The sequence below is a fragment of the Pituophis catenifer genome, unplaced genomic scaffold, assembly GCF_029215685.1.
Source record: "Pituophis catenifer annectens isolate HBS135680 unplaced genomic scaffold, rPitCat1.0.hap2 SCAF_9, whole genome shotgun sequence".
NCBI lineage: Eukaryota > Metazoa > Chordata > Lepidosauria > Squamata > Colubridae > Pituophis > Pituophis catenifer.
The window spans coordinates 21,453,898-21,525,986 of record NW_027256889.1 but is presented as its reverse complement, the minus strand read 5'-3'; the positions used below and the strand labels follow the sequence as shown (position 1 = coordinate 21,525,986).

Here is a 72,089-nt window from a genome sequence, read left to right as displayed (position 1 = left end):
AATCTCCTGAATCTGGACCAAGATATGAATGGTGAAGGACAAAGAAGGATGAGTCCTGGGGTACTTTGCATTTGTTAATTTTGCAGGCAAGGCTGGGGAATAAAATCCAGGTGGCCTGGAGCTGGACTTCACCAAATTTGGTGCTCAGGAAGACGGTTCACTGAGGCAATGATGCCATGGTGGGATTTTCTATTTTTCTCCAGGGTTTTAAGCAGTGGTGAAATCTGAACCGGTTTGTTACTGGTTCACTGGCCGTGCATGCACGCTGCACCACAAGCATTTTTTTAACTGCTGGTTCAGGTGGATAGGTAGTAAATTTTTTTTAAACTTTTAAAAAAAGTTTTTAAAAAGGCTCGGATGATCACAGCTGTGCCGCGTGATTGTCCGAGCCTTTTTTTTTATTTTTTTAAAGCATTTTTTACTACCTATTTGCCTGAACTGGTAGTAAAAAAATGCTTTAGAAGTAAAAATAAAAAAAAAACAACTTCCAACGTCGCTCAGCTGATCATCAGAACTTTTTTTTTAATATTTTTTTACTACCGGTTTGGACGAACCGGCCCGAACCGGTAGCATTTCATCCCGGGTTTTAAGACGCAGTCATAATCATAGGTGGAATAAATGAAGGTTCTTTGCATTTTAATTGCCGTAGTCCTATTCCACCCAGTACAGGTAGTCCTCAACTTACAACAGTTCATTTAGTGACCATTAAAAGTGACAACGTCAGTGAAAAATGTGACTTATGATCATTTTTCACTGTTACGACCTTTGCAGCATCCCCATCATCATGCGATCAAAATTCAGGTGCTTGGCAACTGGTTCATATTTATTTATTTATTTTCAAAAAAGGTTTTTTATTTTTATTTCTCATAAACACATTTACATGTACAATCATTTCCATCATTTTTCATTCATCTTTTCTTTTAACTTTCATTTTTACTTTTTGGGGGCTGCTCTTTTACTCCAACCTTTCTTCATCTCCTCCCCTTCTCTTCCTTCCTCTTTCTCCTCCTACTTCCTTTGTTCTTCCTCTCCTTCTCTTTCCTACTTCCCCTTCTCTACCCCCACTCCCCTCTTCTTCCCCCTTCTAACCTTCTCCTCTGCTCCTCTTTCCCCTCCCTTTTCTTCCTCTCCTTTTCCCTTTCTTCTTTCTCCTCTCTTCTCTTCTCCCTTCCTCTCTCTCTACTCCTTCCCCTCTCTCCTGTTGTTTCCCTTTTCAGTTCAATCTAAAGTGGTATTCGAGCAGCCCCGATTTTCTAATTATCTTTATCTCATTTCAATTTCTTATTCAATTATTATTTATTTTTATTTCATCATTTGCGTACATTTTTATAATATCTCACTTTTTTCCCTTTTACCTCCCCCCCCCTTTTCTCCTTTTACTTGACATCATCTGGGTATCTGTTTTTCTAATTGTTTTCTCCCATCTATTCTCTATCTATTTTATCGCTATATCCTTATTCATATTTCCTTTCTAACCAATCATAAAATTTACCCCATGTCTTGAAATACATCGACTCCTCTTTATCATTGGTTCATATTTATGACCCTTGCTGTGTCCCAGGATCGCCTTTTGCGACCTTCTGACAAGCAAGTCAATAAGGGAAGCCAGATTCACTTAACAACCAGGTGATTAACTTATCAAGCAGTGATTCACTTAACAGCTGTGGCAAGAAAGGTTGTAAAATGGGGCAAAACTCACTTAACAAATGTCTCACTGAACGACACAAACGTTGGGCTCAATTGTAGTCATAAGTCGAGGAGAGCCTGTGCTCATATTTTTCGACTTTGGCTAAGCATAAACATTTGTACAGGGTCAGATCCAATTAGTCGTTTGTCCAGGAGACTACTAGAGAATCTCAAGGCCTCAGACTAGGTCATGAAATTGCAAGAAACCCTCATAAAGAGGCCAAGGCAAACCTCTTCCATACTGTTGCCAAGTGAACAGGGGTGTATTTATGAAGCCAGGAGGAACACAGCTTGATTGCAGAATATTTTATTTACATCAATCCTCCTGCTTTTATGGAGTTTCTGCCTCAAAAGCTGATTGCCCACTTTCAGCAACTGCTGAAAATCTGTAAGGCATGAAGAAACTTCAGAAGCTGTGGGTTTTTATCACCACAACACTGGAAATGCAAGCCAGCGTCAGGAACTTTCGATCACATGTGGTGGTTATGTAAGAAAGCTAGGGAGTTTTGGCGTCAGGTTAAGATATGGTTGGAGGAGATACTAGACCAAAACATAGATATGAAGCCAGAATTACTCCTATGAGGAATTACAAAAAGAGAACTATAACAAATAATTGATATACTTAATGCTGCATGTCAAGGTTGGTTTATGCGCAATATTGGAAAAAGGAAGAAAATCCCCCCCCCACTTCCTGGAAGAAATAATAATAAAGAAAATCTTGATATGTGCAGAAATGGACAGGCTGACACTAGAACTCAAAAACAAGGATGAGACAGAATACTATAAAATCTGGAACAAAGTGTACCAATGGTTGGAAAGCAGAAAAGGAGTTGGAACAAAAAAGACTTGGGGCTTTTAAAATCGATACTTGATAATATTTAGACAAATATGTAAATGAGGATAAGGGATAGGTATATAAGAACCAAATAGTAACATATGTTAAATAGTAATTATATTTATTGTTATGTTAAAAATATGTATGGATATGAAAAGACCAGGATGGTCACACTGTGTCCAATGTTTTTAATGTTTAATTAATAATACCCTGTTCCCCCCAAAATAAGAGATCCCTTGATAAAAATAGCCCAATTGGGCTTTTTGAGCGCATGGCAATAAGGCCAAGCGCTTATTTCAGGGTTCAAAAAAATATAAGGCAGGGTCTTATTTTCGGGGAAACACGGTAATAATAAAAAGCTGTGGATTTTTTTATACACATACACACAGAAAAAATTGAGGAAAATGCTAAAAAGTTTTGGAAGTTCAAAGTTGTGTGTCTTTTTTTAAAAAAACGAGGAATTCCTTTCATTTACTATTTAAGAGTAGGAAAAACAGATGCTCATTTAGTCCCTGGGCCCTTCTTTCATTTCACCGCTGAACAGTCAGCTTGTTGATTTAGCAACAAAAGAAACTGTGCAAAAATTTACATGCATTCAATCCTGGCTGCTTACAAGGTTTTTGGATCAGAATCAAAATCCTGGGACAGGATTTAATGCCAGGATTTAATGAGAATGAGAGCGATCACCATTTACTCCAGAATGAAGTCTTGGGAATCGTTTGAAGGGGCTTTGTGTTTGAATGAAATTTTCCACCAGTCCTTAGAAGATGCAGGATTGGCTGAGAGTGAATGGCAGCTGTGCATTCCCTTTCTGCATGAAGATCTGGCTTCATTTGCATAGGGATAATTATGCAGCTGGTGAGCTTCCTGTTTCTAGAATGCATAAGGCTGAGCTGAGAGGGAAAGGAATTGCTTCCCTTTAAAAGTTCCATCCTTCTTTGTCCCATCCACTGGCAGAGCCATCCTTCCCGATATCCACTTGGAAACAGGGATGGAGATGGAGAAAAGATGTACTCATTTCACAAAGAAAGAAGTTTGTATAGGAAGTGAATCAGTGGTGAAATCCATTTTTTTTCATTACCGGTTCTGTGGGCGTGGCTTGGTGGGCGTGGCAGGGGAAGGATACAGCAAAATCTCCATTCCCACCCCACTCCAGGGGAAGGAAACTGCAAAATCTCCATTCCCACCCCACTCCAGGGGGAAGGATGCTGCAAAATCTCCATTCCCACCCCACTCCAGGGGGAAGGATGCTGCAAAATCCCCATTCCCTCCCCACTCCTGGGGGAACGATATTACAAAATCTTCATTCCCACCCAACTCTGGGGCCAGCCAGAGGTGGTATTTGCCGGTTCTCCGAACTACTCAACATTTCCGCTACCGATTCTCCAGAACCTGTCAGAACCTGCTGGATTTCACCCCTGAAGTGAACTTAATATTAGTTCAACATTTGGGCTTTGTATTATGTCATCCTCCTCTTTCCTCCTCCTCCTTAGTTGGCTCCAGAGTTTGTAGAACCAGCCAGGAAGTTGTCCCATGGGCATTGACCATTTGCATACCTTCCAAAGATCGCATTACTTTTGACACCAAAGAACAGACTAAGTCCACTCGATCAAATACACACAATATTGTCCAGAAACTGAAACAAGCTTGATGCAGAATAGGGGAATCATAAAAACAGAAGTCTGAGAAACGTGAGACGTTGCTTGTAAAGATGGAGACGATTACATATATACCATGGTCATTTATAAAGTGGTCGGTGTGACAACAGATATATGGATACTAAGGAAACATTTCTCTCTGATTCCAGGTATTCACTGGAATCCACAAAATCTTATGCCATCAATTTTTTAAAAATCTTCCAAAGATGGCAGGGTTTAGTTTGGTTTTTTTGCACCAGACATAGTATCGCAACTTCTGTTTAATTTCTTCCAGAAGGAGAGGAGGCAGATACAGGCTGCTATTTCTTCATTGTGCTCTCAAAAACAGGACTGTCAGGATGGGGCTGGTGATCATCAAAGGTCCCAGAATTCCCAATGAAAAAGTATTCCATCATTGTGCTGTTAATGTCATGTTTCCAAGTAATGCTCTCAACCAATTCAAGACTCTGAGGCCTTGGCTTCCTCAAAAATCCAGTTTATTGGGTATATCACATTGGCACAATTAGCGTTAAAACCAAAACTGAATAATTCCCACATTTTTGGTATAATTAAATAGAGATATTGCCCACCCCCCTTGCATCACAGATCATGTTAGCCAACCAAGCAATGTTGAACTTCTCAGCATTCCCTCCTGCCATTGCTAGGGCACGCTGATTTGGCCTTGGTTCTCAGGAGCCTTATCGTTGTTATGTCTGGCACATTGGAGGAAAACATTTTACATTTCATAAGTCCTCTCTCCCCATAAGTAGGGCAACTAAGAAACGAAGCAAGAAAACACGGCTTCAGCTAGAATCATTTCGAGAGTTGACGCTTAGGGCCATCATTCCAAAACCAAGCACCTACCCACGGGTGGTCAAAAAAATCAAGATGATAGCTCTGATGATGGAATTGAAACTTGGTAGTTCTTATGAAACAGAGCCTCAATTGCCATCATTAAGGCTCTTATCTAGATTTCTTTAGCCATCCCATGTGGATATCCCTGCACCTTCCCAATGTGGAAATTCAAATTCCAGGTAGCACAGCCCACAGAGAATTCTGGGAAGTAAACAAAAACAGGGGGTTCCTAGGTGGGGGGGAAAAATCTGATTTAACTGATCCTTTTGGGTTCCACCTCCCCGTGGACCTGTAGAAGTTGCAAAGGCTGAAAAGAATGTATAGTACTGGATCAGTGGTGGGTTGCCCCCGGTTCAGACCGGTTCACAAGAACTGGTAGTAAAACTGGTGGGAGGCCCTGCCCTCCACCCAGGATGTCGTCATCGGTAATCTGCGCATGTGCAAAAGCTTCTGCGCATGTGTAGAAGCAAGGCGCGTGTGTGAGCAAAGCGAGCTCGCGCGCGCGATCCCGTGGGAACCGGTAATAAAGGTAAGTGGAACCTACCCCTGTACTGGATAGTGTTCTGCCCCACTACGGACCCCAAAGAACGCAGCACACACGAAGTCTGTACAAACCTTAGTTTACTAAATTAAATCAGTCTTTTTCAAATAAAGGCTGTTAATTAACTTTCTTAACAGCCTACAAGAATCCAAAGAATAAATAATCATAATCTTACTAGGATTGGCAGAAAGCCCAGAAGCAATTTGCAGGAAACAGATAAGAGAACTAACGTGTATCAACGGTGGCAGTTGATACACCCAGGCTTATGGTCATGGGTGATTTCAATCTGCCGTCCGTTGGTGAAACGTCAGAGATGGCTCGGGAGTTCATGGCTTCCATGACGGCCATGGACCTGACCCAGTTAGTTCATGGCCCCACTCACAGGGGGGGACACACACTGGACCTGATTTTTGTCTCTGGCCAGTGGTTGAGTGGTCTTATTATAGGGGATATAGACATGAAACCCTTGTCATGGTCAGATCACTCACTCCTTCGTCTGGACCTTCGAACCGCTACACCCCGCCGCAGGGAGGCGGACCCAATTAGATGGATCCGCCCCAGGCGCCTGATGGATCCTGATAGGTTCCAGACGGAGCTTGGGCCAATTCCTGAAGATCTGGCACACGACTCGGCCGAGGACCTGGTAGCTGCCTGGGATCGGGCGGCTGGTGGGGCCTTGGATCGAGTCGTGCCTTTGCGGCCTCTGACCCGGTGTCGATCCCTCGCGGCTCCTTGGTTCACCGAGGAGCTGAGGGAGATGAAACGCCGGAAAAGACGCCTAGAGAGTGGTTGGAGGGCCAGTCTCGCTGAATCTGACCGAACACTGGTAAGGTCGCATATTAAGACCTACCTAGTGGCGATAAAGATGGCAAAGTTTAACTACTTTTCCGCCTCTATTGCGTCATCAGGGAATCGTCCGGCCGCCCTGTTCAGGGTAACCCGCTCCCTGCTCCATCCGGGAGCGCGGGAGGATCCCTTGGAAGGCAGGGCGGAGGATTTCGGACAATACCTGTATGACAAAATCGCTCAGATCCGGGGGGATTTGGACTCTGACTGGGTAGATCAGGGCAGGGTGACGAGGAATAGTCTTGAGAATGTTATCTGGGAGGAGTTTGATGCTGTGACTCCGGATGATGTGGACAGGATTTTGGGGAGACTTAGTGCGGCCACATGTTTACTGGACCCGTGTCCCTCCTGGTTGGTACTGGCCTCCCGGGAGGTTACACGAGGCTGGCTCCAGGGTGTTATCAATGCTTCGTTGAGTGAGGGTCACTTCCCCGCCGCCTTGAAAGAAGCGGTGGTGAGGCCTCTCCTCAAGAAGCCGTCCCTGGATCCGGCAATATTGGCCAACTATCGTCCTGTCTCCAACCTTCGCTTCCTGGCAAAGGTTGTTGAGAGTGTGGTCGCGCGACAGTTTCCACGATTCTTGGAGGAAACATCCTATCTAGATCCGTTCCAGTCGGGTTTCAGGCCTGGACACAGCACGGAAACGGCATTGGTCGCGTTGGTTGATGATCTCTGGAGGGCTCGGGACAGGGGTTGTTCCTCTGTTCTGGTCCTGTTAGACCTCTCAGCGGCTTTTGATACCATCGACCATGGTATCATGCTGCACCGGCTGGAAGAGTTGGGGATGGGGGGCACCGTATTACGGTGGTTCTCCTCCTTTCTCTCCGACCGGTCGCAGTTCGTGTTGGCAGGTGGGCAGAGGTTGACCTCAAGGCCTCTTATATGTGGAGTGCCTCAGGGGTCGGTCCTCTCGCCCCTCCTGTTCAACATTTATGTGAAGCCGCTGGGCGAGATCATCCGTGGCTTTGGGGTGAGATACCATCAGTACGCTGATGACACCCAGCTGTACATCTCCACCCCAGGCCACCCCAACGATGCCCTTGAAGTGATGTCCCAGTGCCTGGAGGCTGTGCGGATCTGGATGGGGAGGAACAGGCTCAGGCTCAACCCTTCCAAGACTGAGTGGCTGTGGCTCCCGGCATCCCGATATAGTCAGTTGACTCCATCACTGACTATTGGGGGCGAGTCGTTGGCCCCCACAGAGAGGGCTCGCAATCTGGGAGTCCTCCTGGATAGGCAGCTGTCCTTGGAGGAACATCTGACGGCTGTAACCAGGGGGACCTTTTGTCAGGTTCGCCTGATCCGCCAGTTGCGGCCCTTTCTTGATCGGGATTCCCTGTGCACAGTCACTCATGCCCTCGTCACCTCTCGCCTTGACTACTGCAACGCTCTCTACATGGGGCTCCCCTTGAGGAGCACCCGGAGGCTCCAACTGGTCCAGAATGCAGCAGCGCGGGTAGTGACGGGAGCAGCCTGGCGCTCCCATGTAACACCGCTCCTGCGCGAGCTGCACTGGCTTCCAGTGGTCTTCCGGGTGCGCTTCAAGGTGTTGGTTATCACCTTTAAAGCGCTCCATGGCATAGGGCCTAGCTATCTTCGAGACCGCCTGCTGCCACCGACAATCTCCCATCGACCCGTGCGCTCCCACAGAGAGGGCCTCCTCGGGGTGCCATCAGCCAAACAGTGCAGGCTGGTGACCCCCAGGGGGAGGGCCTTCTCTGTGGGGGCACCTACCCTCTGGAATCAATTGCCTCCAGAGATAAGGAGAATCCAAGACCTCGGTGCCTTCCGCCGTGCCCTTAAAACCTTCCTTTTCCAGCAAGCCGGGCTGGCCTAATTTTTTAAGTGTTTTTAAGTGTTTTGTTTATTGTTTTTAATTAATGGGGCCAAATTTATATATGTATATTTTAACTGTATTTTAATATTTGTACTTGATGTTTTTACTTGGCTGTTCACCGCCCTGAGTCCTCAGGGAGAAGGGCGGTATACAAATTCAAAATAAAATAAAATAAAAAATAAAAGATCAGGACGCAAAGAAGAGTGAACCAAGTTGTTCCCTGCAAATTGCCTCAGTCGTCGTCCGTCCTTAAATAGGCTAAGGGAGTGGCCAATTAGCCCCAAGCCTTACTCTTGAGGAGACCTCCTCCTGAGGAGCCACTCCTGCCTTTTGGCAGCTCTGCGTGCCCGTGCATCAAGAAGAGGCTCCTCCTCTTCATCCTCTTCACTTAAGGGAGCTTCTGGAGGTTCTGAAGGCCCTGGCTGAATCCCTGCCTCTGGCACCACATCTTCTCCAGCCTCCTCATTGTCTGACTCGAGTGTCAGCTGCACAGGCTGCTGGCACAGCACCACACTAGCCTCCTTCCTGTTGGAATCAGCTACTAGCTACACAGGCCGCTGACAGGCCACAACAGATAGTCCTTGACTTTCAACAATTCATTAAGTGACCATTCAAAGTTACTGAAACGGAAAAAAAGTGACTTATGACCATTTTTCACACTTATGACTGTTACAGTATCCCATGGTCACGTGATCAAAATTCAGGTGCTTGGCCACTGACTCATGGCGGTTGCAGCATCCCAGGGTCCTGTGATCCTCTTTTGCGACCTTCTGACAAAGCAAAGTCATTGGGGAAGCTGGATTCACTTAACAACCTTATTACCAACTTAACAACTTCAATGATTCACACAACAATTGTGGCAAGCAAGGTTGTAAAATGGGGCAAAATTCACTTACGGAATGTCTCACTTACCAACAGAAATGTTGGGGGTCAATTGTGGTCATAAGTCGAGGACTACCTGTATATCCAAATAAAAATGTACTTTATGCGCTTTCTCTTTCTCACGTTTTGGAAGAATCCTAGGGCCGCCCAGAACCACTTTTACACCTGACGAGATCCCCTTTCAGTGCCTGGATCCCTTCCTCTCCTTTCCTCCCTCTAAAAAAGCAACGGGCTGCAGAGAGGATCCAAATCTCAGTCACCATCTTTGTTTTTTTCGTATCATTCCCTTTTCCTGCTTCGAATTTTGAACCATCCACTTGCAACTCTTTGAGGAACCTTCAGCTCTTCTCATAAAAGTACTGCCCCGTGAAGGATTTTACACAATGTTTGTCTCTAGCTTAAGATGGCTGACCCTGGACTGCGATACGTTGCGCTGCTGGGATCTTGCCTGGAAGACGGCCGTTCAGGCTGCTGAAGGCATGGCCAGGAGGCAGCACAAGGACAAGTCTCAGTTGAACAATGAAGTGCCTGTGTTTGAGAGAGAAAGAAAGAAAAGAAAGGGGGGAAAATATATGTACCCATCTATTTATAATCTAGGTCCCAGAGATGGGAAGAATCCATGCGAATGACAAGACCAGTTCTGATTCCGGCTCCCTGTGAGCCTTTTGTCTCTAGAGCTGATGCGATTTCTCTTGGCAGGGTCTATTCCCATGACATTGGAGGACTGAGGGAAAGCAAATCTCTTTTGCAACTGAAGGGCCTGCTGTATTCTGCTGCTTTCCTCATTAACACCCCCTCCCCAGAGATCCCCTTTTCCAGCCAGGCGATTACAGTCCTTCTACTCAAATCTGCCGTATTGAACCAACAAAGAGACACAAACCAGGTTGCCTCTACAAAGGATGCAACTTTTCCTGGTGTTTTTTTTTTAAATATTTTTAAGAATAGAATAGAATAGAATAGAATAGAATAGAATAGAATAGAATAGAATAGAATAGAATAGAATAGAATAGAATAGAATTCTTTATTGGCCAAGTGTGATTGGACACACAAGGAATTTGTCTTTGGTGCATACGCTCTCGGAGTACATGAAAGAAAAGATACATTAGTCAAGAATCATAAGAATAGAATGGAGTGGAATAGAATAGAATAGAATAGAATAGAATAGAATAGAATAGAATAGAATAGAATAGAATTCTTTATTGGCCAAGTGTAATTGGGCACACAAGGAATTTGTCTTTGGTGCATATGCTCTCTGAGTATATGAAAGAAAAGATACATTAGTCAAGAATCATAAGAATAGAATAGAATAGAATAGAATAGAATAGAATAGAATAGAATAGAATAGAATAGAATAGAATAGAATTCTTTATTGGCCAAGTGTGATTGGGCACACAAGGAATTTGTCTTTGGTGCATACACTCTCGGTATACATAAAAGAAAAGATACATTCGTCAAGAATCATAAGGTACAGCACTTAATGATAGCCATAGGGAAACAGTCAATATAAATCTGAAGGATTCCAGCAACAAGGTTACAGTCATACAGTCATAAGTGGGAGGAGATGGGTGATGGGAACGATGAGAGATTAATAGTAATGCAGACTTAGTAAGTTTGACAGTGTTGAGGAAATTATTTGTTTAGCAGAGTGATTCATCTTGCTAGAATGGACAATTTCTCCCTTCCACTCGCTCAACCTTCCATGGCATTCATTTTATACACAGCAATGATAACTCCGTTTGACATTAAGGGGGGGGGGAAATCCTTGCAGGCAACATCAGTATTGGGGCCACTAAACTTTGTACAAAATCACTGCAAGTTTATGGCGTTTGTAACCCACTTCTTCCGAGAAAAAACGTGGTTGATATTCCTGCAGTGTGCCCGTTTATTCTTTCAATCAATTTAGATAGCTTGAAGACAATTCTTATACGGGGAAGGGATCACATCAAATTTGCAAATGGGGGGGTCTTACTAAGCAGGCAGGGGGGTTAACTGGGAGACCAGACCTTTTAGAGTTTTGCGGGGAAGAGGAAACAGCCGAACGTTTTTATTTTTGCCATCTTGAAAAATAACTCCATCTACTGTATTTTCAAGAGACAAGATGGGATAGAACAGCTAAAAAAAAAAAAAAAAGGAAACCAAGTGATACAGGAAGTAAAAACCATAGTAAAACCCAATAGTGAAATTGTAAAACTAGTAGGATAAAGGTGTGAAGTACAGGTGAAACTCAAAAAATTAGAATATCATGCAAAAGTTCATTTATTTCAGTAATGCAACTTAAAAGGTAAAACTAATATATGAGATAGACTCATTACATGCAAAGCGAGATAGTTCAAGCCTTGATTTGTCATAATTTTGATGATTATGGCTTACAGCTCATGAAAACCCCAAGTTCACAAAATTCAGAAAATTAGAATATTACATGAAATCAATAAAACAAGGATTGTACATAGAACAATATCGGACCTCTGAAAAGTATAAGCATGCATATGTACTCAGTACTTGGTTTGGGCCCCTTTTGCATCAATTACTGCCTCAATGCGGCGTGGCATGGATGCTATCAGCCTGTGGCACTGCTGAGGTGTTATGGAAGACCAGGATGCTTCAATAGCAGCCTTCAGCTCTTCTGCATTGTTCGGTCTCATGTCTCTCATCTTTCTCTTGGCAATGCCCCATAGATTCTCTATGGGGTTCAGGTCAGGCGAGTTTGCTGGCCAATCAAGCACAGTAATCCCATGGTCATTGAACCAGGTTTTGGTACTTTTGGCAGTGTGGGCAGGTGCCAAGTCCTGCTGGAAAATGAAGTCAGCATCCCCATAAAGCTCGTCTGTGTAAGGAAGCATGAAGTGCTCCAAAATCTCCTGGTAGACGGCTGCATTGACCCTGGACTTAATGAAGCACAGTGGACCAACACCAGCAGATGACATGGCTCGCCAAATCAACACAGACTGTGGAAACTTCACACTGGACTTCAAGCATCTTGCAGTGTGTACCTCTCCATTCTTTCTCCAGGCTCTGGGTCCTTGGTTTCCAAATGAGATGCAAAAGTTGCTCTCATCAGAAAAGAGGACTTTGGACCACTGAGCAACAGACCAGTTCTTTTTTTCTTTAGCCCAGGTAAGACACTTCTGATGTTGTTTGTTGTTCAGAAGCGGCTTGATAAGAGGAATACGACATTTGAAGCCCATGTCCACGATCCGTCTCTGTGTGGTGGCTCTTGATGCACTGACTCCAGCCTCTGTCCACTCCTTGTGAAAGTCCCCAACACTTTTGAATGGCCTTTTCCTGACAATCCTCTCCAGGCTGCGGTCATCCCTGCTGCTTGTGCACCTTTTTCTTCCACACTTTTCCCTTCCCCATAACTTTCTATTAATGTGCTTTGATACAGCACTTTGGGAACATCCAACTTCTTTTGCAATTACCTTTTGAGGCTTTCCCTCCTTATGGAGGGTGTCAATGATGGTTTTCTGCACAACTGTCAGGTCAGCAGTCTTTCCCATGATTGTGATTCCTATTGAACCAGACTGAGACACCATTTAAAGGCTCAGGAACCCTTTGCAGGTGTTATGGCTTAATTAGCTGATTACAGTGGGACACTTTATGAGCCTAGAATATTGAACCTTTTCACAATATTCTAATTTTCTGAGATTGTGAATTTGGGGTTTTCATGAGCTGTAAGCCATAATCATCAAAAGTATGACAAATCAAGGCTTGAATTATCTCGCTTTGCATGTAATGAGTCTACCTCATATACTAGTTTCACCTTTTAAGTTGCATTACTGAAATAAATGAACTTTTGCACGATATTCTAATTTTTTGAGTTTCACCTGTATATTACAATTGGAGCAAAACTTAGCCATATTAAAAAAAAAAAGATCACATTGATAGGATCCTGGCACTGTACATAAAATTAACCCAGGGGGATCTGAAAATTTTAATAGATGGGGTATTATTTCCCGTGTTCAGGAATTCCTTCACCATAGGTGCAAATTTTTTTTGTTCAAAGGGGATACCCATCATTTTCCCGCAGCTGTTGGGGAGGGCATTAAATCTGGTTGGGGCTCTTCTGCATTTAAAAACCCTTATTTTTAGCCAGCTTAGAAAAAGATGAATACCTGGGTATGGCAGCCAGGTCTGACTGGGCTCCCAAATCTTTGGTGTGCTATTTAAGTGTGGTTTGTGCACATTCATAACCCATCATTAGGCTGGCTTTAAGTGAGAAACCATAGCACTTCAGCTTCTCATGCAATGCCGTAGCTCAAGATGAAATTAAGTCATCATTTAAAATCAAGTGTTAAACCGACGTGGTGGTGGTGGTTAAATAACTTTAACCAATAAGAAAAGTTATATGTCTCAATGCAGTTTTGGCCACAGCAGCATCATTGGGGCTCAAAATATCTTCCTTAAAATGTAGGTTGTGCTTTGTCTAAAGCAGGGACGGGCAACTATGGCAACTTTATGACTGGCTCAGGAATTCTGGGAGTTGAACTCCACAGATTGTAAAGTTGCCATAGCTGCTCACCTCTGATCTAAAGGGATTTATTGGTTTTCTTAAATAAACTTATTTCATGCAATTAAGACACACAGATCCTTTGGACAGTGAAAAAGAGGCAAGAAATCATCACACCCATTCAATGTAAATGTTTTATAATATAAAGCTGGATTTAAATTTGATTACTCATTCTAGGTACCGTGTTTCCCCAAAAATAAAAGCCTGTCTTATATTTTTTTTGAACCCTGAAATAAGCACTTGGCCTTATTGCCATGCGCTCAAAAGCCCGATTGGATGTATTATCAGGGGATGTCTTATTTTGGGGGAAACAGGGTAACAGAAGTCAACTGAAGAGAAATTGGATGTCATCAGCTACTGGCATATGAGAACAGAACCTAAAGTAATGTTCATTTCAAATAATTTATTTTGTTCCTTAAGCAACCCTTTTTAAAAGAACATCCTAAGAATCATGAATTAATTTTTTTCTTAAAAGAAATGCATTAAATAGTTTACAGCAATATTCTTTAGGGGATACTGGGATGATTAAGTACATTGTCATCTTAGATTCAAATATTTGGATATAAATTATATCTTGCATAATTGTTTTAATTCATAATATATTAAAAAAATAAGATTATAAAATATAGACACTGTCTTGTGAATATACTATGAGTAGAGTCACACATTAAGCCATAGACAGGTTAATTAGTTTGTTGAATAAATCATTTTCCTGGATTTGCACAATAGATTATACCATAACTATAATTTGTAAAACATTATCAGAGATTACTCACTCTGCTAAGTCAAACAAATCACTTTATGATTTTTCATAGTATGCGAACCTAACCTGTCCATAGTTTGTGGCATAAGCCAAAGCTTACAGATCATACTGAATGACTTGATAGATTGTGCTAAGACAAATCAAACAATATTATGGCAATATTATCAAGTTGTATTATAATGCAATATATGAACTCAGCCAATAAAATAAAAATTATGTTAACAGGAAGGAAAGGGAAGGAGAGAATAGCAGAAATAATTACTATTTATGAAATCTTTAATATCAGTGAAGTGGCTATTCAAAGACTGTAGCCAGATTTCAGTAATTAGAAATCAGATATTACAGTAGAAACTTTCTAAGAATATTTCTCTACATTAGTCATATGAAAAACATTCCAATGTAAATTTAAAACCTTAAAGTATATGTGATTAATTCAGCTCTATTCCATTTTTCCACTAATCTAATAAATCTAGATATAATTTATTATACTCATTGACGAACTTGACTTAAAAAATCAACAACCAATTTTTTATGAAAAGAATGTCCTTGTCATAAAGTGGGTGTCTACGAAGTTTTCAAGACTCATTTGATTACTCACATCAGAAACCAAGATTTAGCAACTGTAAGTGGAATGCTGTCCCGTTTTTTATATAAAGTTTATTGTCATTGTAAGTATATACACAGTATACCCATACAACGAAATTCATGTAACACCCAAAGACCAGGTCCAACACACAACAATCCCCAAACACACTCCCACCCACCACAAATTCCTCACCCAAACCATCCAAACATCCACACAACAGACCAAGTAATGCTGTCCAACAGCTCACTGATGGTGGCTCTTTAGTTCATTGTTGAGTGCAATTATAGCTCTGGGATAAAAAAACTATTCAGGAAACGTGTGGTCCGAGTTTTAATTGTTCTGTATCTTCTGCCAAAAGGCAACAGTCCAAAAAGATTGTAAGCAGGATGGGAAGAGTCTCTGAGAATGTTGTGCAACTTCCTCAAACAGCGAGATTCGAAGATGTCATCCAGGGCTGGTAGCTGGAGCCCGATGATATTCTGGGCAGTTTTAATGATTCACTGTAGAGCTTTTATGTCCATTTTACCCATAATTAACATTTTAAGATCATAAGGAGCCACCATCTTCATTCACAATTTAACTGCAACAGACTCACAAAGCAACCTCCATGGAACCTTTCATTTTGGTGAGATCTGAGTTGAGAAGTTTTATGAAACAGAGGTTGCCTAGTCACTCAGAGGAAGATGGACTGCTTTGTTTCCAAATTCGATGTATATTTATGAATACATATCTTTATATATATTGTCAGAGATGAGCGCCAGAGCCCCAAAACGCGGTTTGATATAGGCACTAAAATAAACGCTGTCAGATGATAGGTGTCAGATGACACAGGAAGCGTGCAGATATGGAGATGGTTAACTGTGGGCAGCTTTTTGCAGATGCTGGATCCTTTTTGACCCCCGGGAGCACGTATTTTTTTTAAAAAAAGAACTGGATATTCGCTCACCCAGAAAGGGAAGCTCACTATGACCAAAGCTTGCCCAAAATTTAAAGGAGGCTCCACAGTTAGACCACTGCGCTTGTCAGCTTTCCAAAAGCCCATTTAACTTTTCATAACCTCTCGTAGATTACGCAACATTTAGCAACGAGACCTTGTTGCATTATTTAATGAGGAGGCCTTTCTATTAATGCATCCACCAATGCAATCTATTTATTTGCTTTAAGGGGTTTAATTGGAACCTGGATCCTTCAAGGTCATTTGTGCTGGAAGTGGCACCCTTTTGCATGTGGCTTAGAAAGATTTGGCCAACAAAAAGAAAAGGCTAGAACGCTGGTGGAAAAGCTATGGCCAAAGATGCTATGGCGGCCACTCAATGCCTGCGCAAAGGTGCATTCAGCAGCAGGATGCTCTAGAGCAGGGGTCTCCAACCTTGGCGACTTTAAGCCTGGTGGACTTCAACTCCCAGAATTCCCCACCCAGCTTTGCTTTGCTGGCTGGGGAATTCTGGGAGTTGAAGTCCGCCAGGCTTAAAGTCGCCAAGGTTGGAGACCCCTGCTCTAGAGTGGCGGGGTAGCCTTGCCCTTTCCTAATGGCTGACTAAAGCCAAATCCATCCCTTATTCTAAATCCCCCTTTGAGTTTCTCAGTTTGAAATTCCTGTTGGTTCATGACCCACTTTTCTGGCTTGTGGCTCTATCCTCCAGAAAAAGGGGTGCGTGGCCCTTTAAGAGGACGCCATTCTAAAACCAGTCCTAACGTGCTTCCAACCTCCACAGGATGGGCCTCGACTGCGCCGGCGCGAAAGGGAGGAGACCAGGAGGGCCCGAAAAAAAGGGCAGGGCGACGGGCTTGTGGGGCGTGCGCCTGCGCCGGGCGCCTGCGCACTAGCCTTCTCCCCGCCCCTCTCGGCTTGGGCAGGTCTCTGCAGCTTTAAGAGGGTCGCGAGGCCTGGAGGGTCCAGCCGACCGTCGCCTCAGTTTGGGCTCGGTTGCTTCCCTTTTCTCTTCTCTTTTTTTCTTTTCTTTTTTTCTTGGACCCCTCGAGCTCCTGAGGGAGGCGCTGTGCCCCAGCCCACCCGACGCCTCGCGCGCCTCCCGAAGGCGGCTGAGGAAACCTTCCCGGAGCGGCTTCTGAGGGGGGTCAGCGCTCAACGCCCATTTTCCCCCTTCGGCCTGGGAGCGAGGAAGAGGACAGCCTCCCCCTCCCCCTCCCCATTGGCGGAGGCCCCCCAAAATGGCGGCGGCCAAGGAGGAGGGGCCAGGACCGCGCGCCAGAGTGAGTGGGCGGGGCTGGAGGCGGGGCCAGGAGGTGATTCTGGGAGGGGGTTGGGGGCCTGGTTGAAGGTTCAGCTGGAGGGTCCAATGGAGTACAGGGAGGTTGTGGAGCTAAAGCATGTGGGGAGGGTCCCTATATGGGGGGGGATGGAGGAGGCTGGAGAGGATGCCTGTGGGGGGGGTTGGGGGTCGAGCAGTGTTGACCCAGGGCCTGCAGAGCTGAAGAGAGGAATTGTGGGAAGGGTCATTCATTGCCAGAGGATTTTTGGAGGGTGGCCTTGATGCATGGGGGGGGGGGTCGGTGCCCCCTTGGGTGGCAGGGAGGGGATCAGGGATAGGGGGGGTGGGGAAGCTTTGTTGGAGCAAATAATAATAATAACTTTATTGTCATTGTACGTGTATACACAGTATACCCATACAACAAAATTCACTTAACACCCAAAGCCAGAGAGGAGTTTCATGGGCTAGTTTTTTCTTTGAGGCAGAAGATCCAGCAGGTTGGGAGAAGGCGTGAAGATGTTGGAAAGGAGGACAGGGTGATGATGCGGGATGCACCTGTCCCAGGGAGAAAGCCCTTAAGAGTTGAACAGCTGAATGGTAACAGAAAGCTGAGAGTGGAAAAGTTGGATAATGGGGGGGAAAGGAACATGGGTAAAAGGGAGACAGGTTAGAGGGCAAAAAAGATGCTTGGGTACCAAGAAAATGGGGGGTAAAGGGTTATTTGCATTCAGATTTATCTTTGTAAATTAACATCTTGATAATGGTGGAGCCAAAAGGCATTGATAGGTTAACGGTTAAAAGACATATCCTAAAGTCTTGGGTATCTACTTCTGCAGCTTTCCTCTTGGGAGGATACTGCTAGATTACAGTATTTCTTAAAAGAGTAAAGTGATGATTTGTATTGATTTTCATTATTTCTCCTTTTTGGCCCATGACTGGAGCCTTCAAAAGAGGCCTTTTGTGATATTCAGCCTAGTAAACCGGTTTGAAATAGTGACTTGCCAAATACTGGATAACACCAGGTTTTTTTCGGCTAAATGGACAGGTGGATTCAGCTTGGTGAGCTTGACATTAATGGGATGTATTTCTATGGGAGTTTCATGCAACCTTGGTGTTGGCTCTATTTCATATTACTGGAATATAATAATGAGTAATGTTTCCGACATGTAGTCTAAGCTCTCTGACCATTTCCTTTTCAAATTAGCATGTTGAAATATTGTCACGCATATGTGCACTTGCACTTCATTGTGATATTATTTTTTAATAAGTCTAAGACTAATATGCAGAGTAAACTATGTAAAAAGGTTTTATCATCAGTGTGCTCAGATTACAATCCCTAGTTAAAAAAAAATAAACCATAAATCTTACCTTTAAAAAAAAAATTGGATAAAAGCACAATGAATATCAAAATCCTGCTATTGTAATGACATTTTGATTCTCTTGACAAATGAAGGACTTCAGTTACAGAGAAGGGAACTAGTATGTAATTGAGAAATCTATTTTAAACTTTCTCTCCTGCTGGTCAAACTACATGCCTTTTCCACTAGAATTTTGCTGCAGTCCCACCTATGTTTTGTGATGTCATAGCATGGAAGAGATGGAGTTTGCTGTATCAAGTAGAAGGTATGCCTGCTGATATGCTTGTGTTTGGGATGAAGGTGAAGATTCTGGCTATGTGTGTGAGCTGCTTACAATTTTATCACAAGTTTTAATTGATATTTCCTATCAGTAACATTTGCTTTGGCTTGGATCTTCTAAAAATATAACAATTTTAAGTTCATGGAAAGGGGCTTTGGTTTTTCTTCCTAAAAAATTAACTCCTGAGAATTGGGGGATTTGTGGATTATGTGAAGAGGCTGCAAATAGCATTCTGCAATTAGATGAAGAATTACAGACAATTGTCTCTTTTATATGAATGGAAAGGCAACTTGAAATCTATGCCAATATTTTGTGTCACTAACATGTTGGATGACATCTCTTATAATTAATGCAGAATTTGTATAAATAGACTTATTAGATGCCAGCTACCACATGCATATAATAGTTTATTCTTGTCAAGGAAAAATACATCTCATTTGATTACCTGTCAGGATAATATTGTAACTGCATTTTAATTGAAGTAGCTAATAAAGATACAATTTCTTGTACTTATTACACATTTTATTTTAGCCCTGAGTAATGCAGTCAAACTTAGATTTGAGTAGTTGGGTGAGTAACAGTAATTGTCTCATTGTAATTCTAAATTAAAATGATACATGCTTAGAACTTTTACACTAGTGTCAAATCAATTTGTTTATTTCATAGTTTAATTTTTCTACTGTAAATGTTTTATTCTACACATTTCATTCCTTGCTGTACCTTTTCTAGAGAAATAAGGAAATATTTTTCATTGAAAAATAAAACTTTAAACTGTTGAGAATTGCTATTCCACTATACTAATATAGACATTACCCATCAAATTGTCTATCAGTGAAATGTGATTTCTGGAAAGTTTTGAATCAAAGTTCTCCTAAATGAATGAAAATCTATTATAACATGTTTTTAAAAAAATATGAGAGGCCATTTTTCTAGTGGTGAGGGCACCGGCTAAAAACAAGGAGACTGTGACCTAAAGATGCTTTTTCAAGAGGCAACTGGGCTTTCTGTTTTTTCTTTGAAGAGGTTTCGCTTCTCATCCAAGAAGCTTCTTCAGCTCTTGGATGAGAAGCGAAACGTCTTCAAAGAAGAAACAGAAAGTCCAGTTGCATCTTGAAAAAGCACCTTTGGGACAACCATGAGCTGGATGACAGAATCTCCATAGACAGGAGACTGTGAGTTTTAGTCCTCCTTTAGGCATGAAAACCAGCTGCGTGATTTTGAACAAGTCCCTTTCTCTCAGTGCATAATGTCTGGCTTGGGCAATAAGATGGTCCATCAATTCCTGTCATGAACAATGGATCGATTTTCAACTGTTCCAAAACTAAAAAAGAAAGCGCTGTAGGAAAAACTCTAGGATGAAGAAAAAAAACCCTCTAAAGTAATGTTAAATAATTATTAAGCAACATATTCAGTATTATAATTGGTGAATGGAGGCATTGGTTTAATAAAGTGCATATTATTTTAATGATAACAGCTTTTATTAAGCAAGCCAACGTAAAAACAATTTACATGAGCTTGTTTGGACAAATCATAATTTTAGCCATGAAAAAGACAAACTAGTCATGCCAGAGTAGAAAGCTTAATCATATAATACTATTTGTTTAAATATATTCTTTGGACATGAAATATATTATTAGGACCACTAATTGCCAAAGAAATATAATTCATTAGATGGATATTATTTTAATCTATAAATCAGTTTTAAAAGAATCAAAACCAATACTCAGTGAAAATAGACACCTGATGATCAGGTGAGGATCGGGCTGCCACAAGAAAGGCCCATGCTCTAATAGCATCAATATTGTATAGTGATCGCAACCCAGTATAGCAATATATTTCACCTAACATAGCGAGGGAATCTGGAGAAAATCTTTGGAGAAAATGTCTATTATAAAGAGCCAAGATTTTTAATGCCAAATTCAGACAGTGCTATTGGGCAGGTTGATCTTTTACATGTCTGGATTCATTTGGATAACAACGTTCGCAATTTCCCTCTTTTTTTCTCATTTTTCCCTTCTTACTTTCACTTTGTCTCTGAAGTACATGAACTATAATTTTGAAAAATGATAGTTTCTTTGTAAATTAAGACTGAAAAACCCAGTAAAAGATGAGAAAGAAATCTACACAAAAAGAAGAGTAGCAAATTTGGTGGATCAGAACTGTAAAAATCTTGCCTTCCTAGTTATTCAGATTGTTGTTGTTGTTATTGTTATTATTTTGCCAAAGGCAGAATATCACATTATTTAAATTTTCCATTGGTACCCTCAGCTTTGCTAATAAATCAAATTTCAACTTCTTAAATTGGATATTAATAGTGATTCAGTTTGAAATATGTTTTCCGTGCTTGCTTTGAATGCTTTTTTTTTTCTTTTACTCCTTGGATATAAAACCATCATATTAATTATTTATCTTAGAGGAGTTGCTGGGGAAATTAATGAAAATTGCATAAAACTCTTGCATGCTAAACATTTTTCAGAAAAGAATATTCAGTATGATTATGATTGTGTTGGTAAGTTTTATGCTTGTCAGTCATTGCACAGTAATGCTGAAATTAAATTTTCCAAACTTCTGAATTCATATGACACTTCATTTTTTTAAATTTAATTTTTTATACTACCTTGCCTTTGGAAAAAGCAGGCAACTTTTATTGAATACCAAGAATCAAATCAGGGTTTCTAATTAATTGTGGTTCCTGGCCAAAACTGAGAAGCATCAATTATTCAGAGATTGAGTTCATATAATTTGCAAAAATATGGCATAGCCAAGAGGACTTGTTCATAGCAAATTATTTGGAATTGATTATTTGATTGGCCAAGAGAGTTGGTGTGCCATATGTTCAAAACAACTTCAACTGTTTCAAATTTAGATTAGGAATGAAATCAAAGTAATACAACATATGAAAGCATAATACTGTAAAATGTTCCACTCTTTTTGCTAGTCTAATGTAATGCAATTTTCCGTAGCTTATTGCTTCCCAGATATATTATTTGCACTGTAGTTATTAGGATCTAATAACTGGCTAATTTTCAGTCTCAACGTATCTAGAAGGTGCCAATCGGGAAGAATGTTTTACTACTAGTATTAAATTTAGAAAAAATAGTTCTTAGTTGCTCCCTATCGCCTGAAAGCAAAATAAGTTATGCCAAACCCTTAAAGACTGTGTAATTGCATTTTTACAGTACATGAAGATTTATCTGTATTTTCATAACTCTATAAGTTATAGCATTAGTTTTCTGCTTTTATTTCAGAAATCTTAACTTCATCGTATGGTGTATATTGTCTGCAAAAAAAATGGAAAATTGCTTCAAATTAAAGCAGTATTGTTTTATGTTTATTTAGTAAAACCAAGCTAAAATAGTATCAATCATGTTATTTTTTATATTGTATCGATATATGATACAATTTTTTAATAGTGAAAAGGAATTGAATTTGAGAGTGAAGGTGTTCTATACCATTCTACTTTGAATTTAGTTCCAGTTATTTCATTTGGGTTTATTTACATAATGCCTGAATAGGATTACAGACCAAGGATTACATTATTCAACCAAGGATATTTTATTAGCATATCTTGAACTTCATATTGCAAAACATTTAAAGCATAGCCCAATAGTTATTTGGGGGGATATTTATATATTTTAAAGATGGAATAGCTCAGTAAATAAAGCACATTTATTTTACTGAGACTTTAAGAGAAATATTAGGATATTGGAAACATTACTGTAGTGTGCCTGAAGATCTGTACTCATTTACATGTGATTGTACATTTACAAGTTTTAATTTCAAAGTTGACTAGCAATATAGTCATTACACTTCCCAGTTTGATAATGTTATACTAATTGATTAGGGATGTTATCCATTTCTGAAAAATACATCTTTTCACTTTCATTGAAAATATAAGACAATACATACAGCTTATCCAAAGAAAAGTTTGGATACAATCGGTGTGCACTCCTTTGCTGGCTTAAAGTAATTGTTTTTGAAGCTCTTTGCTAGTTTTCTTATTTTTATATCTGTATTTGTATTCTACTTTTCAGCTAGTAGGCTGAAGGTAATTCACACCTTTAAATTTATAAGCATAATGCAGAAGGGCAAGGGAAGAAAGATGAAAGCATAATTAAGTGTATTATTCATATTTGAAAAGAGAAAGAATTCTTTTAGCTATTGTTTACCCAAAACCACTGTTAATATTTTCACCAGCAAATGTGTGTATGATTTTATTTAAAACATGTTTCAATTCTGTACATCAGATGTTTAGGTGAATCCCGGTAATTCCCAAAGTTTTTATCTATAAAAACATAATTGCATGGCTTTCATGTGGTCATTTACCAAATTCACCCAGCAGATGCACCCAATCATGAGATGAATAGATTATATTCCGAGACAAACCCAAATGTATTTTGAATTAATGCATAATTGTTACACTTTTATTTCTTTAATTCATAGCAAATGGCAGCCTCTTTATGATCTGGGCAGATAGTACTATTTGGATGAGGAACCATTTGGAAATCCCAGGGCTGTAGACTAGACTAGAAAATTTAAAAATATCCTACAAGAAGGCAATAAGAAATCATTTTTATATTATGCCAATAATACAACAGCTTAGATCACCCATGTATTCATCAGGATTTGAGCTTCATTCAAAGGAAACTTCTTTTATCTTGGACACTTACCAGTTGAATATAATTTAATTATTTAAATGAACATCACAGAATACAATCAAGTCTCCAAAGAACCCCTTTGCCTATGCTGGACAGTTCTGTCACCCTGGCTACTACCGGTAGTTATAGTTTAGTAATCCCTAAGAGGGCACAGGTGAGTTACCTGCATAAGCTTAGTTTGCATAGGCAAATATATGATTTTCCAATACCAAGTGGTTGCAAGCAGAATTTAGAAACTGCTTGTTAAAAAATCATGGTGCTTATTGTGATTCAAACACAGAATACGCTACAGGTTCCGTGATCTGTCTAGTAGGGGAGCTGGATTTGGGAACATACTAAGCACTTGCAGTATGCAATGTGGTGGTTATTCCCAAAGGCCTGTAATTGTTGCAGGCTATTCCTTCTAAACAGCCAGAATGTGATACAGGAGATCTGTGACAGGAATCTCATGTGGGATCTGAGACTTTTAAGTCTGCTGGGATCTGAAATAGATGCTGCATTACATACATCATTGCTAACAATAATAATAATAATCTGGCTGGCTGGCTGTGCGACCAACCATAATGCATTTGGCACTCCTGCCTTGACTATCAATGATTCTATTTATGTGGGTTTCTTGATTTTTTTTATAATGTTCTCAGATTAATGAGGCTTTTACATTTTTAATGATTATGGTAACCCATGGAATTTTAGTTATCAAGGAAAAGTATGATCAATGAGTAACAGATTTGGGGAGTGTGTGTGAGAGAGCGAGAGGAAGGGAGAGAGAGAATTGGATTTTTATTTTTAAAGGAAAGCAATTCATTCTTGATATTCGTGGATGTTTTCCTGATGAGATTTTCCTCTTTCTGGCATGATCTTTTCCTATATGGGGGGGAATACATAGATATTCCATGAGTCAAATGGCAGTTTCAAGGGAAAAAGAGTTGTTATAGCAAGAATGAGTTCATTCCCCACCCCCCAGATCCATATAACAAAGCCTTGTTTTCTCTTTCTTTCCCCCCCCCTTCTGCTTTTAGCACTTTTAAAACTTTGAGGTCATCCACAAAAATCACCTGTGTCAACACGATAGAACTGTTCATGAACTTGACAATCTGAAATTGCTTCAATTGCAACTCCCATTATAGTAACTTTGACGATGTTGTTGGCAAGCGGACTTAGACAAAAATTAGGGACCATGGCCACATACTCCAAACCCTAATTGGATGCTTTTCTTGAGAAAGGTTTTTTTGGGGGGGTGGAATGTTTTCTTTTCAAAAAGATTGGGAATATTGAATAAGTGCAAACGCTGCTGAAATCTTATGTCCACGTTTTAAAAACTGGATTAACTTCAAGGGGATTTTCAATCTATATTTTTTTTGTCCTTTGTTCTTTGGTATCTCTGATTGAGGGGATTTCCATACTGATTTGTAATATGACCCAAGGGTCTATACTGTTCTATATTGTTATGAAATCAGTGATTTCTTTTTTGGGGGGGGGGAATTTACATTGAGATATTTGTATGCTCCTACTCTTGCCCCATGCAGATCTTTTGCTATAGAGGTGCTTTTGCATGTAGAGAGCTGGTTTGGAGTAGCGGTTAAGGTACTGGTCTAAAAACCAGGAGACTGAGTTCTAGTCCTGCCTTAGACATAAATGCCTGCTGGATGCCAGTCATTTTCTCTCAGCCCAATCCACTTCATAGGGTTGTTGTGGGGGAAAATAAGAGGAAGGGAGTATTTGGTATGTTGCCACCCTGAGTTACTTATCAACTAATAAAGGGAAGATAAAAATCAATCAAACAACAGATATGGCTGAGAAATAATGCTGCCTGATTCCATGAATAGCTATCGATACCTCTAGACCTACAGATCAACCCATGGTTTTATCTGGAAAAATCAGTTTCTTATGACTGAAGTATTTTTGTGTTTAATACTTAGAGCTTCCATGAGCATAGTTGGAGGAAGTGGAACAAAGAGTGATAAAGCAACAGCAAAGCAGTATTCCTGCTACAAGGAATCACTGCATACCCAAGACATTGATTGCATTCCTCTCTTGAGCAAAACTGCTGATAGTGTTTGAGGAAAACAAGTTATTGCTGAAATAGAACAGAAAACCTAGATATAATTATCACATATGGCTAATACTAAACTTCCAACATCTGGAGGGTGCCAAGATTTAAGTAGTCTTCCTCCTCCTTCAGGAAGAACACAAATGTAAAACAATTACATTTTTTCACACTTGAAAATAAATTCAGTAGGGTGCTTTAAAAAAATCAATTTCTATGAAGGTAAAAGTTCCCCTTGCACATATGTGCTAGTCGTTCCCGACTCTAGGGGGTGGTGCTCATCTCTGTTTCAAAGCCGAAGAGCCAGTGCTGTCTGAAGACGTCTCCATGGTCATGTGGCCAGCATGACTAAATGCCAAAGGCCCACGGAACGCTGTTTCCTTCCCACCAAAGGTGGTCCCTATTTTTCTACTTGCGTTTTTTACGTGCTTTCGAACTGCTAGATTGGCAGAAGCTGGGACAAGGAACTCCGTTACGCGGCACTAGGGATTTGAACCGCTAAACTGCCGACCTTTCGATCGACAAGCTCAGCGTCTTAGCCACTGAGCCACGGCATCCCTTTTTAAATTAAATTAGATTAAATTAAATTAATTAAAGCTGTTTTAGAAGATATTGGTCCAAATTACATAGCTGCTGTTGTTTTAGTGATCTAATGTTGCTGGAATATTTTGCTGTCATATTTACACTAGCTCAAATTTGTCCCTTTTGAAAAGCAGCTCCAAACATGTATCTCTGTGTGTTTGTGTGGATTTGTCATGAATCTCATTTTGTGTTTGTGTGTGTCTTCCATTTATTACAGTGTAAATAGCAGAATTATGCATGCCCTTGAGGAATTCTGCGGGTTTAATTTTGCCCATATTACTCCTCTGTCCTTTTTTTTTAACAGCTGCTGAATATGTGACTTTTTTCTTCCTATCTTGACAAACCTTAACTACTGATTGTCAAGCTGCTGTCAAGGAAACAAAAGTAGAACTAGTAAAAAAAAATACAGTTGATCTAAGATACTGATATTGTTATTATTACCTACAAAATACTTAGTTTTCCCTAACACCCCTTACTCTAATCACTTGGTTCATCCCATTCTTGAACAATTTGAACAACTCAACATTTCCACCTGACTTTGCCTTGCTTGAGAAAACATGAAACTGGCATATTGTATTGTATTTTCACTTGCCTTGAACAGCTCCTTTAAGTGGGGAGCTATAACCAAACTCATTTTTTAGCTAAGCTGGCCATGCTGGGAATGTTCTTGAATAAAGAGGGCAGGTGAACACCCAGTTGCATTGAGACATTGAAGAGGATGAGCGCGCCTTGCAGTTTCGGAGGCTGACCGGCTGGCGCTAGACACGGGCAGCTGCAACAGCTGCTAATGCTAGGGGGCTCTACACTTCCAGCAGAACCTTCCTGAGTTCACAGCTCGAGCAAGCTCCCTCCTCAGTTGCGCTCTATGGCTGTCCTGACCTCTAGAGGTTCACTTCCTGTTGGAAATGCTGCTTTTCCTGCAGCAGGTATATGCAGCAGACTGGCTCTTTGTTACCCACTGCACTTCTTTCTCCTCTCTCTCTAGATGCTATGAAGGTAGGAATTGATACCCTGCAAAGGTATCCCGAAAAGGCACTTTGCCTGTGGAATGAGCATGGTTTCTCTGAATGATAAAGGGAGTTTCTCAAGCCTGGGGGAGGGGACTGTGATACTGACTAAAGTGGTTAACATTCCCCTCCCTCCCTCTCATCAGTGTGTCCCAGGGCTGGGAGCTACTGCCTAAAGTAGACATTATTTTGTCAGGGTTTAGGAATATCTGAAATGTTGATGCTGTTTGCATAAATAATTTGCCTATTCTGCAACATTTTTTTTTTAAAGAAGCAGTTTGTCTTAAAAGCATGCTACGTGCAAGTTGAAAATGTGTTGTGTTTCTTCAGTTTCAGAAGAAAGACTGAAGTTCTGAGAACTTGATATATAACAGACTTAAAACATTATTGGGTCATAGACATTCCCACCTCCCCCCCCCAAATTATTGTTGCTTGTCAGTCTCAATTTGTTAAGATACACCCACTTCTATTTTTGTGTTACAAAAATTAAGAGATTTGAATTAAAAATGTAGTGTCTAAAAGCTGTTGGAATATTTGTTTTACATTTCAATGTTGTCCTATCCTAATGGGATCAAGGTTTTGGTTATTTCCTAACGGATTTGGGGTAATAAAAAGTTACAATATTGGGAAAAGTTGATTAAATGTAATCGCTGTCTGATAAAGGGATTAGTAAAAGGAAGTATAGTTCAATGATCAAGCACATAATTTACAAGGGGAACATTTGGGGCCGCTTACTACATAGCGTTTCAAGGATTAGTAGAAAAGACATCTTCTCTAAAAACTGCTGGTTAGTATTAACAATACTTAATTAGTTGCATCAGTAGATCCATTTAATACAAAGATACTTCCAGTATTTCTATTTTTATATGTTGCTCTTCTGAAACAGAATGACTTGGTAATCTTCACAACCCTGCAAAGTAGGCCAGTATTTTTAATTCCATATTGCAGATGGAGGACGTCATTTTTGTGTGTTCATAGTTGCCTGTTTATTTTTTATTTATTTAAACAACTTATATGGTCATCCATCTTCAGTAACTCTCTACATTTCACAGCACTTCTAATATCAGTAATATCAATATTAGGGTAACTGTTCACTTATACTATCTGTCCTGATGTATCTTTTCTGAGGTATTTTTTTGAAATAGTGTTTTGGGCTACAGTACATTAGTTGTTGTAGATCAGATGCAATTCCTTTTATGGACCTTGCACTATGCATTCTGTATAATGTAAAAGAAGCTCCAAATTATTACTAATGTAACTTCATTCCATATTCTTGCTACCTCATGTCTTTTAAAGTCCATTCTTCTTTTCATGAAGTATTGATGTAAACATATTTCCTTTTTCCAAGTAAAATTCATTTATACATGTATATTTACCTGATGTGTAAATATTTTCTAATATTTACACATCAGTGATGTTGAAATGAAAATTAAGTCTGTTAAGATAACTTCATTTATTGCATTCATTCTTTTCCAGCCGGTTGCCTCCTATTTATGTATTTCCTTTAATTTACTTTTTCTACTGTTAGGAGCATAGGACCAAAGGAAAACATATAACGTAGAAAATTCATAATTATAATATTCAACTTTTTATTTTTATGAAAATGTAATGGCTCTCTTACAAATTTTGAGAGCTAATAGAAAATATAGTAATACTTTTCTCCAAAAATATAACTCACAAATATTCCAAAAGAAGTTTGCCTTGCAACAAATTGATGATAATATATACTAAACCCCAGGACACCTTTATTCCGATTTATGTTTGCCTGATGTCACTAGGACAGTTTGTTTAAAAGAAGTGTGAGAATTAAATGGGAGAGTAGTTTAGGCTTTGCCTTGCAAAAAGGGCAAAATAACAATTGTGCCTTTTAAAGGGTTATTTGTAAAGTTATCAGACTATTTAACATGCAATTCCTTTCTTGTGCAGAAAGGATTAATTCTGCTTTTAACTCCGCCCAACTCCATGGCTGCAAATAAGTTGGAAGATACAATCCAGGATCTTCTGAATGATTTTGGTGTTAGGGTTAGCTATGTGGCATATTTAAAATAAATTGAAAATATTTTTTTATTTTGTTCATGGATCTGTAAAATTTCACATAATTTGGCAATGTTTATATAAGTAATTATGTATCTGTTTTGCACAATTTGGGGCCTTAAAGCATTTCTTAACAAAAAGTATGATAATAGGAATCCAAGGGTGGGAGAAAAGATTTTGAAATAGCGAGAAGCAAAGGAGAACTTGATCTGGAGCAACAATTCCTAATCTGGTTGTCCTCTAGATATATAAACTTGAACTTCTAGAATTCTTAATGAAAGCCAGGTTAGGAGTCTGAGGGAGTCTGAGTTTGAGAAGGTTTGTCAACCTGAAGTCATAAATGCAACGTTTTCCTTTTATGAGAGACAAAAAAGCAATGCTATAAAACTTGGGTTAATATTGAAAACAGGCAAAAGGACTCCTGTTGACCACCAGAAAGATGGATGAAGTGAGAAAGAATGGATCAAAAAGGTTTTTTATTACATTTCACTCAGAAGTAATTTAGGTCATTTGAAAGAGGGGGATGGAAAAGTTTGAGAAGTTAGAATTGAGTTGCTATAACTCTTATGCAGGGAACTCAGAAGTAAACCTTTTTGAAGTAAGCTGGACACAATTATGGAATCACCTCAAAGATGAGTTGATTTTGCTTTTGCAGCTGGTACTTTGAGTTGGTGACAATCCTGGTCTCTTAAGTTTTGGAGATGATTCCTACCTTGGAACAGGTTTGTCTGTTCCTGCACATAACATAGTAATATTTTAAAGCCAGCTTTATTTTTGCTTTATTTCAAGAAATGAAATGCTCCATGTAATGTACTAACCTAACCTTGGTTTGATTGTTGCAATCTAAACCAAACTTTTTTTTTTACCAGTCCCATCTGTAGGAAGAGTGTAAGCATACAATTTTCTATAGAAGTATATAGCTTTCACTCAGGAGAATGTTCAGTTTGGATATAAATGCATGTATAAGTGAAAATCACAAGTTTTATTGAAAAACGCCTATGGAATGCTTTTACTGTAACAATGAACAGTTTATTTTTTTAAATGTTTAGAAACAACTGCTTTCATGTTCAAAAGATCTTAAAATCATCCAGATTTGTGTAGTCTGAAAAGATTTATTCCTTTCTTTCAAATGTTGGGAATCATTCTTTTTGACAGTTAACATGCACAACAAACTTAAGCACACGAGTTCATTAATAATATGTCTTTTTACTGTTAATTTACTCATTGGTTTTCTCTTTTATACATAGTAATAACATCTGTGAATTTCATGTGTGACAAGCAATTTGAGTTCAGCTGAGATACTGTGAACCTAAGTATTTTCAGTACCAAATTGATATAGTATGTTATAGTATCCTTTCTCATGCAAACTATGTGGCCAAATAATAACAAATGTATTTATTTTAGAAGCAAAGTATTTGCATTTTCACTTTTAACTTACTGAAATTTTTGTTTTGAATACATTGTTACATTTTGCAAACATATTGTACTGGAATTCAAATTTCATATTTCTAAAGCAGTAATCATAGAATATATAATTCTTATGACATCTTAGAATCAGATCTAGATTTTACTAGACTTCAGTTTTATTTTTTTAACATTCTGGAATCAAAGCTGTATAAGAAAAAATGTTGTTGAAGCAAAAATGACAAGCTAAAATGCCTCTCAAAAATAGAAAAGGGTCTTTACCTTTTGCTTTCTCATCAAAACCTAATCCATTTAAAATATGCTATGAAAATAAAAATTAAAACAAAACTGTCTAAATGGATAAAACCTAAAAAGAAACAATTAAGTATGGGCTAAAAATGGACTTTTATAGAATACCAAAAAGGACAACTCAGGGAAAATAACAGGTTTTCCAGCTTGCCTTTTAAAAAAAAAAACGTGTTTCATCTCCTTTGGCCACTCTTTCCTAATCTTGTGCCTTTCAGTTGTTTTGGTTGATTGCTCCTTAGGAGCCATAGCTGTCTTGATGGGAGTCATAATCCTGCATATCTGCAGGACATAAAGTTAGGGAGAAGGTCGATATAGATAGGGCAAGGAAGTTGTAGTTGGTGGGAGTATTTGCTGTTGCTCTGGGGAGAGGGAAAATGCGGTTTTATGTTGTGGATTTTAATGTTATAAGTCATCCAGCACAGAGTCAGTTTGTGTGTGAGTTGGGCAGCCATATAAATCTGTTTAATAAACACAATCAAATCTCAAAAAACCCCAATTCCGGATAAAGTTACAGCCAAAAAAATAATTTTCCATTAAAAATCTATAAACTGATGTGCTACTGCCTGGTCCAAACAACTTCTACAGGTGATTCCTAAAGCATTACTGGCAGTCTCCCAAATTGTTAAACAATTGGCCAAACCAAATTAATACTACCTCGAACTGACTCTTAGCCATAGCTGCAGGTTACTGCAGGTTACTACACAGAGGTATCTGTGTTTCAAAGCTTAAAAAGAGTGCAGATGCTAGATGAACCCTTCAACATTTGATGGTATCATACTTTTGGGGAAGTCCTTAAAAGATCTTGCTCAAAGTTAAGTAGAAGAAAGAAGTCCTTCCAGCCCACCTTTATTGGTGGCTACTAGTCCAAACTTAAATTCTTTTCATCCCTGGTCTAGAACCAAAGGTAGGGGAGGATCCAGAACCTCTTAGAAGGGAACTGAATTGAACTAAAAGAAGATGCATAATCCAACTGTTCATGTGCTGACAAAATCTATCAGAAAAACATGGAAGTTGTTTTTGGCAGTTGCCAAGATCTTTTGAAAGCGGCTCTCAAGATTCCCTTTTTCTCTACTGTTAATTATCTGGATTCCTCCTAAATGCAGATGAGTTTTTTCACGGAATATAGAATCAGTTCTTTAGTACCATTTTTTTTACACCTATGTTTTTTAATCCTATGCTTCAAAGTTCTAAATTCTGCTTGTCTGTCTCTTAACTTACTGTTCTCTACTGCCATCTGTAGACCTTGATCGTGCTTGCCAGAAGCGTGGGAGAGTAAATCTCAGAAAAGATCATCTCTTGCCCATTATAGGAAAAATCTTTATGGGAAATCCTGTGTTCCAGTTAGTATATGGAAGGGTATTTGTTTGTTTGTTTGTTTAGCAAGGTGGATTTGATTTAAATCGAGTTGATTTAAATCATGATTTAAATCACTAGTAAAAAGGCTCGATTTAAATCAACTCGATTTAAATCATAATTTTTAAAGAGCAACTGTCATCTCTGCTACTCCTTTGACCCACTGTTGACTCATGGATAGTCCCAGTGTTGCAGAATATACAGCCTCATGCTACATAACTAAGCTCCATTTCATGCTGAATAAACTAAATTATTTATGTATCTTAAATAGAAAACTATCTTACGATAGATTATTACCCCAAAAGTTTTTTATTAAAATAAATTCGATAAAAATAAAAAAATCCGATTTAAATTAAAAAAATCTGATTTTTTTGACTTTTTAAAAAAAATCATTGATTTTTATCCACCCTGTTGTTTAGTGTATGGCATCTACATAAGTCATGCAATCACTGATAATGATGGAAGGACATTTGTAATAGAGTATATATGCATCTTGAAATTAAAAAATAGAGACCTGGCAAAGTATGTCACATGATGTACCGGTATTTATTTTATTGGTTTATCAGCCAATTTCTGTGACAGCTCTAGATAATATACAATTGTGTAGTAAATATGTCCTTAGGAGGTTAATCTTGGCAGCTTTTAACAACTCACATTGGGAAAACCATAAATACTAATACAAGCATCAGTCAGACTCAGAAACCAGATCCCAAATTATGCTGCTCCGGGATCTGCTGAAAGAGCCAGATCTTCACAGGTTTCCTAAAAGTCAGTAGGGACATAGTTACGTGGATATCCACAGGGAATGCTGTTCCTGAGGGTATGGATGGCCAGAGAGAAGGCCCATCTCCAAGGTCCCATAATGCAACCTATAAGAAAAGTCTGAAGAATGAGAAATATTTCATATTTCAGTAAAGTAAGAAAGAATCTGAACTCCACACAAACATTAAAAGGATTGAATTGGTGAATGAGTCAGCCCTGAAGATCAATGAGATGACAGGTGCCCAATGATCATCCATTTCGTACACATTGAGGTATACAGGCATTTCCTTCTTTTGGTTATTTTCTACCTCTATGAAATTGCTTTGTAGAATCGTGGCCTATCTTCAGATCAGGGGGGAAAAAAAGCACTGAAGCTGGATTCACACATTGTGCTAAACTTGTCTGAGTTAAAATATGTCAACCCAAACATTAAGGGGTATTCATTTAACCACGAAGAAATTAACAATGAGTTAGTATGGTAAATATATGAAACTTACTGAAGAGACATCATAATAAGAGTTAAAAAGTTGGTGTAATATATTCTTGTTTATCTTTAAAGAACAATCAAATGAACTACCTTCCCCCCCCCCTTTTCTCATTTCTATTTAGAGTAGAAATATATGTATAAAACAACATGGCGATTTTTTTTTTTCAAATGTAGCATTAGGAATATTATAACTACTTCCCATTCTGGAAAATACAATCCATTTCTTTAAATGGAAGAAATATTCCTGGCTTTTTTTTTTGGAGCAACCCATTTTGCAGAACACGGGGAAAAAGTAGAATTTTTGGGAAAGAAAATAACACTATTCTATATATCCCAAGTAAGAGCCTGGATAGATCAGAACAATTAGTCATGAATTTTACACAAGTTACAAAGCAAATTGGGGGGGGGGGATTCAATGACAATGGGGACGGAATTAACTCTCATTACATTGGAAATAAAATTGCTCATAATTTTTATCATAGCAAGGGAACAAATCAAACACTTTTTACATTCTGGCCTGGTTGATTGCAAATGAATGTTGACAGTGTCCCCCAACTGTCCACAAGTTCCACTTGAAGAAAGGCAAATCAATATCTTTCCTTGAATCAATTCCTATAGAAGGCAGTGTATCCAAAATTATTGATATTATCCTGCTTAACATTGACTACTAGACTTCCCATGCTGTCCCATTTTTCTTTGTGAATTTGCCAGACGCGACAGCATATTTGATTAATAGCATTATGGCTTTAATATTAGATCGGACAGGTTGTACCGAGTAATGTCATTTGCTGTTCTTACTGGATTGACAACAGGCAGTGCTGATGGTGTGTCTGGTTTTTAATTGCTTCCATGTATGAAGAAAATGGAATATCCAAAGCTGAATGATGTGGCTATTTCACTTACAAGCAAGCTGATCAAACTGTTACTACTGCTTATCTTACAGGAGATTAATATATGGTATCTAGAATCATTCCTTCATATCCACTTACAATTATAAGAAATGGTAAACAAGGGTTATGATGTTTTATTTGAACAGAAATGTTTTGTGTTCAGGGACAGATCTCAAACTTCTTCCTAAAATGATAATCTTTCTTTTAAACATTAACAGGTGGAGAAGCAAGGCCTGGTCCAAGTGGCAGCATAGGGTGCTTCAATCTGTGGAATGTCTTCAGGTATGAAAAATTAACCACAAATCTCTGATGGGTTGAATCTAAAATATACTAAACTGTAAAATAATACGAGGCTAAAGAAAATTACTCCAGAAGGGAGGATAAGATAGATTTGCATAAGAGCTTTCTCTTGTTTAATGAGAACTTTTGGAAAAAGTTATGCACCATGTCTATGTAGATACAATAGGTTATACCATTTCTTCCCTTGCGTTCTCAGGGAAGATAACAAATATCACCGTGGGTCATAACTGAGAAAATTAGGCCAACAAATAAATTCAGGTGCTGTCTCAGGAATGTAGAGACTTTACAACAGGTTTCCTTAAAGGCAGTTGAATTAAATGCACTATGTTGAAAAAACTAAAAACAGAATTAAAAAATCACAAGCAGAATTTAATAAGTTGATTTCAGTCAAAATCTCTGATTTGCTAATAAAGAAGAATATTTGTAGCTCAGAGTTGAAATGTGGGGCCCTTGGTACTCTCTGAGCTTGCATTGATGATGTTTGAGTAATGAAATCTGCAGAAAGCAACCAAGCTTAGAGGGTACTAAGGATCCTTCATCTTTGATTTGCACATAGTGCCAAACAGTTTTGAATCCAGTTTTTTGTTCAATTCAACTTGGGTACTTTGAATGTCACACAATTAAAAGAGTAAAAATTTGACAACCCAGGGAATTTTACATTGATTGCATCTTTAGTTTGCAGAAAACAGGGCCTGGGAGGACTCAGATTTATTCACGGAATGCTTGGTTCTAATTTTATCTTTTCCACAGCTGCATAGATTTGGGAGGAGGCTGGTTTGAGCACTGTTGCTTTCTGTGCTTAATACACCCCTTTCAGCAAGCCTTCTGTAGATTTCTTCATTTCACTGTCTATTGTTATGAATTGTACTAGAAAGATAAATTTGAACATTGCTGAACATTGCTCAGTTTCACAGCTCATGCTGTGGTATTTCACCACAAAATTTAATTTTCAATGCTCAGTGTGACTGAAATCCAAGGAGTGGCTTGCCTACAGTGATAAATGATTTTTCAAAAACCACAAACCCATATGGTGAGCAATTCCTCATTTGAGATGCTTAAAGCAATATAAGCACCAAGATGAGTCTATTTCATTATATTCCATTTTGCTTTGGGCTGGAAAAGAAAATTGCATGGTAAGTTACAAACAAGAATAATTAATGACATTGCTTAGCATTTTAAGACACATCTGTTAAAGCACCAGCTTTAGCAGGCTTTGGAGCTTGTAGTAGCCTTAGTGCTAAACTTAACGTAGCAGGTGGTTCCATATTTTATACGCAAAACTTTAGAAAATATGTCTGTTTCTTTTATTTATATAGCAGGATTATTCACCAGATAACACCAAACTCTAGCATGTGTACTGGGAATTGGATAATAGAGAAGAAGGAAATGTTCTATTCTTAATTAAACCAACCAGAATCACCCAAATGTGCTTTTTTCAAAAAACAACAGGACTTTCTGCTTTTTCTTTGAAGACGTTTTGCTTCTCATCCAAGAAGCTTCTTTGAAAAAACCAGAAAGTCCAGTTGCCTCTTTTGAAAAAAGCACCTTTGGGACAACCATGACCTGGATGACTGAGAATCTCCATAGACAGTTAGCAACCAGAATCACAATGCAATTTTTTTCACCTCTGCAGTTTGAAGACAAAACGGATGCAGTGTTTGGTAACACAGAAGAAGAACGTGAGTATGCAATCATTGGCTCATGAAATATTTCCTTAACCCATTTTGTTTGTGTGTATGTATGTATGAGTTACAAATGTTTCTGTTAAAATAATCCAGAAGTCCAGGCACCTGTAAATGCTGCATATGTTGGTAAAGATGAGAATTAGATCTTGTTCAAAACCTCTACCAGCTGGATTCGGACAAAGGGCACAGAGTTTCTTTTCTCTGATTGAATATAGCCCACAGGACTTAATAGTGAGAGTGATTGCTTCTGACGTCCTTTAAACCTATAGAATCTGTAATGCAGCTATTTTTTTAATATGGTATTTTCATTTTGTGTCATATTGGCTCAAAATGAACGTTGCAGATTTGGAAAAAAAACATAAAAAGGTTTTTCACTATTACCGTAGTTATTTTTCACAGAGTGTGAGAAAAGTCTAATTGAAAACAGGGGACTGATGACTGAAAAGAATTTAATAAATGTTGTACCCATAATTTAAAAAGTTCACATTATGAATAACTTCCTTTAAAAAAAATAGCATAGTCTTTCAGAGAACTCAATTGGTAATATGTTTAGGTCAGACCAATCACGTTAAAAAAATTATGAGTAAGTTCAGCTATATGTTATAGCTGACTCTAAATAAATTGGTTTTTTTTTGTTTTTTAAAGTCATCCTGTTGTCTTCCCCTCTTTAGGTGCAAATATTATAGATTCTGAGATGTCTGAGAAGACAGTCCACAACCTCAGTCCTGCTTTTGACAGCATCCCCTACAGAATGCAGAACCGGACAGGATCCACCAACTCTTTGCTGGATGACAATGATTATTTCCTGAACTCAGGAGACCTTGCAGGAATTCCTGTAGTTGGAAGTGACAACGAAGAAGAGCAGACTTTTGCTCCAAAGGATAGTCTCTCTTCTGCCCTTCGCTCTGAAGATAGCCGGGGAGATGGGAGGAGGGTCCGGGATCATGTGGTGGACAATGAAAAAGACACCCAAATGCAAAACATGATCCAGAAGGATCTCTCCTCCCCTTTTGACAAGGGACCCTCTGTGTTTAAATCCCTGCGGAAAGACTTTAGCATAGCAAGAGATGATAGTAAAGACACTTTTTTGACAAAGGAGAAAACCAGAGAAGGATCTTTCCAAGAACGTGACAAACGTTTGGAAAAAATGCCGAAAGAGCTAGATTCCAGATTGAAAAGCAGTTTACTCGATAAATCAGGTAATATTATTCACTCAGTTTTGCTAGGAGAGTTCAGAGCTCCTTTTTTTTTTTTTTTCCAGGAACTGGCTCATATTTCAAGCTCAGGATAATACGGATTTTTCTTTTTCAGCTAGTGTGGGACTTCAGCCATTGTGGGGTTTCGTTTGCAACAAATCCTAGTTAGCCTAGCACAGGAGTCAGCAACCTTAAACACTCAAAGAGCCATTTGGACACATTTCCCAAAGAAAAGAAAACACCGGGAGCCACAAAGCCCTTCCCACGCCTGACTATTTCCTGAGCGGCCACAAAACTAGCATATGTAGTTGAATTAAACATTCTGCAAGTTTTCTTCAATTTATCCATTGTTGGCCTACTGGAAGTCGAAAAGCTCAATGAACCGCATGCTGAAGGATGTCGCACATTGGCAGTTGTGACTCATATTTTGAGCAACAGGGAGCCGCAGCAGAGAGGTGAAAGAGCCACATGCGGCTCCAGAGCCACGGGTTGCTGACCCCTGGCCTAGCATATTATGAGAAGCAGATCAGAGAGACATCTACAAGGATCTTCCCTGTAAATCATGGTTCAATGTTTTGGCTTGCTTGGGCCACATTGAGTGAAGAGGAATTGTCTGGGGACGCATATAAAATATGTAATATAGTTAATGTTTATAAATAACAACCTTTTATTTTTAATTTTTTTATTATCTTGTGGGGCAGCATTACTAGTTGTCCAGGGCTGCCAGATTGTGCAGCAAAAGTCTAACCCAGGGGTCGGCAACCTTAAAACACTCAAAGAGACACAAAGGCCCTAACCAGAAGGCCCCAGTTCAATTCTGGTTCTCCCCACCATAGGGTCTTCTCCTAGTGTGGTGTCCTTTTCCCTCTACATATCCTAACTGAAAGCCCTATCAATTGTGGAGCTGACTGGTGACAGGGAGCTGCAGCAGAGGGATGAAAGAGCCACATACGGCTTCAGAGCCGCAGGTTGCTGACCCCTAGTCTAACCCATATTTCCAACTTGTGGTCTGCTGTTCAGACTTCTGTGGTTTCCTTGCTGCCATCGGGGTCAGCCTGCCTCTTCTTGACCCACGTGATTCAATTATTATTTTAAACATTTGAAGTTTCTTAGTTCCACCAGTTTAAGAAACTGAAGCACTGCTGAATAAGTTGTCTTTCTTTCCAAAAGCATCTGAAGAAAACACATTGAAATATGTGACACATACTCACTTTAGTTACACACACACACACACACACACACACACACCACACAAATATATGTACATACATACATAATATTTGGAAGATATTGATATAAATGGTCTGGTTTCCACAATCATCCAAGGATTTATTTATTTTTTTTAATGTTACTAATTGCACTTTCTGTATTCCCCAGTTACGAATCAAGTAGATGAAACGTTACGGACACATTTAGCACCGCAAACACCAGAAACTAACTTCAGGGTAAGTAGCGGCTCTTGTGAAGTTTTTCCTTTTATTAGGAGTCACTTTGCAGAGTAAGATGGGCGGCATATGCACTTAATAAGTAAATAAAATTATGTGCCATAAAGCACATTCTGGGGACTAAGATTACTGTAAGAATTTGGTTGTGCTGTTGTACCTTCAGCTAGTGATTGTTTAAGTTATTCTAATGTCCCAGAAGAATGGGGGTGATTAGACGGTAATCATAAGGTGTTTGGCTCTGAAAATACGAAAAAATAGGGTGTAACTGAAAGGCCAGAGGAAGAGTGAATAAATTGCTTGGATAGAAAATTTAAACCAGGCCACAACACACAGTAGCCTGCCTGCAATTCTTTAAGGATGCCACATCTTTTCATGTCTTCATTTGGTAGTTGCAGAGAAGAGCTGGGTGATGGAGTGGCAGCTCTGAAGAGCTGCAAATATGGTCTGCCTTCATGTATACTGTATATGCTAATAGAGGAGAATATTTGTAGTTCAGGGTTGATGTTAGGGATCCTGGGTGCTCTCTGAGCTTGCTTGTTTTATTGATTGATTGATTGAATGAATGAATGAATGAATGAATGAATGAATGAATGAATGAATGAATGAATGACTTTATATTGCCTATTCGCCCATGGCGACTCAAGGCAGCTTATAAAATATAAAACCACATTTAAAACAATAAAACTAATAAGAAGGATGAAATAAATTAAAAGAGCCTTGATAGTACAGGGGTTTAGTGCACCCTGTTATTAACACAGCTGCCTGCAATTTCTGCTGGTTCGAATCTCTCCAAGGCTCAAGGTTGACTCAGCCTTCCATCCTTTCTAAGGTAGGTGAAATGAGGACCCAGTTTGTGGGGGCAATAAGCTGACTTTGTATAAAATATACAAAAGAATGAAGGCTATTGCTTAACGCATTGTAAGCCGCCCTGAGTCTCCGGAGAAGGGCAGCATATAAATCAAATTAAATAATAATAATAATAATAATAATAATAATAATAATAATAATAATAATAATAATAATAAAAATTTAATATAGTATAATATAATAAAATCACCCCCGCCCCGGCAACAGCAGCTCACACGAGCCATTTAATCGGGTGGGCTGCTGGGGATTCGCAGGGGTTTGGGAGAATCTCTAGCTAAGATTCTGTGCAGTTCGGAGAACCGCCAAATCCCTGGCTGACCCTGCCCACCCCTCTCCTCTCAGGAGTCCCCGCACGGCCCATTTTGGATGCAGGTAAGTGCAGGGCGCACGCGGAGGCTCGGGAAGGGCGAAAAATGGGCCTACCAGAAGTTTGGGAAGGCCGGAAACGTCCAGAGTGCCACAGGAGGTTGGGGAGGCAGTTTTCGCCCTCCCAGAGGCTCGAGGAAAGCCTCCAGAGCCCGGGGAGGGCAAAAAGCCCCTCCCCCAGTGCTGCAGGAGGCTGACTAGGCCACACCCACCATGGCCACGCCCACCCAGCAATCGTGCAGAGAACCCCTTGCTAAAATTTTTGAAGCCCACCCCTGCATTTAATGGGCTCCATCCTGCTCTGGGTTCCCCAGGCCCACTGGCAGAACGTTTCATTACCCAAACTAGGTAACATCATCATTAACATCATGGTTAATTGGTTGGCTTACACATTGAGGAAACAGCAGAGTACTCGGACTATTGGTAGTATTGAGTATAGAGGGAAGGAAGTATATCAACAAAGACTAATCAAAGAAGCCTTCTTAGATTATTATACTAAACTATATGCCAAAGATGATATACAGAATCAATTTGTAAATAAATATTTAGAAGAAGAGAGAGTTATAAAAATTTCTAGTGATCAAAAGGAAAGAACGAGTCTACCAATAACAGCTGAGGAGATTATTGTTGCTATTAAACAACTGAAAACAGCTAAAGCTCCAGGAACATCATAACATCTGATGATGTTACCTAGTTTGGCTAATGAAGCATCCACAAGAAAGCAAGCAAGGTCAGAGAGCACCAAGGACCCCTCGCCCTGTTTACGCCAAAGCACTTTTTCTGAATAAAGCCCGAGGCACTGCCTAGCCCTGATGCGAACGCTAAAGCGTGTTTCCAACATCTGTGTTCTAGGAATCTAGCTACCTGTTTGCTAACAAAGACTCTGTTGGCCAAGAGCACGGGAACTCCTACGCGCCCAATATTAGAATCAAAGAAGAGCCTTTGGATAACGACTACGATAAAGCTATGGCACCTCAGCCGGGGCTACTCAATAAAATTAAGGATGAACCAGACAGTACTGAGGTAAGATCTGTCTCCGTTTTCGGGCACGTGTTGTTTTGAGGGTGCATGGGATTTACTCAATATTATGGTCAAAAACTATAGGCATTTACAAACAGGCAACGTTTAAATGGTGTGTAGAGGACCCCAAAATAATCAGCCACTCCTATGCAACATAGGAATTTTAAATGCATTAAATGCAGGAAAAGGCATTTCACAGATTGGGATATTTACAACAGGACCAGGGGTGAAATGCTCCCGGTTCGGACCGGATTGCCCAATCCGGTAGTGATGGCGGTGGGTGGTTCAGAGAACCGATAGCAAAAATCCCTGCCCCCCCCCCCCCCAATGTCCAGCTGAGCCACATGATCATCAGAGGCTTTTTTTTTACTTGTAAAAGCATTTTTTCTACAACCTCTTTGGCCGAAGAGGTTGTAAAAAAATGCTTTTAAAAGGCTCTTGACAATCCCAGCTGAGCCACACAATCGTCAGAGGCTTCTTTTTTAAAAAAAAGATTGTGTGCCATAGCTGATCCCTCCCCCCTCGCGCACTGTTCTACTTACTGCATGCCTCGCACACCTCACATTTGGTGTGTGGTACTCACTGTGCATGCACAGCCAGCGAACCGGTAGTAAACCGGTTCAGATTTCACCACTGAACAGGACTCTCATATGTTGCTGATTGCACTGGGGTTAAATGGTGTGTATTCTAGATAGGGGCTTGGGTGCTTCTGGTTACAGCTGCTGGAATTTCATCTGTGGCCATTTTGTTTCAGGATTATGGCCAGCAGCCAAAAACTCAGGAAGGGGAACTGAAAATCAGTGCTGTGTTTTCTGTCAGTGGCAGCCCTCTCGGTAAGGATCAAGATTTGGGCTGGGTGGGAATTAACAGACATTGTGTGTCCCATCGGTTGCTTGGAGAAACAATTTCACATGTTTTACGTAGACAAGACTAGCCCTCCGCAACATGGCACCTTCTAGAGGTATATTGGTGTGTGCTTACTCACTTGGTTTATATCCTGCCTGGCCTGTAGGAATTCCAGGTTGCGTATGTGGATGCCTCCCTTTATCTTCTCCCCACAGCTTTGTGAAATAGGTTGAGCTAAGAGAAAGAGGCTGGTCCAAAGTCACCCAATGAGTTTCCATGCCTAAGTGTCGAATTAAAACTGGGTCTCCTTGGTCCTAAGTTGGCACCACCACTCCATCATCCTTCTAGAATTCCCAGCCAAGTTAATTGTTTTGATCAAGAAAAGTTGGCCTGGAGAAATTGTGTAAGAAGTATTAAACAGGGGTTGTTGAATTTTTCCTTTTCATCTGTCAGGATTGTGGGGGTTGGGAAATGCATTTGCAGGCAGGGTAAAGTAAATCTTAAAATGGGATTCCACAGATGAGAAGACAACCTCAGTAGCATTGTGTGTGTCTTCTCTTTTTGGCAAGCTCCGCAGCTGACCTCAGGTTTCCCGCCTAACACGCCATCCTCTGGCATGAACAAGCTACTTCCTTCGGTCCCAAGTACGGCCGTTCGGGTTTCCTGTTCGGGATGCAAGAAGATCCTGCAGAAGGGGCAGACGGCGTATCAAAGAAAGGGGTCTACTCAGCTCTTCTGTTCCACACTGTGCCTCACGGGATACACTGTACCAGCTGCCCGGCCACAACCTTTCACCAAGAAAACCTGTTCCAGCTGCTCAAAGTAAGGGGCAGATAAAGGACTCACTCAACGCCCACCTGGTCCTCAAGGGCTTGGTAAAAACAGCAGGGCAGAATGTCAGTAAAAGGGTGTGGGATCATCCAGAGATCATCTGGAATCCAACCTTTGGATTCCTTAAATCCGTGATGGCGAACCTATGGCACGTGTGCCAGAGGTGGCACGCAGTGCCCTCTCTGATGGCACGCGAGTTGTCGCCCCAATTCAGCTCTGCTGTGCACGTGCGGGTGCCTCTCACCGGCCAGCTGGTCTTTGGGTCTCTGCTGTGCATGCATGGGGTGTGTGGGGCGTGCAAGGGTTGCGCACGCATGCACGGGGGTGGGGGGCAGGCATGCACGCATGCACGTACAGGGGCATGCACAGGGGCCATGTGCGCATTGCATTTTGGGGGTTCGGGCGCGCACGCTTTGGGCACTCGGTCTGGAAAAGTATAGTCATCACTGCCTTATATGTTTTGCTCTCTGCCTCTGGACGTAGAGCATAGTCGGAGTTAAAGCATCATGGCCAGCCTTAACACAGGGCTTTAACCCAGAGGGTGTGGCAGTTACATTTTGTAGTGCTTTGATTTTCTTACAGTAAAGCAGAGCTTGTTAAAATCCTTTACAGTGCACCTCTGCGATATATTAAGACAATGCTGGATAAATGAGGCAGTGCTTTGCCAGAATTAAGTCCTCCAGTGGTCCATTCTCCAAGTGTCTGTTGTAGCAACCCCTCCTTCCATGGTTCATGGGCCAGAGAACAGGTCAAAGGTCTTAGTGGTAGATCTTGTTTTGTGGAATGCCCTTCCCTAGTATTTCCTAGGCAGTTTTACTCCAGGATGCATTTGACCCTTGGTTTAGTTTGTTTAGTTATATGGAAAGCTGTGGTATTTACTACTTCCTGTTTTATGATACCATTTAACTTTGTATACTTTTGTTCTTCATTTGTATGTTGACCTTGTTGTGTCCCACTCCTATGCCCGTTCTCTTTAGATCGGTGGGTGACTGTGTAATAAATCCAGGAGTTTCTGGGCAAATAAAACTTGATTAATTAAAGCAATAATTTATGGTCTTACTTTGATAAACTTTCTCAGTCTAGTGCAGAATACTGGCTGGATTCTTGTTATTATTATCCCATATATATCCTAGAGACATATTGATTATTGGTATTTCAGCTTCATGTAATAGTATTTGTGTCATCTGCCTTTAATACTTTCCCCACATTATCTTCTCAGTTAAAAAATCATTAAGGGTGCATCTCTGCAAAATCCTAGAAATATGCACACTATCTCAAACGTCTCTGCATGGTCTCCTCATTTTGCTCCAGGGAATTAGGGGACCTGGCAGGATTCCAGTTCAGCTGGTGGGTGGCATTGAGCAAACGGCATTCTTGGCACCAATGAAACCGTATCTGCTGAATTAAAGCGAATTACCAGACCAGCAATTCCACTGCTTGGCATCCTTAGTTGTGTTAGGATTACAACTTCCATGCTGTTTGAGAAACCTGCAAGTTGCAGATCCAATTCACTGGGAGTTGGGAGAGCGCCAGAGACATTACAGATACAGCCACTGCTTTTGTTCTGTGCGGATCGTTATTTCTGAGTCTGAAAAAGTTAACTCTCCTTCTTTCTCTTTAACTGTTTAGGGACATCCTGCATCCAAAAGACGTGATTACAGCTCAGTTTGACAATACAAATTCCAGCAAGGATTTCTGTAGCCAGTCCTGTCTTTCCGTGTATGAGTTGAAAAGGAAGCCTGTGGTCACCATCCATACAAACAGTATCTCCACCAAATGCAGCATGTGCCAGAAGAATGCAGTGGTAACCGTCTTTGCTAGTCTTTCCTTGTTCTGAATGTTTGGGGTTGTTACATTCTGAGTTGGCTGCCTTTGGAGGTTAGAGCCATCACGTTCAGCGCACATTCAGCAACAAAGCTCCTCAGGTTGCTTTGATGAAACCATTAAACCTATTGAACTTTACGAGTGAATTTTTGAAGTACAATTGGTAAAAGCGTATTGCATGTGTGCCTCAACTAAAGTAAAGGCAAAAGAGAACAAGGAACCATCTGCAGCTCTGCAGAAAAACCTCATTAGCAACTGTGTTGGTTTTTGTAACATATTTCTTGCAACTACATCTGTAGGAGATGACTAGGCTGAGTCCAAGGATATCTTCAATTTGGAATTGCTGTGCTCCCACAAGAGATCTAAGTTCAGCCTCCTGCCTGTGAATTCTGTTGACTCTTATCTAGCGCCAGTTTGCTTTGACTGTTAGAAGATCAGATTCTTGTGTATAGGTAGCATGGAATAAACTCATAGTACTTCCCAGCTCCTGGTTTCTTGCACCCTGACAGAATCTTACATACAGATATAGATGTTGCTTTTCTGAATTAAATTTAAGAGGCCTAACTTTTCCTTCCTTCCTTGAAGATTAATTCCATCTTAACATATCTCATCTTTAACTTCTGTATAAAATAGATGACACAGGTGGGTTTTTGGACCTTTTAAGAGTTTGATGGCGCAGTGGTTAGAGTATTATTGCAGGCTAACTCTGCCCACAGCCTGGAGTTTGATCCTGATGGGACTCGAGGTTGACTCAGCTTTCCATCCTTCTGAAATTGGTATTCATACCATTCAGAGAGTGCTGTAAAGCACTATGGAGCGGTACATAAATCTATTGCTATTATTTTAAAGTTCATACTTACCAATATGCAAATTATATTAAGTTCTTACTTTTTTAGTCTTCCTCGAACAAAGGGAAAAATAGAAGTATTGAACTGGCTGAACCAGTGTCTGGATTCAGTAAAGAAAGTGATGCTTAATCCAGACTCAACCAGATAAAGTACTCAAAAATCAGTAGGCTGGCTGATCCAATGATGGGGCATCACATTATTATGAATAAGGTAACAACTCCCTCCAAAAATAAAATACACAGTCGAGGGTGCTCCTTGGATTAGGGCAGTTTTTGGTCTCTCAGATGCAACATGTGATAGGAAACCTTTACCCAGTTTCAACTGAAGGGCTCAAACCATGTTTAGACAAGAATAAGTAAAGGTAAAAGTTCCCCTCGCACATATGTGCTAGTCATTCCCAACTCTAGGGGGTGGTGCTCATTTCTGTTTCAAAGCCGAAGAGCCAGCGCTGTCCGAAAACTTCTCCGTGGTCATGTGGCCGGCATTACTAAACGCCAAAGGTGCACGGAATGTTGTTACCTTCCCACCAAAGGTGGTCCCTATTTTTCTACTTGCATTTTTTACGTGCTTTCGAATTGCTAGGTTGGCAGAAGCTGGGACAAGTAACGGGAGCTCATCCCATTACATGGCACTAGGGATTCGAACCGCTGAACTGCCGACCTTTCGATTGACAAGCTCAGCATCTTAGCCACTGAGCAACCACATCATTATATTATATTACATTACATTACATTACATTACATTACATTACATTACATTACATTACATTACATTACATTACATTACATTACATTACATTACATTACATTACATTACATTACATTACATTATTAGAATAGACTGTTCCAAATTGCTCTGTGTATATAACAAAAAAATTATCAGGAATAATAAAAATCAATACTTAAATAGGTTCTTTCAGTCTGATGTTCATCCCATAGATTTGAAGAATTTTTGTTAAAAAAATCTGTGTAAGAATAATTATCTTTAAAAAATATGCTAACCAGTTCTCAAGAGTCTTAATTGCACCTCATTTAGAGACTCCAAATAATCTTCCCCTAACTGTCTCTGTGACAACTGAAATGATCCACTCATTTAGTAAGAGGCAGACAGTTTGCTCTTAATATTTAATGAAAAAAATCCAAACTTGGCAATAAAGCATTTATTTATATGGCTTGTCAGAGTTTGTTAACACATTCATAAGCCCCCAATAATTATTTTTAAACATTATGTCTGTTCTTAGCAATATACTTCAGTATTAAACATTTAGCCTTGGATATATTTGGGAATAAGCTCCAATGTGTTTTGTAGCACTTATAGCACAAGCGGACATAATTACCTTCGATATATGCAATTCATTGAATTAGATTCAGATTTAGTCAAACTTAGAACATTGTAATCAGCAAGAGGGATTTCATTTTCAGTGGATCTATTATAAACATTACAATAGAGCTGTGCAAATTTTTTTGAATTCGAAACACTTCAAGCTTGAAACTTTTACACTTGAGATGGCTGTTTTGGCCTTATGTGATGAATTTTAGAGCAGCTGCAGAATGGTCAAAGAGAGTATCAGGATTGCTTCCAGTAAGAAAACCTGCTTTGAACTTGAATCATAGAGTTCTGGGCTTAAAGCATTTTGAATTTGAAACGTTTTGCATACTGTTATAATTCAAGGAGGCATCCAACCAGAAGTCCAGCTCCTAACATTGCATTTTTCCATGGTAAAGTGCAAATGGGATTGAATTGACTCTCCACCTTTTTTCAGTTTTTAGGTACTTTTCACTGGGTCCTGTTCTATACTGATAGGTGTGATAACACAATAAATGGGAAATATCGATTATATTTTGATCTTCCCCCCATAAACATTAAAAAGAAACTTTTAGGCTACTGCTAGATATATTCACTTCACTCATTGCTAATTTCTGTTTGTTCAGCTTTTTAGTTTGGTGCCCTTTTTAAAAAATTTTGTTTGTATCCCTCGTACAAAGGACAAAGCAGTGTTCCATTTCCTTCCCATTTAATCCCTGTCATGACCTTCTAGTTAGGCTGAGAGTTAGACTGGTCTTAAATCACCCAGGGGGCTTTATGTGGCTGAATAGAAACTCCAATTGGGCTGTCCCCAAGACCAGCCCAACATAAAATCAGTATTATACACTGGCTCAGATAAAGTCAATTTAAAACTCTTAAGTAGTGTCTGGAATATGCTTATGCTCAGCATTTCTAATGCCAGATGACAAAAAACCATAAATGTAATGGTAACCATAATCTGAGCTCCGGCAGCAGCAGTAAATGATTATAAGTAGAGGTGTTCTTCACTTAACTATGGAAATTGGACCAGCAATTTAGATCACTGCTGAGTGGTGCAGTCATAAAGCGTGTGACTGCATCAACTTACAACAGCAGTTGTGGCAGTCCTAGTTGCCGTTGTTAGGTGAATCACATCTAGTTGCAGCATCCCATAGTCCTATGTTTTACCATTTGTGATCCCCTGTCAGCTTTCTCAGTGATTGTGAGTCGGTTTCTAAGAGCCTGAATCACAATCACATGACTGCAGGGATGCTGGGAGGGCCACAATTGCGAAGATCCGTTTTAAGTTCCTCTCGTATAAGTGTGTCATAAATTGCACTGGCTGCTGAATAAATGGTTGTTCAGCAAGGATTACCTGTCTGCAAGAAGCAGTCTCATTGGGCATCAGAGTAGCTGCCGCTGCTGTAGTTCTTCGACAGTATTTTACTAGTTTAAACTAAATTTCCCTAGTCTGGTACCTGATTGATATATTGCGCTTCACTTTCATCCAGCATGGCTACACTTCTTATATTCTATGCCCTCCTGATATGTGGAGTTCAACTCCCAGAATTCTCCCCACTAGCAAGTCCACACAGCTAAGAATTTCTATTATTGGGATGCTTTGTTTGGGCTTGCTAAAGAAGGTGGGAGTTGTTAGTCAGACTTCCTGGAAAGCGCCACATCTGGGAAGGTTCCTTTTGGAGGTTTTTCGGCTTGGACCAAACCAAAATAGATTGAAAGCATGCCAAACTGGAGGATCAAGCAAGCTCATTGACATGTCTTTGCATTTCATAAATGGGGCTTTAATCTCCCCTGCTTTTAAGGAATTGCCCAGATCAGAACTGGTGATCCCAAAATGTTTGTGTGTGTGTGTGTGTGTGTGCGTGTGTGTGAGAGAGAGAGAGAGAGAGAGAAAATAGAGAAAGAAAAAGAAAGAGAGAGTGAGAGAGAAAGAGAAAGCGAGAGAGAAAGAAAGAACGAGAGAGAGAAAGAAAGAAAGAGAAAAAGAAAGAGAAAGAAAAAGAGAGAAAGAAAGAAAAAGAAAGAAAGAAAAAGAGAGAGAAAGAGAAAGAGAGAGAGAAAGAGAGATGGAGAAGCTCCTTTGATAGACGTCTGAGGTCATTCTTCTGGCAGTAACTGTCTTGCTTTTCCTACCTACAGATTCGGCATGAAGTGAATTACCAGAACGTTGTACACAAGCTTTGCAGCGATGCCTGCTTCTCCAAGTTTCGTTCTGCAAACAACCTGACCATGAACTGCTGTGAAAACTGTGGGGGCTACTGCTACAGTGCTTCAGGACAGTGTCACATGCTTCAGATAGAGGGGCAATCCAAAAAGTTTTGTAGCTCAACATGCGTCACCGCCTATAAGCAGGTCTGGGTTTCCTCCCGCCTTCTAACTTTTGAAGAGCACATTTCTTTGCAAATAGGACTTTGCATGTTAAGTTTCCTAAGGGATTGGGAAGGGTTGTAAGGAATGGGGAGAGCAGCTTCAAGACAGTCACTTCAATATAAGAGGCTCTCTTGAGGCTGCATGCCCTTCGGAGCTGTATATCAGATATGGTCCTTGACTTACGACTACAATTGGCACCAGAATTTCCATGACTAAGCAAGGCGATTGTTAAGTGAGTCATGTCTAGTTTTGTGACATTTTTTTGCCATGGTTCTTAAGCAAATCACTGCAGTTGTTAAATGAACCGTGCAGTCATTAAGCGAATCCGGCTTCTCAAATTGACTTTGCTTATCGGAAGCTGGCTGGGAAGGTTGCAGATGGAGGTCACATGACTGCAAAACTGCAGCCATCGTAAAAACACATCGGTTGCTAAGTGCCCAAATTTTGATCATGTGAGCATGGGGATGCTACAACAGTTCCAAGTACGAGGACCCGTCACAAGTCATTTCTTTCAGTGCCATTATAACTTCGAACAGTTCCTAAACGAATGGCTGTAAATTGAGGACTACCTGTATATTGGCTTCTTCCATATCGGACAAATCCCTGCAAAGTAACAAGTTGAGGAGATAACCGACAGCAAGCAGCAGCCCATTTCCAGTATTTTTCAAATCTTTTCAAAAACTTAATCAATTTTAGGGGGAGTGGAGACCCCGTGCCCCTCTCAATATTTTCCACATTGTAAGAGTCAAACATTTTCAAGGAACAGATCTATCTGTCCTTGAATGCATATGAGGACCCCAATTCTCCAGGATCCTCATTGGTGTATAGAATATATATCAGGGGTGAAATCCAGCAAATTCTGACAGGTTCTGGAGAACCGGTAGAGGAAATTTTGAGCAGTTCGGAGAACCGGCAAAAACCACCTCTGGCTGGCCCCAGAGTGGGGTGGGAATGGAGATTTTGCAATATCCTTCCAGGAGTGGGGAGGGAATGGGGATTTTACAGTATCCTTCCCCTGCCACGCCCACCACACCACACCCACCAAGCTACACCCACAGAACCAGTAGTAAAAAACCAGTAGGCTTTTTTTTCCTGGCAGCCAGCAAACATTCTGATGCCCATTGGGAGTCTCCTTAGTCTCCCAATGGGCAGCAGAGTGTTTGCTGGCTGCCAGGAAAAAAAAAAGCCTAGAAACTAGTGGATTGTGATTTCACTGAACTAGGGCTGCATAAAAATCTTGGTTTACGTAGGAAGAACCTGGCTAATTGCCTTCTGCTCCCGGGGTCAGTGTAAAAAGAGGGCAAAGATAGAGAGCTGACCCCTGAAAAACACCTGATGAGAATGATTGGAAAAGAGAAATTAAGCCTTTTTTTTCCAACCAGCATTCAAGGTGTTCTCCACTTTACAATTTTCAGAAAAAAAAAATACTTGGATTTATGGGGAATGTATTGAGTCAAGAGGAAATTGTGTACAGGTAGCCCTCGATTTACAATCACAACTGAGTCCAACATTTCTGTCATTACACAAGACAGTTGTTATTCAGATTTGCCCCATTTTATGCCCCTTTTTTTAATTATTTATTTATTTATATGCCGCCCTTCTCCGGAGATTCAGGGCGGCTTACAATGCGTTAAGCAATAGCCTTCATACTTTTGTATATTTATACAAAGTCAGCTTATTGCCCCCACAAACTGGGTCCTCAATTTACCTACCTTAGAAAGGATGGAAGGCTGAGTCAACCTTGAGCCTTAGTGAGATTCGAACTTACAGTAATTGCAGACAGCTGGTGTTAATCACAATGCTATCAGTCTGCTGAGCCACCAGGCCCGGTTTCTTGCCAGAGTTGTTAAGTGAATCCCTGCAGTTGTTAAATTAGTAACACCGCTGTTGAATGAATCTGGCCTCCCCAATTAACTTTGCATGTCAGAAGGTCTCAAAAGTTGATTACATGACCCCGGGACACTGCAACCCCTCTTAAAGAGGTGCCAATTACCAAGCTGCTGAATTTTGATCATGTGACCCAAAGGGATGGCTGCAATGGTCGCAAATATGAAAAATGGTCATAAGTCACTATTTCAGGGTCGACGTAACTTCAAAAGGTCACTAAATGAATGGTTGTAATCAAGGACTTCCTGTACTTTTCCCTCCATCTACCATTTTTCGATGAAGACTGAGCTCTCTATCAAGATACACAGTTCCTGCCTTTCATGTGATATAAACAACTTGAAGTAACTTTCTGTGGTCTGCCAGATCGAGAGAGCGCATGTTTCAGATTAAACAAGCCTTTTCACCTCGTATTGTCGCTTTATGTATGGTTCCTTTCTTTTTTTTTTTTTTCCAGAAGTCTGCAAAAATCACCCCCTGTGCAATGTGTAAATCCCTGAGATCTTCAGCGGAGATGATTGAAAGCACAAATAACGTGGGGAAAACAGAGCTCTTTTGTTCCGTGAATTGCTTGTCGGCACACAGAGTCAAAGTGGTGACATCGTCAGGTAATTCACACACCTGACGATGAAAAGTGACATATTTTTCAGAATATAAGATGCACCTTAGTTTTTGGGGAGGAAAATAAGAAAAAAGCTGATTGGCAGGTGGATCGGCCTCCCGGAATACCCCCAATCAGCTGTTCCCAGAGGTGAATTTTAGTAACAGGTTCCTTGGTTGTGAGCTCTGTGCCTTGCTTTTTTTGGGGGGGGGGGTGTTTCTGCCTCTGAAACTTCTGAAACTCTGTTTCAGAAAAAAACTTTTTTTCCTGCCTCTGAAAGCGTCTGAAACAGCTTCAGAAAAAAAGTCTCTGAAGCTCTGTTTGGGGGCTTCTTTTCTCAAGCTCTGTTTGGGGGCTTCTTTTCTCAAGCTTCTTTTCTGATGCTTTTTTCAGCCTCTGAAGCCTCCATTTGAGAAGCTGGGCAGGGCTATATTCAGAGTATAAGAGGCACCCAGATTTTCACCCTCTTTTTTGGGGGAAAAAGGTGCATCTTATACTCCAAAAATACGGTACTTTTCTCCGTAATTTCATATATGTTCAGAAAGCAACAGGACAAGCTTGTATTAAATTTGCTCTCTTTTCTTGACACGTGTTGCTTAATTTATTTTTTTCCTGCCAGGTGTCCAGGTCCAGTGTAATAGCTGTAAAACCTCAGCCATCCCTCAGTATCATCTTGCAATGTCAGATGGAAGCATACGTAATTTTTGCAGCTATAGCTGTGTGGTGGCTTTTCAGGTACATCTTAAGTCTCAGTCTCTCTCCTACTTTTGATTGCATCGTTCTGAATACTTACGAGTCAGGGTAGGTGGAATGTGGGGATTTCTCAAGACAGAACCAAGCTGCATGTTCTGTCATACAGTATATACCTCCTTACTAGTACTGATGATGTTACTTACCCTGTTTCCCCCAAAATAAGACATCCCCTGATAATAAGCCCAATCGGGCTTTTGAGTGCATGGCAATAAGGCCAAGCGCTTATTTCAGGATTCAAAAAAAATATAAGACAGGGTGTTATTTTTGGGGAAACATGGTAGTTAGGGTAATGAAACATCTGCAAGGAAGCAAGCAAGTTCAGAGGGCACCAAGGACCCCTCAGTGTATATCTTTGATGTGAAGAAAGCACATGTGGCTTTAATTCTCAAGGAAGCTGCTAGAAGTGCCACTGTTAAAATTTTTAGACAGTTTTGTTAAATTTGTATATCAGAAGCCTTTCTGTTAAGAGAGTTGACAGTCTTTGGGATGTTTGGAAGAGACCAAGTTGTCCTGATAAACAGAAGGCTAGCAAAAAAAATATTGATCTCTCTTTAAGCTGTTGCAGCATGGACTCTCTGTCCCTTCCACTGCTACAAACAGGTGGGTTTGGATCTGGCCGCCCTCTGCAAGATAGCAAGTCCAGCCACCTCTTTGTAGACCTGCAGTAAGAATGCCGTATCATATACAAGATTGCTCCATAGAAGTCTGTCAGAAGGTTACCATATGGGGCCTGCAAAACAGCCACTAGATGGTAGCAAGGAGGTAGAATTTTCTGAATTTCTTTGCTGCCATCTAGTGGTCCTATAGATGTTTGCGGCTAGATACAGTAGCCCCAGTTTTGATGGCTTATGGTTAGACTGTTTAAGTCTCAGTTGGTATTGGAGATGAATTGGACAAGGATAGGGCGTCATTGTGCAAATCTGCATTGGTTCCTCTCTTTGTCCCTTCCAGAATTTGTTCAACAAGCCCACGGGAATGAACTCCTCCGTGGTGCCTTTGTCGCAGGGCCAAGTGATTGTCAGCATTCCCTCAGGAGCGACGGTCTCTGCGGCGGGCAATACTACCTCAACAGTCTCTCCCAGCTCGGTCAGCAGCTCAGCCGCGGCCGGCCTTCAGAGGCTGGCTGCCCAGTCCCAGCAAGTCTCCCGCACCGTCGCCAAGCTCAGGTGTCAACACTGTAATCGTCTCTTTGCAACGAAGCCCGAAGTGCTCGACTACAGGGTAATTGGCACCTGCCATTGTTGTTGTTCACAGATGCCTTGACGTCGGACACATGAGGGCTGTAATTGTGGACAAGAAGCCTAGTGACAGGCAAGGTCGTGTGTATTCCATGCTTAGTTCCCCTCCCCCCCCCCTTAAACCATAAAATTGTTTGCACCGGCAAAAAGTGAAGCTTGAGACTTGTGTGAATAACGCAGATTGTTCCTATTTGCATAATGTCTCCTTTTGCTAAGTCCTTAGGCTAAATAACTACATTAAAAAAAAATTATTCTGCACATCTTTCACCCGTAAGGTAATTAATTCCTTGGGGGGGGTGGGGTATAGGACAATTTGCTGTCACCAACCCATCGTGGCCATCTCGCCACAGCCAACTTGTCACGGGACATTTCCAAAAGAAATGACCTAATCCCAATCGTCCCAAAGGTGCTTTTTCAAGAGGCAACTGGACAAGAAGCTTCTTGGATGAGAAGCGAAACGTCTTCGAAGAAAAACCAGAAAGTCCAGTTGCTTCTTGAAAAAGCACCTTTGGAATAACCAGGACCTGGATGACTGAGAATCTCCATACCTAATCCAATAAATGTTATCCCCCACTGTCTCTTCGCCATTATTTCCATTTTTGTCAATGGAAATAATGTTGAAGACACAGTGGGGGATAACATCGCATTGAGTTAGTTACCCCACATGGAATTGTCTTTCGGCAAGTTGGCTCTGGCGACATGGCTGCGGTGAGTTGTCCCATTCCATTTCCTGGGGGATTTTGCAGCTCATAAAAGTGGCAAGTGACAACTCTTTTTTTTCCCCCAGCTGCTGGGAAAATTCTTTTACCACTATTCTCTCTTCTGAGATTCAGCAGGCATTGCTCACCTGTTTTTTAACTAATCCCGTACAGCTCTTAAGACCTTGGCTATGGATTTTTAATGACAGCTGTGAATTTTCGTTTCTGAGCAGACTACAGACTGGCAGCTCTGCAAATGGCAGCCGGTAGTCTTGATTAATGACAGATCTTGGCAGGTTCTTGGTGTGAGGTTTTGGGGGGATTTTATTTTATTTTTTTGTCTTTTAAATGGAAATGGGTGAACTTGCATTTCTTTGAGAGAAGCACACGATGGCATGTTCTTTTTTGAATTGGGCTCCATTGTTTTTTTTCCCCCTTGATTGCAGGGCAAAATGTTCCAGTTTTGCGGCAAGACCTGTTGTGATGAATACAAAAAAATAAATTGTGTCATGTCAATGTGTGAATACTGCAAAATTGACAAGATCGTTAAAGAAACGGTGCGATTTTCAGGCATTGATAAATCATTCTGTAGTGAAGGTAAGAAAGCATGGGCCTCATTGGCATTCAGTTCCCAAGATAGGCAGTGGTGGAAATGGTCATTTTAATCATCATTTCTGCCGTGTATGCTTCTTGCATAAAATAAAAAGCTTTTAACTTTCGAATTGCAAAAGAATTTGCTTCTGAAATGGTTACACATTGGGGAGATGGTTAGAGAATTCTAACTCATTGTCGTTTGTTGTTCTCGGCTCTTTTTCTAGGCTGCAAGTTGCTTTACAAGCATGACTTAGCCAAACGATGGGGGAATCACTGTAAAATGTGCAGCTACTGTTTGCAAACCTCTCCAAAACTGGTACAGAATCACTTTGGAGGCAAAGTGGAGGAATTCTGCTCAGAAGATTGCATGTCAAAGTTCACAGTTTTGTTTTATCAAGTAAGTTATCCTAGCGCTCTTCAAATCCGTCTTCTAGCGAGTCTTCCTCTTGGAAAAACGGTGCTTCAGCACAGCAGGGTATCTTTTATCACCGGTGAATTAATTGGGATAGAAAGTACTGCTTCCTTAAGGATCGTCAGTGAGCCTTAGAATGTATCATTTTTAGGTCAGCCCTACCTCTATATATATTAAATCTATATATATTAAATCATGTTACATAATGACCCCTTATGGTATTCAGGTAGTCCTCGTATACCATATCCCACTACAGTTGGGACTTGCAACTCTGTTGCTAAGTGTTCTGGCCATTAAGCAAAACATCCTATGACTGTGACAGACTTACAAGCTCATTTCCACTGTGGTCTTTAAGCAGCTTACCCACGGACATTAAGTGAGACTTCATGTAACCGTAACTTGTGATTTTCCATTGATTACGCTTGTCGGAATCTGGTTTTGAAGCATACTAATGGTGATCCCATGACCACAGGGTGCCACAATGGTTCTGAGTGGGAGGACCAGTTGTAAAGTTACTATTCATTGCGATCATAACTCCGAACGGTTGCTAAACAGGGCATTCACTAAGCAGGGACTAATAGAAATAATGTTTTGTTTATTTAGTCATCACTGTGTACTGTTCCAATTAGGTAGCTCCAAACCAAACACAAAGTAAAGATTGCAAAGCATAATAGAGAATTACACTGCTGTATAGCGTTTCAGCAGCTAGCAGCTGGCTGATCTTATTTGCACTCAGCAGCTAAGCAAAGGTTGGCCTGTTTAGTACTTCAATAGGACACTGTCCAGAACAGGGACCAAGAATTAGCTAGCAAGCAAACAAACACAGGAAGAAGGCAGCAATAAAGATCGTGACTGAGGTTATATAGGCAGATCCATGTCGCTAGAAGGACCCATCTACTTTCATATATACAACACACATAGTGCTGATTAATTGTCAGTCACATCAGAGGCCCAATAGCAGCTTACTAGCAGCAGCTGATGGAGAGATCTGTACTTCCCAATGGGTTATCAGATGGAATGGTGAAAAGGTGATTCAGTTACATGTAATTAGGCCTAGTGGTACCTTCATTGTTCCCTTGATTTAAGATTCTTGGGTCTCGTATTTTTCAAACGTGACAGAGAGAAAGAGAGAAATCTGATTCGGAATGAATGCATGAGTGAGTGAATGAATGAATATATATTTCAAACCAGAGAGAGAAATATTTTTTTGTCTTTTTGACTGGGTCACTGCAGATAATTTGCATGAACAAAATTGTTTAAAACTGAAAATCATGCAATTGAATCAATTTTTAAAAAGTTGACTCGTACCTTTTCCCCTTTCTCTGTAGATGTCCAAATGTGATGGGTGCAAAAGGCAGGGAAAACTCAGCGAGTCCCTGAAGTGGCGGGGTGAAATCAAACATTTTTGCAACTTGCTTTGCATTTTGATGTTTTGCAACCAGCAGTGTGCATCAGATCCACCACCACCACCACCCCCGCCTCCACCCCCTCCACCACCCCCTCCAAATAATGCAGGTAAAAGAAAGGTGTCGGATGGCATTAGAACAGCTACTGTAGAGCAGGCTCCCACACTGGAGGTTTTTAAGAAGAGATTGGACAACCGTTTGTTTGAAATGGTATAGGGTTTCCCTGTTTGAGCAGGAGTTTGGACTAGAAGACTCCAAAGTCCCTTCCAACTCTGTTATTCTGTGATAGCAAATCTGGTCCACGTGAAGGTAGGGTATGAGATGCCTGTGAGCATACCCTGTGATTACACATGTTTTAAATTTTAAATGTTTTAAACTTAGGAGATCGCCTTCTGCTACCGATAGCCGCCCACCGGCCAGTACGCTCCCACAGAGAGGGACTCCTCAGGGTACCGTCGGTCAAACAATGTCGACTGGGGACCCCCAGGGGGAGAGCCTTCTCTGTGAGGGCACCCGCCCTCTGAAATGAATTGCCCCCGGAGATTTGGATGATCCCTGACCTATGCACCTTTTGCCGTGCCCTCAAGACGTTATTGTTCCAACAAGCTGGGCTGGCCTAAACATTACTTTTAATGGGTTGTTTTTTGTTTTTTTAATGATGTCGGGGCCAAATTATTTAATACGTTTTTAAATGGCTTTTAAATTTTATATATGTGTTTGTTTTATCTTGGCTGTGCACCGCTCTGAGTCCTTTGGGAGAAGGGCGGCATAAAAATTAGATTTAATTAATTAATTAATTAATTAAATTAATTAATTAATTAATTAATTAATTGTCATGGTTGAGAAACACTGCCCTACAGAATAGACAGCATATTTTCTATTTGCAGTTATACTGTGTGACATTTTGCCCTTGACTTTTGATACGTTGGCCAGCAAACTTTCCTACTGCTACCATGTATTTGGTATGGTATTGACTCCAAGATCTTCATAAAATATTAAAATTAAGATGGACCTTGATGATGGGTGATGCTCAAGCCTATAGGGATTCAGCTGAGAGGATGGTAGCCACATGTGCCTGTTGCAGTGGCAGCCCATCTCTCAGTGGTATGCACAACGGATTGTATCTCCGATGCAATTCATACAAAGACAGACATCACTAATTTGAAAGAACGCCACAGATCTATTTTAGGGATAGAGACTCCCCATGCCTCTGCACACAGTCAGATAGAATGCCCTAGACCAGTGTTTCTCAACCTTGACAGTTTGAAGATATGTGGACTTCAACTTCCAGAATTCCCTAGCCGGCTATGTTATGCTATGTTGGCTGGGGAATTCTGGGAGTTGAAGTCCACACAATTTCAAACAGCTAAGGTTGAGAAACACTGCCCTAGACACATTTCATCTGTACGTTCGATGTAGATAGGCCTTTTTTTAATGTCTGTATAAAGACTAGAGTCTTGCTGTCATTAACTATGTTCCAACTTTCTTTCCTTTTCCACCCAGCAAATGTTTCTATGACACCAACATCTTCAGCAGGGCCCCCTTTATCTCTCAGGAAGGACTCCACCCCAGTGATTGCAAATGTGGTGTCTCTTGCCAGCACTCCTGCTGCTCAGCCGACAGCCAACTCCAATAATGTCTTGCAAGGTAGGCAGTGGATGTGTCTTTTCTCCTCTACTTGTTAAACCCACACCTTCTATTACGTTGCTTCCCCGGATGCACGTTGACATGTTATTGTTCCCGTATAGAACTGTGTCTCTCAACCATGGCAACTTTAAGTTGTATGGATTTCTGGGAGTTGAAGGTTAAAGTTGCCATGGTTGAGAAATGCCAGTGTGGAATGAGAATGTTTGAATTAGCAAGCAAACAAACATATGTGTGCTTTTGTGATCTGAAGCCCAGAATTGCTTTTAATGTTAAAAAGGAAGGAAGACATTTTTTCCCTGTTTTTGTTTCCTCCTAACAGGTGCAGTTCCTACTGTAACAGCAAAAATAATTGGTGATGTAAGTTTTCCTGAAAATAATACCTCCTGATGAATTACACTTCTACTTACGTTCTGACTTCATCACTACGTCATGCATTGATTTTTCCCTCATTTTTTAAAAAAAACATTTGATAAATATTTTTAAAATCCTTCCTTTCTTCTCCCTCCCTCCCTCCCTTCTTTTCCTTATGGCAACTTCAGCATAGTTTAATTCATGGGTTGAGTGTCCCTCAAATGTCTTAGATTTCAACTCATCCCTGACCAATATTGCTAATAGAAAAAAAAAATTTGGGCTTGCAGTCGCCTGTACTTGTATTATATACATAGTGATCTTATAATGCCCAGTGCTTTTTGCAGTCACAAAATTAAGCTACGTTGTACATACTTGTCATAACCTGGGAGGAAAAACTCCGTTACTAGCTTCAATTCTCAAGCTTCCCTAGAAAGTGACTTCCTATGTTTGTTTAAGATTTCAATTTATATAGATGCCAGTCTCTCAGACTAGGCAGCAAACATAGCATTAAACAACACAAAGGAGAGCATAAAATCACAATCACTTCATAAGGACTTAATGGTACCCAAATTCAATCTAGCTTATACCATATAAACACGGAATCCCATTAATAGTCAAGCCTCACTTCCTGGCCCTCATACCCAGGGGAATATGCAATCTTAAACACTAAAGTGTTTTACCAAAAGGTAAAGCAAGACACAAAAACATAGGCATAATTCTACCTGGAAGCGTCCTTAGAATGGACTTGACCCAGAACAGAAGGGAAGAGGAGGATACAGAGCAAACTAGCAACTGAGGCTTACTGGCCGTACTTCCACTTGTTTAGATATCCCCCTTTTAAGGATGTGTAACAAGCAGGTCCTTGTTTTCTGACTTGAAACTAGGCAAGTACCCAGACAGATGCTTTGAAGCTCCCGCCTTCACAGCCACCCCGGCTCCTCAAGAACAAAGCCTTGCTGTGCAAACCCATAACCCAGACCAAGGCCACTTCTTGCAAGCCTCATACGCAGCATAAGGAATGCCAAACCGGTAAGTAACACACAAGGATTGATTGCTGCTTAGGCTTGCAAGGGGGAGGGAAAAAGGTTTAGCAGCAATGCACATCACCTTTCAGCACATTGGGACAATCTAAAGCAGGGGTTTAGTTAATGACAGCGGGAAAGAGATATAAAAGTATAGCCAGCCGCGCAAACAGGCTGAAGAACAGTTTTTATCTGTCGGTTATCAGACTCCTGAATGAGAAATAACATCATAACTAGGTAGTATGATGGACTGCAGGGCCGGCGCAATGTGTAACATGTTCACACTGGTGCAATAGGACGGTGTTTTGTTGATATGATTTATTGGGTTAGGGATTTTCTGTCTGCACTGTGAGTTGTAGTGTGTTGGGAGGGGGGTACACTGAGGGAGCTCAACCAATCTCATTGTACATATGTTCTGCACTAACAATAAAAATTTGAATTGAATTGGGGTCTCCAGCCTTAGCAACTTTACGACTTGTGGACTTCAACTCCCAGAATTCCTCAGCGAGCATACACTGCCAAATTGCCAAGGTTGGAGACCCCTGATCTAAAGCATGCTGGCAGAGGGAATTCTGGGAGTTGAAGTCCACACACTGCTGAAGTTGAGAAACACTGTACTAAAATAATATTGGCAGAATGTGTAATTGAGCACAATTCTTGTTTAGTTTTCAGCAGCATGGCAGAGGAGGGAGAAGCGAATAGGAGGCTGGGATGCAAAAACTCCATTGTAGATACTTTTAGAAATTCCTAAAATTTCTAAAAATTTGGAAATACAGCCACATTGCACAATATCCTTAAGAATCCTAAAGTTGTTCCGATTTTGAGAAACGAAACCCAGCAGTGACTGAGTCCTGTTGCCATAGATAAAGACAATAAGCCTCCATTGGCCTAAAAGTGAGTCATCTGCTGCATTTGCCGGCCAGGGATTTATCTTGAAATAATGGCAATATGGGGGGGGGGGGGGGAAGGCCAATGAACAAATAAGTATATCAAACAGGATGGTGAGGTGGGCATAGCCATAACAGTTAACAGAAAACAATAATGTTACATGCCAAGAGAGATGAATTGAACAGCTGTTTTGCTCCAAGAATCACACCTTTTCTTTTTAACACGGCAACGGAAAGAAGAGGAAGAGGAAGTTCCACCCAAAATCATTATGGTGCCTGTTCCTGTACCAGTGTTTGTGCCAATCCCACTTCATCTCTTCTCCCAGTACACACCAGTCCCTCTGGGAATGCCAGTCCCGGTGAGTGATGCGTGGGCTGTCCCTTTCTTCTAACCAGGTTTCCAAGATGCACTAGTGAAGGATTGCATGAGTGGTCTTACAGATTACAGATGGCCCTTGATTTATGACCAGGCATTTAACAAAGCTAAATAACTTCAAAATTACAAACCACCCAGATTCAAAGTTTCAACCAAATGTTGAAGGAATGGACTTGATTGAATCTCACTTTCTGCCGTCACCTGATCAAACTTCGGGCACTTGGGAACATGGCTACATTTGCAGTCGTTTGCAATGTCCTGCAGTCAAGTGACTCACCCCCAGCCCCGTAGACTGAAACAGCCCCGTCCCTTCTTCAGTTGATGTCACATGATTGGATGGCTTTCTGTGACTAGACATTTGTGGCCCTTATCCCTCTCACATGGTATGATGAAATGTGCATCTATGGGGGGAGGGGAGAGAGTTGACCAATGTAGATCTTTCCATGAAAGAGAACTGGATCAAGAGATTGCACAGTCCCGAACTTGATGAGGGAGGTGGGAAGAGGTTCAGAATAACCATACCCTAGAATCTCTCAGGAGCCATTTAATAACTTTAAAGGTTGCAGCTTTAGTTTGGCAAGATTCTGTCCATAAGGCGTAAACAAATAAAGGAATGGACTCGATGGAATCTCACTGTCTCATCTCTGGGTTTGAGCCTGACACATGGATCACCCTTGGACTACACGGTCTTCTGGAAATTTGCAGTTGATCTTCTAGCTAATTCTAGCCCCCCTCCCATTCTCCTTATCTTGAGAAGCCTAAGATCCTTGGTAAGGCTGCTGTCAATGAATTATAGGATGGGTTGCACTTACATTATTATAGTCTTAACTATTATGGAGACACTTGGCTTTTCTTAAGGGATGGATTCTCTCTTCAGCATTGGTCAGGCTTAAGAAAGGAAGCTGGCTCTTCATTACAAATGATTCTTCACAGCTTCTGAGAAATAAGGGAAGTTGCTGGCGTTTCTCTCCAGGTCCCGGTTCCTATGTTTGTGCCCCCTGCCCCAGAGAGCACTGACAAAACAAGAGAAGCCATTCCAGACGTCAAAAAGAACTCGGCTAGTCCTTTTGAGGCCGATCTTCTCCAGATGGCAGAAATGGTTGCCGAAGATAAAGACAAGGAACATTCTCAAGGAGGTTGGTGGATTTTGTCTTAGAGAACGAAGGAAGGCAAATATACGTGTCCCAGGATAATGTTGCAGGAGCTAATCTGGGTTGGTCACCAGGATCTGAGATTTAGTTTTCTGAGCTTTTGGACTCATGCTGGAGCCCATCCTCAGGGAACTGCTCTCTACTGTAATCTGTGCTTTGGGTTGTTCCATGCATAGTGACTTAGACACATTGTGGGTCCTTTAGAATAAATCTGTTATATATATATATATATATATATATAGCATTAACTAGGTTCTGGAATTTTGCTGAGTATTAATTTGTTTTAGCTGTATTGGTTTATGTTGGTCTTTCTATCTTATTTCAGGCTCTCAAACATCTGAGCATGAGCTGTTTCTGGACCCCAAAATATTTGAAAAAGGTGAGCCCGTAAGTCAGATCAACAGAAAGGCAAATTTCAACTGAACACGAGAAGAAGCTTTTTTTTCTTACCAAAATAGTTATCTAGATTAGGACACACACATCCATACAAACACCTACATACACACTTTGAAAGTTGTGTAAAGTAAATAACCTTGATCATCAGTAGGGATGTCCAACCTTGGTGACTTTATAAGACCTATGGACTTCAACTGCCAGAATTCCCCAGACAGCCTTGCTGTTTGGGAAATTTTGGGAGTTGAAGTCCACAAGTCTAAAAGTTGCCAAACTTGGACACTCCTGGTCCACAGCAAACGTGTGGTTTCTTTAAGGCCCTGTTTTCTAGTGAGCTTTTGTTGGACCTGCTTCTTAGCCTTCCCCAACCCCTTCTGCATTCACTTTCCTTCCTTTGCAATTTCAGACCAGGGCAGCACGTACAGCGGGGACTTGGAATCGGAAGCAGTGTCAACTCCCCACAGCTGGGAGGATGAGCTGAATCACTATGCGTTACGCTCCAGTACAGTGCCTGAGCCCGAGCCCGAACCAAAACAGTTCTCCAAAGGCGAACTGGAGCAGGACCTGGAGGCTGACTTCCCATCAGGTTGGTCAACTTTGGAAGAAAATGCTCCATGCATGTGAAGGTGTGGCATCAACTCCTAAGCCGCAGCCTTTGAATCTCTGCACCACTCACAGAGTAATTTCTGATTTGCCTCATTATTGAAGAGCAGCTCTAACTGCTACTTTGCTGTTAAATCTGTCCCTTTGTTTCAAAATTAGATTCCTTTGACCCCATCAGCAAAGGGCTAAGTCTTCATTCACGGGCACGAGCAAGGCGGAGACATAGAGACGGTTTTCCGCAACCAAAAAGACGGGTAAGAAACACGGTCGGATTCCTTGTTTATCTCTAAAACCAGAAGATCAAAGATGATTTGCAAATGGAGTCCTACTTTTACCAGTAGTCTTAAGTTTCTCAATTTTGGTAACTTGAAGATGTATGGACTTTTAGCTCCCGGGAATTCTGGGTTCATTCATGAATTCAGAATTCTGGGAATTGGAGTCCTCTATCTTCAAATTTCAGCAGTCTCTGGTGACCTAGAATATCCATAGGAGAAGTTTTCTTCCATTTTCCCTGAGAAAACCCTGCAGTCAGGCTGGCGTGTCTTAGATTGATTTCAGCCTATGTCAGCAACAGTAATTTTTGATAGTTGCAGCATCCTGTGGTCATGTAATCATCATTTGCAGCCTTCCCAGCCAGCTTCCGATGAGCAAAAGTCAATGGGGAAACCAGCAGAGAAGGTTGCAAGTCGCTGTCATGTGATTATTTATTTATTTATTTATTTCATCAAGCATGTGTAAGATAACGGATATAAGTATAAATATGATTATGAATACATGAAATGGATACGAATAAATGGGGACAGTAGGACAGGGACGGTGAGCACACTGGTGCGCTTATGTACGCCCCTTAGAGACCTCTTAGGAATGGGGTGAGGTCGACAGTAGACAGTCTAAGGTTAAAGTTAAACCATATCTTGCTTAACAACCAATTTGCTTAACTGCACCCCTTAATGACAAATTTTCCGATCCCTGCTGTGGTTGGTAAGTTGAGGACTACTTCTAATAGTCAAACAAAGTATAACTTTTTACAATGGACAAACCTTTTTTTTTTTTTTTTTTTGACTTTCCTTCCTTCAGGGCAGAAAGAAGTCCATCGTATCTGTGGAACCCCGAATCCTGGTTCAGAGCTCATATCCAGGCTGTTCTGTTTCTGGGACGAGTCTCAAATACATGTATGGGGTGAATGCCTGGAAGAACTGGGTCCAGTGGAAAAACACGCAGGAAGATCAAGGAGACCTGAAATTTGGAGGTAACGCCTTTTTGTTTCGTTTAGTTATCTTTGATTTAGGTTTGGGTTCCTCCTAACCCGTATTTCCGATGATAGCTGTGTCGCGCGATTTAAATTTGCTAGAAAGCAGGAAATCCTGCTTTCTAGAGAATCTAAATCGCGCGGCACTGCTGTTTCCTCCCCCTCGCTGTTCTACTTAGCTTCCCAAGCCTTCTTTTTCCACGCGAAGTGCACATTTGGTGTGCACTGTGCATGTATGCAGCCTGTGTTCGGCGCATGCGCAGACAGCATTTGGCATGCATTGTGCATGCACACATGTGCATTTGGCATGCACTCTGTATGTGCATGCACACACCATGTATGCGCAGGCAGCAAACCAGTGGCAAACCGGGGAGGATTTCAGCACTGGCCAACACTGCTCTATACAAATGATATATTCCTTGACTTATCTCTTATTCAGGGCTGGGGTTTAAAAAAAGTCAAGATGGCAGCCACAATCATCTGATCAAAGCCCTGCCCCCTTTTCTTTTAGGTGTGGCTTTGATTGTGGCTGCCATGCTGATTCCTTTTTTCTGTTTGGCCCCCTCTCTGCGGACTCTCCTGCCGCTATTGCTAATTAACTCTGGAAATCACCCCAAAGGGCTGAGCTGAGAACCATCTCCTTCTGATGGTGCTTCTCCTTCCTACAGTTCGGTCTGTGAAGCTCAAAGAGGACATCCTCTCGTGTTCCTTTTCGGAGCTGAGTTTTGGCTTGTGCCAATTCATCCAGGAGGTGCGGCGACCAAACGGCGAAAAGTACGACCCCGACAGCATCTTATACCTGTGCCTTGGAATTCAGCAGGTTATTTTTCTTCTTTACATCCATTTTCTGGAGTCACATGTCTTTGTTTGACCTAGGAGGAGTAGCAGAAAAAAGTATATAGAAATGGCAGATGGGCTTATTAATTAGGCCGGGCTTTTATGAAACCTCCCTTGTTATCCATCTGTTTTTAGGTTCTAGCTTTTACATGCAAAAACAGCTCTCCCCTCTATTGCTGGCCCATAATTCTGAATATAGAAAAGAATATTTGTTGTTCAGGGTTGAGCTGTGGAGTCCTTGGTGCTCTCTGAGCTTGGTTGCTTTCTTGCAGACGTTTTCATGACCTGACTTTGTCACATCATCATTGTGAGTACGTGTGGGGTTTGATTTGTTTACATACAGTAGCTTACTCTGCTATGTTAGTGGGGATATGGTTTTGTCCTTGGTAGTTCCTTCATCATCAGTTGGAACTACCATCTTGATTACCAATTCAGGGAGCACCAAGGACTCCACGTCTGAATACCTCAGGTCCACATATCAATAGGCCACTTGATTAGCTAAGATTGCCCATGGACCAGAGGTGGTATTCAGCAGGTTCTGACCAGTTCTGGAGAACTGGTAGCGGAAATTTTGAGTAGTTCGGAGAACCAGTAAATACCACCTCTGACTGGCCCCGCCCTCATCTATTCTCTGCCTCCCGAGTCCCAGCTGATCGGGAGGAAATGGGGATTTTGCAGTAACCTTCCCCTGCCACACCCACTAAGCCATGCCACGCCCACAGAACCAGTAGTAAAAATCTTTGAAACCCACCACTGCCATGGACCCCATCCATGTCCCGGACACCCTGGGTGCTATAATGTTGAATGTGCAAAAAGAAAGATTCAGCAACTGCCTGAAGAATCATTTAATGTTCACTATACTGACTTTAATTTAATTAACCTTAAATGTAAGTGAAATCAAATCAAATCAGACTTTTATCCGGGTCCTTCCCACTATTTTTGGCATGCCAAAAAAAATCAAGGCTGCCTTTTAGTCCAGGAAAGGTTTGTACACCTTTGCCTTAAAACACGGGGAAAATTACTATGGGGCAGGAGTACTCAAGCGGTGGGATGGACCCCTTTAAGGCGATCCAATCTACTTCCAAAGAAAACCTCTCCTTAAAAAAACCTGATCCGGCTTTCTTGGGGAAAAGGAGAAGGCAGGTCAAAACTCCCTGTGGATTTTTGCTGTTTTCTTTGCCTGCGCAAGCTGGCTGCAGATTTGGCTGGAAAAAAGTAGGAACAAGCTTGACAGCATCCCTTTCCTTGCGTGCACAAGGAAAGCAAGAGTTCAAAAAGCAAAACTTTCATCCACACCAGGCTCCAGTGGGCAGTTGTAATAGTTCAAAGTTTGAGGAATAGGCATTTACAGGTAGTTCTCAGCTTACAACCATTCATTAGGTCACTGTTCAGAGTTAACAGAGGCATGGAAACTGACTTCTGACCATTACAGCATCCCCACGGTCACATGATCAAAATTTGGATGCTTAGCAACTGATTCATATTTATGACGGTTTCAGTGTCCCTGGATTTTGTGACCTTCTGACAAACAAAGTCAGTGGGGAATCAAAATTCATTTAACAGCCATGTTATTAACTTAACAACTGCAGTGTTTCACTTCACAATTGTGGCAAAATAGGTCGTAAAATGGGGCAAAACTCACTTAACAAATGTCTCGCTTAGCAACAGAAAGAAATTTTGGGCTCAATTGTGGTATTTACTTCCAGTGTTTTGCACCGATTGCTGACGTTTGTTCTATTTTGTTTTTTCCCCCCCAATATTTCTTTATGGCCACCATTAGGTAAATCTTCCCTCAAAGCATAAAATAATTATAAACCATACACACATGATGACAACACTCTTAATATGTCAATAAAATTTAAAAGAGCCCACTGCTGATTGGGTAGGAAAGAAAATATAGATATAGATCTACATCACTTCTCTGAAATGCCATTGTTTTTATCATTTTCATAGAAGATGATTAAAGTAGGAACAACTTTTATTTTGGGGGGGTGGGGCGTGAAGTGACTATATTACAGATTTAGAGTTATTGTTACTGATTTATTTAAACAGATGTCCAAGAACTCAGAAAATGGCTTGTTCTCTTAACTCCTCCCTACCTAAGGAACCCAGTTTGAATTATATCCCTTGCAGCTTTTCTGCAGGCCAGAGGGGTTGATAGTCAAATTTCAAAGTCTCAGTTTGAGGATGACTAGATTTTAAAATTGGTGGCATTCAGCAAGAAATCCCCTATGAATTCTCATATGGACCTGGCTTTTCATTTGTACATTATACCTGAAGGAATACTTGAGGTCATACTTGAAATATATGGCTACTGGGAGCATCTCGATCCTATGAGGACCTGCACTTTCTGGCTACTTTCCAAACCCTTCAAAGTACCGAAGGTGGTTGTGTTAAGATGGGATGACAGAACTGAATCTGTTGCTAGGCCAGAGGCTCTGCCTCTACATTTCTTTAGAAACATAGTCATTTTTTTCTTTCTTTTTTTCTTCTCCTTTGCAGTACTTATTTGAGAACGGTAGAATAGATAACATTTTTACTGAGCCCTACTCCAGGTTTATGATTGAACTTACAAAACTGTTGAAAATCTGGGAGCCTACAATACTTCCAAACGGTAAGCTTGGCAATTTGTTCGGTTAGTAAAGGCTGTTTGTTGGTGGCCCCTTTTGAAAAGGGAGCAAATATATTTGAAGGAGGATGGGGCTTAATTCCAGACCTGCGCCTTTGATTTGATCCAGCTGAAGTGACTTTTTTGTTGTTGTTGTTGTTGTTGTTGTTGTTGTTGTTTCTCTTACTCAAATCTGCAGGTTACATGTTTTCAAGGATCGAAGAGGAGCACTTATGGGAGTGTAAGCAGCTGGGCGCCTATTCCCCCATTGTGCTCTTGAATACGCTGCTTTTTTTTAACACCAAATACTTCCAGCTCAAGAATGTCACTGAGCACATGAAGCTGTCCTTTGCCCATGTCATGCGACGCACTCGGACTCTGAAATACAACACGAAGCTGACTTACTTACGCTTCTTCCCACCTTTCCAAAAGCAGGACGTAGAGCCAGGTGAGTAAACCTATCCTTCTTGCATTTTCCCAGAGAGTCTTATTGACCAGCCTCCAACCCTGGGATATGTTTTTGCCCAGTCACCCATTCAAGCAGTAACCAGATTGGGCCCTGCTTAGCTTCTGAGGCCAACATTACCAGCCAGCTGCCATTTACTGGGAAGCCCAAAAATCCACTGAACAGGAGGGTGATACAACCATTACCGTAATTTTTTGGACTATAAGACGCAGCGGAATAAAAGACGCACCGAGATTTCAAAGAGGAAAATTAAAAAAAAAAAGTTTTTGGCCTCCCCGGCCCCCAGGAGCACTCTGCAGGCCTCCCAAACCCTCTGCACGTCCCGTTTTTGTGAAAAATGGCCATTCCCTACAATTCTATTGGAAACACAATAAAAAACCAAAGGAAATTACTGAAATAAATCCCTCCGTTGGAAAAACAAAGAGATAACTGGGCTCCAGAGGTGCATCCTTGCCCCCCTCTCCCCATTAGAGCATGTTGATCTGCATGCTATGGTAAGGAGGCAGCTCTAGCTAAGCAAAGAATTCTGCATTCAGGGTTTTTAAAAAAAAAAAAAAATGGGAAGAAAACTGAATAAAGGCTATGATGTTACCTAACTGGCCTTCACTACCTATTTCTGATTACCACTCTCACCACATTCCTAGGACATAACATTGTATTGGGGGAACCAAGATTATCCCTGTCTACCTCCTGCAAGAAATCGGGAGCAAATGTTCCAATATTCCCTATAAGTATTTTCAAAAAGAGAGGCTGCCTGATAAAGATATTGCCTTTCATTTTAGGGCATGAATGCTTAATCCAAAAGACGGGCTGAAAAAAAAATTAAGGAAAGGGGTGGGGGGGAATGTAAGTACCATACTTTTCAGAGTATAAGACACACTCCCCCCCCCCCCAAAAGAGGGTGGAAATGTTGGTGCGTCTTATAGACCAAATACGGCCATTTTTGGCCTCCCAACACCCCCCCCCCCAAACATGTACCATTTTCGGCAAAAATGGGCCCGTTTTAATCCACCGGAATAGCAGTGCAAATGGGTGTTAAGCGAAAACCTTCATGATTGCATCTCAATAAAACAAATTCCCAGGCAAGATGCAACCTCCAGGCATCTCCCCGAGCAGCTAACTTGCTTTGGGCAGGACGTTTGTTTGGTTACAGCAGGGGTGGGCAGTTATTTTCCTCAGGGGCCAGATGAGGAACTGAGACTGTTGTGGAGGGCTGAATCAATAGCTCCCGGCTATGTTCCGTCCATCCACTTGCCTGCAAGGCCGCACTTCGGCCAAGGTGGCAGTGGGTGGCCAAGCACAGGTTCCCTCACGCAAAGACCATGCCACCTTGACCGCCTCAGGCTGCTCCAGGTGAGGGATGAACCTGGGCAGGCACAGAAAAGTGCTTTCTCTCCTCATCTTCCCACAGCTGACTGAAGGAGCACACAGCAACTGCACAGAACTGAACTTGACTCTGGTTTCTTCTCCTGCCCTGTGGCATGCTTATTTACATTTAATTTCTAATTTTCAATTGACCTCACGGAGACAGGGACAGGCAAAGGGCCATAAAATGGCCAGGTCTTGGTTACAGGGTAGAAACAATCATTGAACTACGCACTCACTGTCTGCCGTTCAGGCCCGGCGTTGCCGTTTCATCTGCAGCTATTGTGAAGTTTCCGAAAGATGCAAGTTGACAGCTATTGTGTAGCATTTCCACAAGGAATGCTGGGCTAGAAAACGAGACTTTTTCACTGGTTGTCCTGCTGCTGTTGGGGTGGGGTTTTATTTGGCCTTTGGTGCCCCATTTTCTGTCTCTGATCTTTCTTTTTCCACCTCCAGATAAATTAGTGGGCAAAAGGAAACGTCACGAGGGCGAAGAAGCAGTCGAGATGGTTGAGAACACTGACAATCCTTTGAGATGCCCAGTTCGGCTGTATGAATTCTACTTGTCAAAGTGGTGAGTGACAGCTACATCTTTGGGCTCGTTTCTTCTCAAAAGGAGAGAGATCCCCAAACCCTCTCCTCCAACCCTGCCCCTTTTCTCTCCCCCACCCAGTTCTGAAAGCGTGAAGCAGAGGAGCGACGTCTTTTACCTCCAGCCAGAACGTTCATGCGTCCCCAATAGCCCAATGTGGTATTCCACTATGCCAATAGATCCTGGGACTTTGGACATCATGTTAACGCGCATTCTCATGGTAAGGGAAGTGCACGAAGAACTTGCCAAAGTTAAACCGGAGGACTCGGATCCGGAGCTTTCGGACTAAACTTGGGCGAAGGGGGAGGTTCTCTCTTTTGTTCGTTTTGTTTGTTTTGGTTTGGTTTCCTTCCCTTTCCATGGTATCTTGCAAAAAAAGCACCGAACTGAATTGCACCCGGCCTTCACTCATGTCACACACACACACATACACACACATACACACACAAAAAAACCCTCCGAAGGCACAGCGGAAGCTGCAAGAGGTTGCAAAATGAGACTCGGAAGGATGGAAAGTGACAGAAGATGCAGGAACACTGGAGAACTTTCAGTGGCTGCAAACGCTCGACGAAGATGAACTGGAGACCTGTCTCTTCCCCTCTTCCCTGCCTCCCAAGTGGTGCTTGTAGTGGAATAAAAAAAAAATTATGGATGTGTTTTCTTAAAAAAAGGAAAGCAGTGGTGTACATCCTTCCCTCCTAACCATGGAAGCAAAGGAAGCTAGATTTAGACAGACACACACACACACACACACACACACACACACCCGAGTGATTTTGCAGTGTAAGCTGCCACCCACCCATGCATGGGGTGAGTGTCGCCTAACACTTGCTATAGGACGCCAAGCAGAAGGTGGTGAGACAGTGAGCCCATGGGAATTCCATCTGTAACATACATGCCAGATCCCTTCCTTGCCCTCTCCCCTTTTATAATTTTTTTGGGGGGGGTTCTTTTTAGGGGGGGAAAAAACGTCGGGTTGTTCGAAAAGACTTGACTCAGCCAGAAGCTGAAGCAAAGAGTGGGGGAACTTGGTGGGCTGCCATCCCGTTTTCTGGCTTTTGGAAAAACCCTGGCAGCAGGAGCAAATCAAGTTTAGCCCAGCCATGACTCATTTCTGAACGAACTCGCGCACACATACTCAGCAGCCCCATACAGGCGAATAGGGTTTGGTCCTCAGCCCTCGAAAACTACTTGAGTGCTTTCTTAAAGAGCAAGATACTCAAAAGTGGTTCCCGAGAAATTGTATCCCCACTTCCCTGGGTTGTTTCCCCCCCCCCCCCCTTTAACTGGCCTAGGCAGCGACTATTCACTCATTTTATAAATTACTTTTACAAATCCAGGAGAGTTGGAAGGTTGGAGGCCTTCAAGATGTTTTGTTTTTGTTTTTTTGTTGCATTATCCCACTCACTGGTTTTATTTAAACAAGGCATCGTTAATCCTCGGCATGAATTGTGTACCGTCGCTTTTCATTAAAAAAAAAAAAGGCATAGAAATCAGACTCCAAATCCGAAAGAGAATTTAGGTGGCTTGGCTTCGCCTCCTCCCCTCCTCCCTCCCTCCTTCCTTCCTTCCTCTGGGTAGAGAGAAAAAAAAATCCCTTTTATTGAAACGCAGGGTGCATCGGCTTAGCCAAGTCCATTTCACCACCTTCTTCAAGCCGAAGACTTTTTTTTTTCTTCTTCTCAAGTCTCCAA

General features: G+C 41.0%; 1 protein-coding gene across 1 annotated transcript; it reads left to right on the top strand.

Moving 5' to 3' along the window:
• Positions 1-36,295: 36,295 nt before the first annotated feature.
• ZMYM4 (zinc finger MYM-type containing 4) lies at positions 36,296-71,888 on the top strand. Its single transcript, XM_070950076.1, has 28 exons — positions 36,296-36,338; positions 37,016-37,543; positions 38,918-38,985; positions 41,071-41,241; positions 41,993-42,071; positions 42,654-42,906; positions 44,545-44,719; positions 49,032-49,244; positions 51,604-51,754; positions 52,367-52,482; positions 53,452-53,721; positions 54,883-55,033; positions 55,255-55,427; positions 56,771-56,957; positions 58,352-58,495; positions 58,815-58,852; positions 59,731-59,875; positions 60,993-61,114; positions 62,105-62,267; positions 62,608-62,661; positions 63,082-63,261; positions 63,438-63,532; positions 64,356-64,527; positions 65,196-65,347; positions 67,867-67,978; positions 68,172-68,420; positions 70,260-70,377; positions 70,477-71,888. The coding sequence occupies exons 2-28, from the start codon at positions 37,039-37,041 to the stop codon at positions 70,682-70,684; spliced, it is 4,464 nt and encodes a 1,487-aa protein (XP_070806177.1). The 5' UTR covers positions 36,296-36,338; positions 37,016-37,038; the 3' UTR covers positions 70,685-71,888.
• The last annotated feature ends 201 nt before the right edge of the window (positions 71,889-72,089 follow it).

Coding starts and splice junctions, on each gene's coding strand:
- ZMYM4 (XM_070950076.1), top strand. CDS start 37,039: ATGTCTGAGAAGACAGTCCACAACCTCAGTCCTGCTTTTGACAGCATC. Junction 53,722..54,882: donor CCGAAGTGCTCGACTACAGG/GTAATTGGCACC, acceptor CCTTGATTGCAG/GGCAAAATGTTCCAGTTTTG. Junction 55,034..55,254: donor TAAATCATTCTGTAGTGAAG/GTAAGAAAGCAT, acceptor CTCTTTTTCTAG/GCTGCAAGTTGCTTTACAAG.